Source organism: Python bivittatus, unplaced genomic scaffold (assembly GCF_059951505.1).
Source record: "Python bivittatus isolate LINGU-HERP-01145 unplaced genomic scaffold, Pbiv_v1 ctg000310_np1212, whole genome shotgun sequence".
NCBI lineage: Eukaryota > Metazoa > Chordata > Lepidosauria > Squamata > Pythonidae > Python > Python bivittatus.
Genome location: NW_028277054.1, coordinates 10,382,416 through 10,443,363, shown reverse-complemented (window position 1 = coordinate 10,443,363; position 60,948 = coordinate 10,382,416). Strand labels below are relative to the sequence as shown.

General features: G+C 40.4%; 1 protein-coding gene and 2 non-coding genes across 14 annotated transcripts; all 3 read right to left on the bottom strand.

Moving 5' to 3' along the window:
* Window positions 1-752: 752 nt before the first annotated feature.
* Window positions 753-50,263, bottom strand: PUM1 (pumilio RNA binding family member 1). Of its 12 annotated transcripts, none has more exons than XM_025169240.2 (22): window positions 50,117-50,263; window positions 42,322-42,692; window positions 35,439-35,507; window positions 26,335-26,443; window positions 25,181-25,359; window positions 24,702-24,868; window positions 23,461-23,731; window positions 21,787-21,880; window positions 20,958-21,074; window positions 18,481-18,629; window positions 16,126-16,264; window positions 15,865-16,008; window positions 14,519-14,806; window positions 13,296-13,532; window positions 11,490-11,757; window positions 9,142-9,271; window positions 8,694-8,822; window positions 7,690-7,827; window positions 6,544-6,669; window positions 5,669-5,790; window positions 4,410-4,602; window positions 753-2,574 (listed from the first exon to the last, which is right to left on the bottom strand). In XM_025169240.2, the coding sequence occupies exons 2-22, from the start codon at window positions 42,679-42,681 to the stop codon at window positions 2,443-2,445; spliced, it is 3,561 nt and encodes a 1,186-aa protein (XP_025025008.1). In that variant the 5' UTR covers window positions 42,682-42,692; window positions 50,117-50,263; the 3' UTR covers window positions 753-2,442. The 12 variants fall into 12 exon arrangements, with proteins under 12 accessions (XP_025025008.1, XP_025025009.1, XP_007432356.1 ...); XM_025169241.2 differs by having other exon boundaries at window positions 26,335-26,440; XM_007432294.3 differs by having other exon boundaries at window positions 754-2,574; window positions 14,519-14,809.
* LOC112541130 (small nucleolar RNA SNORD103/SNORD85) lies at window positions 16,395-16,480 on the bottom strand. Its single transcript, XR_003085158.1, has one exon. It is a non-coding gene; the product is annotated as a small nucleolar RNA SNORD103/SNORD85 (small nucleolar RNA).
* LOC112541131 (small nucleolar RNA SNORD103/SNORD85) lies at window positions 21,526-21,614 on the bottom strand. Its single transcript, XR_003085159.1, has one exon. It is a non-coding gene; the product is annotated as a small nucleolar RNA SNORD103/SNORD85 (small nucleolar RNA).
* Window positions 50,264-60,948: the final 10,685 nt, after the last annotated feature.

Genomic DNA, 60,948 nt, shown 5'->3' with positions numbered 1-60,948 from the left:
TGGATTTGGCTTACCATCACATGAATCAAGCCATTATGGTTTGTTCAAAAAACCATGGCTTATCATTACCATATTTCAAGTATTTCTGCCCACATTCAGAATACAGCCTCATAAAGAAAAGCATTAGAGCTTTCTTTTGTTGATTAAAATAAGCCCATCGCTATAGGAAACCGAAGGGAATACCGTTATCTCCCACTGAAGGCAAAACTGATGGTTTAAGTGAAGTTCCCTACATCCGCTCAGCTGTGAGCATGTTATCTGGGTCCTTTCTGCCTAGAACCATCTTCAGCAACAAACACCATTTGCCATCCATTATGTAATCATCATGCAATCACAAGAACTTCACCTGAATCTGAGTACTTCCCTCCTGCATCCTGACTTAAAAGCCAATACAAAACTGCTTTGAATGCTTAGGGATAAAACCAATATATAAATGCAGTGAATGAATTCACATATGACACTAATCCATAATCGGGATTATTTTGTTTTGGCACAAAATACGAGGTGAACCTATTTGTTATAACCTGCAAGCTTAATTTATGGTTTCAGGTTATGGGTGAAACCAGCTAGCTGTGTCTTAGTCTACAAACCATGGCTAAAGAAACCCTAGTTTAGGCCTGTATGGGAACCAAGCAGTAGAATATCCCCCCACCCCTCAAAAATATTATCAGTTCTTCAAAAGCACTGCATGAGTATATAGTCAGAAAGAAAGAGAGTCAGTCAGTCAGAATATTTTGTCCTGGCGCACTATATTGAAAATATTCAAACGAAACACAAATCCAGATTCCAAAGTTCTGTATTTTTCAAAATAAAGATCACACATTGTTTAGAGACAATCTACACAAGAGTTACAAAAAATAGTTGCCCAGGCATAAGCATACACAGGTTTGTTAATTATACACATATGGTTACAAGTGTGCTCGCAAAAAGGTTCATTGGAAATATACACAAGGCTCTGTAAATGTACACCGTGTAGTGTTACAATTCTATATTCAAACAAGGAAAATTGACAGTATGTTACATTCACTTACAAGTAGACAAAATGCAAAATACAGTTTATCTTCTGTACAAAAAGGCAAAGTGATTTCACACTTTACAAGGTGAAAGGGGGACTCTGATTGAAAAGGAATTAGGGGGAGAGGGTGTCTTTTTCTTTTTACTGCCACAAAATAAGTAAAACATTGCTTTTCTTTTTCAAAGAGTCAAATAAACACTATTTTTGAACTGAATCATTTGTGTGTAACATTTAGAAAGGATTGCTACTCTCTTGACTAGGTGACAAATAAAAAAACCAAGCATTTTCTTTTAAACATTAACCAGGCTGTATAAAGAGAACATTTCCTTCCAAAGAAAAAAATTTACTTCTGGTTGAAATTACAATTTACAATATACAACACTATATGCTACGACCATAAAAGGGGTGAATATACACTGAAATGCACAGGTTTTGCTAATTTATTTTCTTACCAAAAATGGGTTTATGTTGATTCAAACTTCTCCACATTTACATTACAGAGGTTTACAAATGTACAATTGTACAATCAAAAGTATGTTCCACTACTAGGGTACATTATAGATACAGATTAGACATCAAAACAAGAAAATACTACAAATTTTTATATATGCAAAGTCTACACCAAGTATACACTATATATTTATAGAAGCAAGACCAAAGTTGAATTGGATTTTTTTCTACATGCTAAATAATTAAAAAAAATTGCCTCCGTGTTAACAGAAGAACTGGAGTAGGCAGTAACCACACACCCGCCAGCTATTTAAAAAACTCTCTTGGTGTGCATGTTTTTCCCCTAAAGTTGACTGCTAAGCTCAATTCTTTAGCACATTGTACTATGAAAAAGGAATTTTTAAAAGTTTGTGAAACTTAAAAACTTACCTTAAACTGAAGCTTTAGCAAACTGATTTTTTAAATTTATAAACAGTGTTAAATGCAGATCTGCACAATTTAACTAAAACTTTAAACTTCTCCTTGAGTTTGGACTAAAAGAGAACAAAACAGTTGTTTCCAAAAAGCTCTCCTGTAAGGTAGAGGAGTTAAAAATGTTTTTTTTTTTAAATTTCAGATTAGCCACCTTGAAAGTTTCCATATTTGAAATAGTTACATCAGTGAACAAAAATGTGGCTTTCCATGTACATCTGTTGCCTATGTACAAGAATTCTATACACCACTGAAACAGCAGGGCAATTTAAAAAAATAATTAGTACATGTTATGCAGGATAAAATTAAAGAAATTTACAAAGGGTCTTTTTGCCTCCCCTCCCAGCTTTTTTTCTGTTTAAATTTGTTGACTAGCTTTGTGTTGTAGTTCTCATAATATCTATGTTAAGCAACCATGAATATTTTCAAAGTACATATTGGAACATGAACAGGTTGCTGGTTGTGAATTCCAGGTAGTCACAAATTCTCTTCTGTAGCTCATTGTTTCAGATGATGCCATTTGGTGGTCCACAAATAGGCCCAAGGTCAACCCCATTCTTCATGTAGTACTTCTCCAGCTTGGCCAAGATATGTTTTCCATACGTATATTTGCGGAGAGTGGCAATGTGTGGTCGGATCTAGGGGATGAAGGTAGAGGAATTTAAGAACAAATGGTTCACAAGTACACGCATATGAAACTATGATTGCTGAGCTACATAGGATGCTCCAATCATCAGATCTGTGTATCATCCTGGATCACACAAGTGGTCCTGAAATAGATAAATGGTCTGACAGTGGGGTAAACCAAGCTGCTACAGAATGGATTTAGGCAAACAATTAGCTAGGGAAACAATGGCAACAACCATTTCTGTCTAGAGACATACAGTGCCATTACCTGCTGTAGGGGTGAACTCAGAGAACAGTGAAACTAAACCAAATTGGAGATGATTAATCTTGGAATCTCTGTTGCAGTATTCATGATAGAAATTTGCCAGTGGATCATTTTTCCCAAAACAAGCCTCACTATTGCAACCAATTCTGAACCAACCTATAGTTTCAGGAGCTATAATGATACTTCAAGACTCATGAAAGCAATGAACATATGTACTGTAATACATGTGCTCAGAGTTCCAACATACTTGTGAAATTCTTAAAACTAAATGACTTACTATAGCCTACGTTTTCCAGGAATATCTCAACTAATTTATGGAAGTTTCTGCTACAATTCTAATTTTAAGAGCCAGAAGACTTTTTTGCATTTGCTACAGAGGTCTATGCCACTAAAACAACCACAGCAAAATCCACCATCACTATTTTAGTCTAGTTTCAGTCTAGACTGCACTTCATCCAACCCAATTGGAATCAGCCTATGAATGTTTTGGTATTCACATATAGTGGATTGAATCTAGATTTAATTACAATTAAGGTAGCCTCACTGAAATCAGTTGGATTGAAGTATAATCATGACTAACATAACTTCTTTTAACGTAACTTCTTTTAATTCCAATGGAAAAAAAAATAAGCACTATCTACCTCATCGTATCTACAAGTTCTAGATAGTTAAATCCAAAGTTTTATTTATTAGGGCATTTATTTCTTTTTCCTAACATATGGGGAAAGCCTGCAAAAATGGGTTTCTAAAAGACAGCTAAAATATGTCAACACTGAAACCTACTGAAACACTGAAACCAGTGATTATTCCATGGGGAGATACCACTGCATGGAGAGGTCTGGGTGCAACATGGCAAGTACAACCTTCCCTGAAAAATAGATGCTGAAACCGAAAGCATTCTTTGGAACAGTGTTTCTCAACTCTGGCAACTTTAAGATATGTGGACTTCAACTCCCAGAATTCTCATGTCCCCATGCTGGCTGGGGAACTTTGGGAGTTGAGGTCCACACATCTCAAAGTTGCCAAGGTTGAGAAACACAGAACTGTTAAATGCAAAACAGAGGTTTCAAGTTCTGACTAGCCAGTATTGGGGAGATACATGTGCATACCGTCTAACACACATGCCAGCTATAATGATTTATATTTCCTCTGGAGTTTCCCCATGTTGTTCCAATCCCTGTAAAGACTTGGGATCCTTCCAAATAGTGTATTTTAAGATACATAGTACCCAATCCCTTGGCAGTCATCAATGGTTGGGCATTATAGGATATTCATTTGGATTTTGGTCCTCTTCATGACTGTAAGATAAACCGAATAATGCAGAACTACCAAATATGATTAACTGAAACATTATTTGGATTTTAGTAAGGAATGTGGATTCCAAAAAACCCAGAGCATTCAAGGTGCTGCCCCTATAACAAAAACACAGAGCTAGGTATAGAGATAGCTATATCTCTACAATTGGGGAGGAGTGGTATCTTTCAGATCCTTGGGTAGTACCTCCAGGAAATGCTCTCCATTGTTTCTGCACTGTCTCCATTCCAGCGAACTAGAATGGGCAAATCCAGGCCATCAGCTCACCTTGTGCATGACAATCTTCCTTTGGGCTGGCTCTGCCACATCGATCATTTTCTGTACCACATAATTGGCATACTGATCTTTCATCATGGTGTATAAGGCACTGTGAGGGCCATCGTTCATAGTACACACCTCATCAATCAGCATGGCACGCTCAGTGCGAGAGGCGTGTGTGACACATTTCTCCACGACGTTGCTGCAGCAAGTCAGAAAGGCTACAGGTTATTTGCAGGCATCCCTATCAATGGATTTTGCAAATCATTTCATGCATCTCTAAGTATGCATGCGCATACCCAGAGAGGAAAGAGTCACAAAACATTTGAATGGCATCTCCCTAGTTACATAAGAATACAGACTTGGAAACTGAAAGAAATGGTCAGGACTGAGTTTTAGCCCATATGCAGTCTCCTCACCCTCTATAAACAAGCTTCAAAATGCATTCACTAATGTTGGTTCACCGGTATCAAGAGCAGCTAGAGATAATGCAGACAGCTACTATCTGCATACATCTCAGAAACAACTGCTTCACAACACAACATGTATCCACCTCCGACTTCTTCACCTGCCACTAAAGGTATCCTGAATTGACAATTACAAAAAAGCTGGCTGGGCTAGAGTGAAGATCCTTTTTCTAAAGAGGTGCTGAATGTGCGTTACACAGCACTTGCATATCAACAGCAAAATTGCTCTTAGATGTACTTAGTTCCTGAAGGCAGTAACAACTTCAACCTCCTCTAGTACCTACATTATGCTATATAGAAGCTGCCTGTTTGGAATCAGATAACACTTTGCTCCTGATCTGGTCCTCATGTGGAGGGATGTGTTGGTGCAAACACTCTGGCTCCCATGGATTTGAATTATGTTTTATATGAGGGCACTGCTGGATAAAATTGAGCAACACAGCACGAAGTGATAATCTAATCTTTCTTTTGCTTTGCTCTGCTCCCCCACTGCATTTAAACTCTGCTCCTGCAGAATGCATGATTTCAGTACTCTTTTGTCTCTCCCTGCCCTTCCCAATGCCACATTCTGCTTTATGTAACTCTGCCCAATAAAGAGATCTGAAGATGCTTGGGTTTTTTTGGGGGGGGGGAACTAATAAATGCTTTGCCTTTAAGATGAATTCTGAAACTTCACTCTGAAGCATAGCTTTTCTTTCTGTATATGATACACTTAAACAGAATCTTCCTCCACCTCCATTTTGTTTTTGTTTTTTCTAGAGCTAATTATTTAGAAATAGACAAAAGGAAATACAATGATACCTGGCAAATTTGTGTTGACTGAGTACAAGCACGTTGCCTCTAATTTCTGCCACTATCTTGCTTTTATCTTCAGGTCGCCCGTGTTCAAGTACATGTTGGATAACATAGTTCCCATATTGATCCTATTTGGGTAGACAACAGGAGCAGATTAACTCTTAAAACTTTTTGTGTTAAACATCCTTAAAACACGATTGTAATTACTTAGTATATATTTATAATAAGCCAGGTTGTAATAAAAGCAAGTAATTACAATTTTCACATCTGAAATGGCATACCAAAACTATTACCTTCTCATTAATTTTTTGTCAAATTTATAACCCACCTTTCATTCAGGAACTCAACACAATGTATGCAATGCTCTGTCCTATTTTTCCTCCCGACAAGCCTAAGAGGTAGGTTGGGCTGAATGAGTGTGATACCCAGCTGCTGCATTTTCCTAGTGCCAGTCTAACACCTTTAACAGTACAGGTAGTCCTTGCTTAGCCACCATAATTGGGACCAGCAACTCAGTTGCTAAACAAAGCAGTCACTAAGTGAAACTGCAACTGTGGTTATGATCTTCCTTCAGCTTTCCTTTGCTTTACAGACCTGCGAAGGTCATAAATGCAAGGACTGGTTGTAACTTTTTCATCACCATTATAACTGTGAATGGTCACTAAATGAGGTAGTTGCTAAACAAGGACTACCTGTATACCATAATGGCTGTATTTTCTGCCCTTCTCCAATCTGGGTATCCTCTGGATGTGAGGAGTTCAATTCTCAGATTTGCCTATCTAGCATCGTCATTGCTGAGAATTTTGAAAGCTGACCACATATCTGGAGGACACCCAAGTTCCAGAAGACTGTCCAATTTCATGTATTATTTGATGTATTACCTGCACAAGCTGTTCTGTGTGCTGATGAAGCTCTTCTAGGATAGGGAGGGTCTGTTCAGGGAGACAGTGCTCAAGGATCCTCTGAATGACCCGGCAGCCGTATGGATGGGTAGACAAGGCAAACACCTGAGTTCAACAGACAGAAGTGAGGACAGGGTAAAAATCCTTACTCAGAATAGCCTAAATTTAAAACAAAAAACAAACAGGCCAATGTAGTAATATCATATATTTAATGCTCGCTAGTGATCAGTCACTGACAGCTCCAAAAGCTGTGAAACTGAATTCTTTGTACATTTTAAAACTTGATATTAAGATTGGTGACATGGTGCAGTTGGAAGACAAATGGTCATATGAGCTTTCAAAATGTAGTCATCTTGAACTACCTTATTTCCCTGCAGTTCTGGAAAAGAGAAGGTAGGCTCGGCCTACCTCATACTGGGTTATGGGAACACAGCAATGCTTTTAGCTTTCTGCACAGGACTTTTTTGCTCCTCACCCGTAGCGTCCCAAAGTCTTGCCAGAGGATCCAACTACTTTTTTTTCCCACTGGCTGTTCTTTATGGAGAGATATATATCCCCAAGCTCGTAGGATGCTTTAACTTTCAATCTCTTCTCAAAACTTACCTCATTTTTATGATTTTTGCATTTCAGCTCTTTACTTGCAATCCAAGTATATACAACAGAACTGATCCATAATTTCCTCAGTGACTTTTGGACAATATTTGGAATTTAAACACTGCAGGGCAGGAACATGGAGACACACACCCACACCCACACATATATATATGAAGAAACTTTCCATCTTTCCTTGCACTTTGTCTCTCCCAACACTTTCCCAGTTACTCTATGAAGCAACACATGTATATTGGCGGTGTAATAACAGTAATAGAGTCCCCAGTTAAAAATGAAGAAAAAAGGGGCTACTAGACAGCAGCAGACAAATAGATCAAATTAAAGAAACTTTTCAAGAAAATAAAACATTTAAATCATCTGGCATCTGATCATCAACCTGCCATTTAACTTAAGATGGAATTCTCAAAACTAAGTGCTTTAGTCCTGACATTTTACAACAATTCCCCTGCCTCCTATTGCCGGTGCACATTCTTTTTCTCTCTCTGTCACATACACACACAAACACATACTTACCTGCCCCTTAAATGCATCAATTATAAACTGCAGGGATTGTGGCTGCACACATTCAATGCATTTTTGCACCACGTGATTCCCGTTCTGGTCTTTCACACACTTCAACACGTGGCCATCCAGTTCTCGGACCATCTCGTTCTATGGAAGGATGGGTAGAGAAACAAAGAGAAAGCACCACCAGAACCACAGCCAGCAAGCCCTGTAAGAACCAGACCTTAAGAACCAGCTGAGATGATTCTTCCTCCTAAACCTGCACTGACCAGCAGGACTCTCATGGCTCTTGGGCAAAATGAAACTTCTCCCATCCCTTGTTTCTGATAACCAGGAACTCAAAACAGGTGGTTCTGGTCTTACTGGAAATGACCTGACATTGCTCTGATCATCCCAGAAGTGTTTTGTTCACAAAAATCTCAATTTCAAGCTCAAAATGAGATGGTTGCAAACTCAGAACACTTCTGGAATGGTCAGAAGAGTATCCAAACAGCAGTTCTGAACTTGGAACAGAGTATTTCAAATTCAGGATGTTCTGAATTCAAAACATTTTGCACAGGCCTATTATTTCCCTTCCCAAAGAAATGTACCTGTGCCTGGAGATCACAGGAGAAGACTTTGCTTAACGTGCTGTGGGTGTGTGGGCTATCTCAAGAGAGGAATGTCTCAACTGTAGCTCGTCCTAGGTACCAATCACCACTTCCCTCCCCCAAGAAAATGGAGCGAGCAAAGACTGCAAAGGACTGGTTATTGCTTTCTTCACTAGCTTTCTGGCAAAGAATGATCTGGAAAACACAGGGAGCATCCCCCTTGGCCACCGACCCCTGGTCCTATGTTCCCCAAGAGCATTTCACTATTTGTACACTTACACAGGTCACAGAATAGATGCATCACAACCACTAAAAGGAAAAAAAAATCACAAAGACAGAGCCCAACGCAATTTCGTTTTAAATGAAAGGAAACACTGACATGTAACATCAATAAGTAAAATTAAAGTGGAAACTTACAATTACCTGCTGGTCTGGGGGAATAAACTCGAGAGCTTTTTGTATAACTCGGCAGCCATACATTTGCAAAGCCAGGGAGAGGACGTGGCCACGGATACGTTCTGCTAAGGCGAGCTTCTGTTCTAGGCTGCCAAACTAGAAGCAATGACAGCATTAATAAGACACATCCCAGAGTTTATCAAAACCTGTCTGAGCAAATAAGGGCCACCTAATTTAATCTTGTTTTTAAATGGCCAAAAGTCTGCAAGACTGCTGAAATCACATGGAGTTTCTGCATTCTCACATGCGATTTCACAAGGTGACATTATCACGACTTCTTGAGATTTGGGGTGGGAAGGTGGTGGTGGTGTATGTCTAGAAAGTCTGCCAACTCCTGAATCGTTCTGCTTAATTTGAGGTTAAACCAAATGGAAACAACGCCTTCTCTGGAAACAGCCTTGTAGACTGAACTCACCTCAAAAAATTTCTGGATTACATAATTCCCAAACACATCAACCATCAGCTGATACGCGGCTTGTAGAATTTCATTGAAGACAAGCTGTCTTTCAGCTGGGGTGGCACGTTCCAGTTTAAGCTGGATAAACCTGGGGATGGTGCAGTTAAACAAGACATTCATATCACTGTTGTGTTTTTTTTAACCTGAACTGAAATGATTAAAGTAGGATAACTGTGTCTAGCATTTGCCTGACACAAACTAGACAAACACCACTGAGATTTTCTACTACACTAATCACCTGTGACCCTCCATATAGCAATTCCCTACTGATTTTAACTCAAAATAAGCATTAACCCAAGGACCCCAATGGCTACCACGATGCTGAAGCATATAAACCTTTCTGCATAAAAATACCTCTTGCTGTCTTTGCCCCAGGACAGCTCCTTGAACAAGAGCTTTTAGAGACAAGTGGCTTGTAAAGTCTGAGGGTTTCTCTCTAAGGAAATACTACTGTCAAAACTCTTGTTAGTATTTTAAAGTTGCTCTTAAGATTCTCCTTTTCTGGCAGTCTTTCGGACAATTTTGCTCCGTTTCTGTTCCCAGCGCATTATACTGTCTTGTTGCTTTATATTACTCTTCGAAAGAAGTTGATCATGCTGGGCATTGGAAAAGCCTTCCTTTTAAATAAATGGCTGAAATAAGATGGCCTCACTCAGGTCAGGGACCTTTAAAGAAAATGACTGCACACCAGACCAACGAGGCATCCACAGGACTCTCATTTTTTGTGCTTTGCCTTCATCCTTCATTAAGCTTCCATGTGCATTACCCTAGCTATTAGTCTGTATAATGGCATTTTGCCTTAGCTGTGCAGATGCTGCTCTTTCTGGCCAAAACAGCAGCATGTTGTACTATGGCAGGCACACTCTCTTCTGTCCAGAAAGAGAAAAATATGCTGGTCTATGATCCTAATAAAGATTTGATTTGACAGAGAAAAATGAACCTGCAAATCCATCAACCCATATGCCAGAATGCAGCTATCAAAGCTCTAGCTAGTCAAATGACAAGGCATTGTGCTCTAATAGGTGTAACACAAGCAGTCATATGAGGGAGCAGCTGTATGGACACAAGGAAAACTGGGCCTTAATAAGATCATCAAACCATAACAGAGTTGGAGAGGACTCCATAGGTCATCCCATCCAATCTTCTGCTCAGTGCAGAAGGTTCAGTTCAAGCATCCCTGACAGACAGCTGTCCTGCCTCAACTTGAACACATCCAATGCAGGAAAATCCATGACTTCTTTAGGTAGTGAGTCCCAAGGTCAAATTGCTTTGACCCTTAGGACATTTTGCCAAACATTTCTCGGGAATCAACTTTCTAATGACTTGGCCATTAGTCTACATCCTACACTGTGGGATGAAAAGAGAATAGGAGGTGGCCTTCTTCTGAGAGATACTCCTCCAAGGAGTTGAACAGGGCTACCGTATCTTACTGGCTTTTCTCAGTTAACCCGCGTTCATTACTCTCTCCTTGCAAGACTTAGTTTCCTCTCCTCACAGCCAGAACCCAAGAATGAGGTAAAGTTTATATCTTAGCATCCTTACTATGTAGAAGGTCCCAAGGATTTCATTAAGAAAACAAAAATCTGGAATAAAATATGGTGATGAAAATTCTGGTTGTGGCACAACTCTGGAGATAGCCACACAACATAAATATCTAAAATATCTAAGATCTGCAGAACGTATTCTATTCAGCATTCCCCACCTGCTATTTTCCATAGAGTTAAACTAAAATCCCCAGAATTCCCAGCCAACTTAGCTGCCTATTCTGAGACTTCAGGAATTGGTAGAGCACTGAAAGGGCTTATTTAGACTGGGAGATCAGGTTAGCAGAATTATCCTCTGCATTTCTCCCACAAATAAAAATATACCAGAAAAAAAATGCTATGTTTATTAGTCATATTTCATGCATACATTTGTGCCTTTTGTCCAGCAGAACTCAAAGTTGGACAAAGCACAAATAAATTAAGACACTGCATACTCATGATATGTGGGTGCCCTTGTGCCAGTCTCTCTCTTTTAGCCCTAGGAAGAAAGCAATGGCACTCTGGAAAAAGCTGCCAAGAATACTGCAAGGATTTATCTATGTAGTTGCCAGGAGTCAAGACTGACTCTAAGGGACCAAAACAAAAACCTCGTAAATGTAAATGTAAATGTAGACTAATTTGACTTTGTCTGGCCCCATCAACTTTGGGGAATGTGGTCCTGCAGCGTGCTACTCAAACGCTATGCTTGGCCTCAAAAAAAAAGTCATGCACCCCTTTCTACAAAAGACTAGCAGTTCTCCTCTGCTGGTTCTCACCACTCACCTTGATCCATGTTGATCCTGGGAAAATTCCATGATGTGACCAGCAATCTCTCTCAACTGCAGGTTTGGGTACCGGTTATTACGGAAGTCTTCGAGTAGCCTGCTGCGGCCAGAGGGCATGACATCGGACATCCCATAGCGCAAACGTGAGGATGGGAAGAGGGTGCTGCTGGGACTAAAGAGACTGGAAGCACTGCTCGCGCTTCGGTACTTGGCTTCGGCTCCGGGGGCAGCAGAGATGTAACGGCCGCTTCCATTTGTGAGACCTCCTGCGAGGATTTTTTAGAAAACAAATGTTAAAATACAATGGTAGTTTATGTAGCAGGTAAGAATGAGTCACGCTGCCAATACATGGAGTCATTTTCTCCAGGCTATAACTGAAGTGGGGCAGACTCTGACTGAAAGAAATCCACATGACCACTGAGTAGTTGATTTTAGTCATAAAGGGAAGCTGTGGTTTTCATGCCCTTTGAGCCACTTGCGCCCCTTTCCTTACTGGCACCACTGAGGTGACTGGAAGTTTCTACATCCAACTTTAAAAGTCTCCAATGGATGAGGGCTAAAATAAGATAGCCCCCTCCCAGCAGGAAAGCTCCACCAGAGAAAAAACCGAGAAACCGAGCTTCTACCATACCTTTGCTGCCACAGAAGGAGCTTTGCACAAGTGATCTAAGCAGATAAGTAGCATTTACTTTCCCAGAAAAACTATAATCAGGACCTATCACTTAGCAACAGCGTACCTTTGCTGCTCCTGCTGCTGCTGCTGCTAAAAAAAAAAGCTGCTAGAGATTTCAAGCTTAATGTATGCCAGTGTTGTCCAAACTTGGCCACTTTAAGGTGAGTGGACTTCAATTCCCAGAATTCCCCAGCCAGCATGCTGGCTAGGGAATTCTGGGAGTTGAAGTCCACTCACCTTAAAGTGGCCAAGTTTGGACAACACTGATATATGCAAACCCACAAGCTCTACCCCAAATGCCACTGACAATACTTTTTTATTGCAACATCTTACATGCGGTCCTATCCTTCTCCACTGCCCCCACCTTTCTATTTGCTAGCATATGCTCTTGGAAAAACATTCTGTACAGACTCACTAGAAGACTATGTCTCAGTCAATAGACCATCTGGGTGTGTAAATACATTACCCACAACCTACAGGTGTGCAACCCTATCAAGAGCCAAAGATGGAACAATCCTGGATCCAGCTCACTTGCGGCTACGCAGCCACTCTGCTTAATGGGATCCTATAGTCTTTCAGACCAAGACAGAAGCTGGAGTTGAAAGCCAGTAAGGGAAAATCTCCTGGCTAATGTGACTGAAAGGATAACAGTCTAACCAACGAACATTCACAAAAGGCCCATTTTACCTAATATTGGGATTCTGTTGTTCTTTCTGGCCAAGACGAATAAAAGACGACTTTATAAGGATTCCAGATCATTTATAAGATAGAAGTCGTCTGCACTTCTCTAACTGGGCAAAGCAGGGGCCCAATCTTGCTGAGCTCTCAAAACAGCCTTGCAGAGCAGGCCCTCAAGAAGGAAGCTTCCTAGCCAGTTCAGATTTAGGACTCTAGAGGCCCTGTCACATCAGCAGGAACATCCAACCAGGCTATATAGCCATTTAGTGCAGCAGTAGATAGAATGGATCCTTCCAATATTTTGAATTAGATGCCCTAAGCTGTCATTCAAATCATCTGGAGAACAGCAAGCTTCCTACAAACAGTGGGCCAGATGGGAAGCAATGACAAGAGTAGCAGCCACAGCTTCAACCAAGAAGCAGATTTAACCTGTGAGAACAGCAGCGTCCTTACCAAGGTTTAAGCTTGAAGAGGAGCCATGAGAAGACAAGGATGGTGGAGGAGTCTGAGAATGGCCAGGTCCTTGACTAGGCAAAGGCATGCCTACTGGACCTGGCGAAGAGGAAAATCCAAGGCCATTATAAAAGCTATGTCCTATAGGAGTCAAATTGCTGGATGTCCTCTTATAGAGATCAGTGCTGCCCGTGAGGGAGTCTCTGCGAGAACCGCTGCCTGTGTTGGAATTTGCAACTGAAACAGAAAGGAATGGAGGGGAGAGATGAGCGAAAGGTTCCATCAGTAAGAAAAGGAGAAGGTGGATATTAACAACGGAAAATATCTCTGGGTCTAATTATCAAAGCAAAATTGAAAGATTCGGAATTATCTCCAGATGCTACTGGAAATTCTTTCAAATTAATGGAAACAGGGATGACAAGAAATGTCTAAACTTCAAACAACACTCCCTACATTAAATAATTTAAAAATAATTATTTTAAAAACTGAAATCTTACATGATTTTGGTGGTTTTGCACAACACTGCTAAAACCTTGCAAAATCTTACTGGAATGCCAACATCCTGTGAGCTTTCTTGTATTTTTACACATCATTTTGGTTTTCTCACATGAGATTTCTAGAACTGAGGGATCAGATTACTGAAAGAGAGATGGCATTTCTCTGAGATTTTCATTTTTGCTGAGTCCTGGAATACAAGCCACTTTCTCAACAATTTAGCAAAGAACCAGTGGGATATGTGATAACCAGTGAGATATAAAGGACGTAAGTACTGGGATTTAGGGTGTGAAACAAAATTTACTGGGAAAACTCGGGTTAGTCACAATTTTAATGTAATACTTTAGAGGCAGGTGTTTAAATAAAATAGGGAAGACCATGAAATGCTAGGAGAATGCAATAATAAATACAGCAATAATATTCCTTCATATACAGATATCAATGAACTAGATTATGGGCTGTGTTAACACACTGCACTAAGTGATTGCGTGATTTGTTTGATTATGGCTGTGTTGTGTGAACACAACTCCTGTGGCACCCTGAGCAAACTGTAGCTTTAGTGCAATGTGTAAACCAGGGTCATGTCATAAAGGATCTTTCTTTGCTGGATCTATTATGAACCGGGAGCTTTATTCAGAACTGACCTACATCAATTTCTTATCCTCCCCGACCGCAGCAACACATAGATACGTAGTGTTTCTCCACTTCAGGACAGATGCCATTCCTACCTGCTGTTCCGAAGCCTCCCAGCGCAGACCCCAGGGTAGCACCAAGGGAACTGCTGCTCCCAAAGCCAAGGGAAGTGTTGGCAGGTTGGGCAGAGCCCTGAGAAAAGAGCGAGCTGCTCTGTGAATTGCTAGTTAGGGAATTGTTGCCGTAAAAGGAACTGGACGCCAAGTTGCTGGTGGGCTGCTGCTGCGGCTGAGGCTGTTGAGTCCCGAGAGGTCGAAATGGTCCACTGGTCGTTCCTGCTAGGCCACCAGCAGCACCATTTGCTGAAGCAGCAGCAGCCGCAACTGCTATTGCACGGAAAGGAAAGGGGAAAAAAAATAACAAGTCAAAGGACGGGAAACTGCACACAGCCTAAATCGATACAGCATTTGCTTTACACAACGCTATCTATCCAAATTCATTTCCAGGAAAGGCCATCAATAACTTTTATGTATCTCTTGGACCAGTAATTTCTAAACTGTTGGAGAACAGTATTAGTGTATCACACTGGCAATCAAATTAAATGATTTGCTATAATAGCAAAGCAGTTTCCATATAAGAGTCCCTACCCTCCTCTCTTTCTAATGAGTTTGCAAAGAGGAAGGTACCTTTGCTGGAGGCCTTTGCAATAGCCGTCATCAATAATTTTCCTCCCTTGTCGTCAGTTCTGGAACTGCCCCCATTCCAGACAGAATAGCTTTATACAACTAATGCCTAAGAACTATTCCCAGTGTGGCACTTTAGAATCTACTGACATGTAAACCAGGTATCACGGCTTAAAACAAACTCTAGCTTGCTAAAGCAAAGCACAAAGCAATGGCCTGGTTGATATGTAATATTAAGCCACAGTGGGAAGGATCAGCGTAACACGATTTGCAAACGTGCCCCCTGATATCTTAGCATTGTGTGCAAATCTAGTCACTGTGGGACATTCAAGAATTACTCAGTTAAAAAGCCCTAGCTAAGCATAATGTGTGAATACAGCCAATTCAGGGTTGGAAGATGGCACATTCAACACTTAAACCAGAATTCCTGCTTTGTGTGTTATGACCTCAGAATCACATGCACAGAAACTAAATGCTAGTTCAGTGGGCATGGGAGAATAAGCAGGGGAGAACGCTCAGGCTCAGTTTGCTGCATGGGTACTGCACCTTCTTGCTCACAGATATGCTAGACAGGATATGTCTTTTTCCTATTTAAAAATGTAATGTTTCATGTTTTCTATGGATTTTAAGTCCTATACGACTGTCAGTGTTCCATCCAGATTCTGATGCCTGCTATATCTAACGGTTTCATAAAGCTGCTAAGAATGACTATGCATCGAATCGCTGTTCTCCCCAGAGCATATCTGAGTAAGACTTGCCTGCTTGTGCAGCGGAGGAACTGATGATGACAGGAGCAGGAGCTACCAGTCGTACTGGAGCTCCAAGGCCATTCCTTGCCCCTGTATTCACCACAAGAGCACCTGTTTGGTCGTAATAGGCAGCGGGAGCCAGGACCGGATAACCTATGAAGACAGGTCAGACAGTTAGAGGGAATTGCCTTTGCAACACTGTATTTTGTGTTACTCCAAACCAAATCCCCTGTTTCCACCTCGGCTCTTATGGAAATCATAAGCTCCTACCCGGCATTCCTGCTGCCAGCCCCTGCCCAAAAGCAAGGGCTGAATTCACTGCTGCTGCGGCCACTAAAGGATCAGTCTGCTGGCCCTGTTGGTTCTGATTTGGGGTCAAAGGGCGCTGGCTGGCTCCTCCACGGAGAACCTTGGGAAAAAAGCAAGTAAATATCAGGTATCGGCAGCAACAAGAGCTGAACGCAATAAGCTGCAATAAACATAGAACACCTTCATTAAGTGTCATATATGCAAAATCAAAAATGTGTTGTTTATGAAGGTCCAGCTCAGCTCTTCTGAGTCCGTAGCAAGGTTCTCATTATTGAACAGTGTTCTCAGTGAGGGCAAGGGTGTCATCACAGCCAGACCTCTGAACTCAACTGACTTGGAGAAATAAACTAAACACTGTTTCCTGATCCTCTGCATGGTTGAAACCATACTAACAGATGACTATTTTGTTGCAATCAAATATATTATGCTATTCTGCCAAGCCCCCATGTCCAAAATCCAGACAGACAATCTGCTTTGAGGATATACATGCATAACTTTAACCAGGATATGATGAAGCCTGATAGAACACACTAAACCATGAACCATGATTAACAAACCCAGTGGCTGAGTTCACACAATACACTATACCAAAATCACATTGTGGCTTAATGTGATACGTGAACCCAGTTGAGAATTGCCTGTTAATGAGAACTTTTGCCAATATTATACAGTGGGGCAAAAAAGTATTTAGTCAGCCACCAATTGTGCAAGTTCTCCCACTTAAAAAGATGAGAGAGGCCTGTAATTTTCATCATAGGTATACCTCAACTATGAGAGACAAAATGGGGGAAAAAATCCAGAAAATCACATTGTCTGATTTTTAAAGAATTTATTTGCAAATCATGGTGGAAAATAAGTATTTGGTCACCTACAAACAAGCAAGATGTCTGGCTCTCACAGACCTGTAACTACTTCTTTAAGAGGCTCCTCTGTCCTCCACTCGTTACCTGTAGTCATGGCACCTGTTTGACCTTGTTATCAGTATAAAAGACACCTGTCCACAACCTCAAACAGTCACACTCCAAACTCCACTATGGCCAAGACCAAAGAGCTGTTGAAGGACACCAGAAACAAAATTGTAGACCTGCACCAGGCTGGGAAGACTGAATCTGCAATAGGCAAGCAGCTTGGTGTGAAGAAATCAACTGTGGGAGCAATAATTAGAAAGTGGAAGACATACAAGACCACTGATAATCTCCCTTGATCTGGGGCTCCACGCAAGATCTCACTCCGTGGGGTCAAAATGATCACAAGAACGGTGAGCAAAAATCCCAGAACCACATGGGGGACCTAGTGAATGACCTGCAGAGAGCTGGGACCAAAGTAACAAAGGCTACCATCAGTAACACACTATGCTGCCAGGGACTCAAATCCTGCAGTGCCAGATGTGTTCCCCTGCTTAAGCCAGTACATGTCCGGGCCCGTCTGAAGTTTGCTAGAGAGCATTTGGATGATCCAGAAGAGGATTGGGAGAATGTTATATGGTCAGATGAAACCAAAGTAGAATGTTTTGGTCTAAACTCAGCTTGTCATGTTTGGAGGAGAAAGAATGCTGAGTTGCATCCAAAGAACACCATACCTACTGTGAAGCATGGGGGTGGAAACATCATGCTTTGGGGCTGTTTTTCTGCAAAGGGACCAGGACGACTGATCTGTGTAAAGGAAAGAATGAATGGGGCCATGTATCGTGAGATTTTGAGTGATCACCTCCTTCCATCAGCAAGGGCATTGAAGATGAAACGTGGCTGGGTCTTTCAGCATGACAATGATCCCAAACACACCGCCCGGGCAACGAAGGAGTGGCTTCGTAAGCAGCATTTCAAGGTCCTGGAGTGGCCTAGTGGGAGAACTTGCACAATTGGTGGCTGACTAAATACTTTTTTGCCCACTGTACATTCATGGCCACATTTCCATCTTTCTCCTCTACCTCTCCTCCTCTCTTATGCATACACTAGACCTTCTCCTTTCTGAAATTCAAAGGCTAACACACAAATCTCATTTATCAGCTTCTACTTATACTAGTGTTTCTCAACCTTGGCCACTTGAAGATGTGTGGACTTCAACTTCCAGGATTCCCCATCAGCCATGTTGGCTGGGGAATTCTGGGGGCTGAAGTCCACACATCTTCAAGTGGCCAAGGTTGAGAAACACTGACTTATACACTTTGCTACAACTACAGACCTGGCTCCAAGACAAGACTGCTCATAAGGAAACCCCCCAAAAACAGTCTCACATTGTCACCAACCGGATCACATCTACGTACAACAATGGCAATGTGTAGTCAGTCTTTGAGCAAAGCAAGGTGATGCTTCTTACCTGCTGTTGCCCTTGCTGGGTCTGCTGAGAGGTTTGCTGATTTGAGGAGTTTGTGGCGGCGGCAGCAGCAGCTTGCTGCTGGAAAAGACTGGCAGGATATACTCCCCAGGGGGCTACTCCGTAGTACTGATGGGGGACAACAGCAGGCCCTAAAATACCAACAAAGGACCGGCATTCACTTACGTTCAGCACTGAGCCTGGCAAGGTTTTGGTGCCAAGCAAAGAAGGATCTGTTCAGCCAAGGATTAAATCAGTGTTTCCCAACCATGGCAACTTCCAGGTGTGTGGACTTCAACTCCCAGAATTCTCATTGATGGCTATGCTGGCTATGGAATTCTGGGATCTGAAGTTCATACACCTGGAAACTGCACAGTTGGGAAACACTGGCTTAAATCATAATTTTAAACCAGCACTGGATGGGTTCACACAATATACTAAACCAAAGTCAAATAAAGCACATTATGGTTTAGTGTGACATGTAAATCCAGCCTATAATATCACACTATAATTGGCTAGGATATATTTTTTATGCTGTATTTATGCCCTCTGTTTGACTCTAATTTCACACAGAGTGGTGTTACTATATTAAAAAAAGAAAGGAAACAGGCAGCTGAGTGTTATTATCTGGTTGCTTAATAATATATACAGTGCATTTGGAAAGTATTCAGACCCCCTTCACTTTTTTCAATTTTGTTATGTAGCAGCCTGATAGTACAATCGTTCAAATTCATTTTTTTTCTCACTAATCTACACTCAGTACCCCATAATGACAAAGTGAAAACAGAATTTTAGAAATGTCTGTAAATTTTTTAAAAAGGAAAACTGTATATAAAATTATAGTACCTGAGGTACATATTTTAAAATACAAGAAAAATATATGCAACGTTAGTTCTCTAATTCCCAAACTAGTGTTTGACAACAATGATGAACTTATTAAATGATATATCATACTGTTTTCCAATTCACTGAAACTACTATATTTATGTATTATTATATACTTATTCAAACCTTGTTAATATAAAGGTTCTACTTAAACAACAAAAATATTTAATTTTAATGTTTAAATCAAGCTCACATATTCAGGAAGTATAGAGTTACAAGTGAGGATATTACCACATTTAAACTTGAATCATGATTTATCATATTCTAAATTTTAACCTACTCCCTTCTCTGTTAATTATGAGATAAATAAATTGTAATTTTTTTCAGATGATCTATAAATTTGATTGGACAATAATTAACTGAGTGTTTGCAAAAAGTGTCAAGTAAATATTTCTGTAGCGGGCTGGAAAATATACTTGGAATTTATGGATGCAATTGGCTCAAACTGACTGCTTCTAAGCAGAGAACTGGTAATTAGTTTTAGCTGGCAAGAAAGCTGGGAAAGAAGGAAAAGAGCCAGAAAGGGAAAAACAGTTTCAGCCTTTATTATTGTTTTATTATTTATCATGTTTTAATCTCACACTTCCTCCAAGGAACTGAGAGCCACTCTACAGGTAGTCCTCGCTTACTGACCATTTGTTCACGGTGACTGTCTGAAGTCACAATAGCACTGAATAAGGAGACTTATGACCAGTCCTCAGAGTTACAGCTGTCACAGCGTTCCCATAGTTATGTGACTGCGATTCAGGCACTTGACAACTGGCATGCATTTATGATGGTCACAGTGTCCCATAGTCACACGATCACTATTTGTGATCTTCACAGCCAGCTTCTGACAAGGAAAGTCAATGGAGAAGCGGCAGAAAGTCACAAGTCACGGTCATGTGACATCACACTTAATGACCCACAATGATTCATTTAATGACTGCAGCCAGAACTGATGAACTAGCACTGTAAGTCAGGCATGGTCACATGATTTTTTCCCCTTTTTTAAATGCTGTATTTACACCCTCTGTTTGACTAATTTCACATAGAGTGGTGTTATTATATTAAAAAAAGAAAGGGAACAGGCAGTTGGGCATTATTATCTGGTTGCTTACTGTGTTGCTCAGCGATGCAGCTGCCAGTCCCAATTGCAGTCAGTAAGTGAGGACTACCTGGTTATCCTCCCTTTTATTTTGATAGCAATATAAGGAATTAGGTTGCCCAATCTGTAGGGTAACTTTTGATACAATAATCAACTTGCATCCATCCATTTGCAGAATAAAGCAGCCAAAAGCATAGTTCTGCAAATACCCAAGATTGTACGATGGGTAGACTCCATAGAAGTTCTCAGTTTTTACTTGCATAAGGGTCTGGACAAGCTAAGCAACATACTTGGGGTCAGTGTTGCTTTCCTGCCCCCCCCCTTTCCAAGCCACGTTCTAAATCTCGCTGCTCTGAAATCCAACGCAAGGGAAGGCAGCAAGCTGGGAAGGATACTGTGACTCAAGATGCTAAGCTAATTCTGTGAGACATAAGCAGGATGGCCCCTTGGAGCCCCAAGTATTTGGGGGTTTCTGTCCCAGAGCAGAGAGCATTTTGAAGCACCTCACCTAAAGTCGCAGCTGCCGCAAGCCCTGCTGCGTAGGGATCCGTTCCTGGTGGAGCAGCACTGATGATGTAAGGGTTGGGCACAAAGGCAGCAGGAGCTAAACCTGCTGAAAACATACCTGTCAGTGAAAACAAACTTGACTAGCACTGCAACCCTACTAAACCACGTCTGCAGGTGATGTGGGGGGATGGAAGCAACCTATCTATGATCAAACAGAGTAAAAGGGTTCAAGGCATTAAGACAAGAGCCATAAATCTTCAGAGATCTTCTGACAAGAAATACTGCAATGTTTGTGGTATTATTCATTTTGATTTATTATAAAAAGAGCATAACTTTAAAAATGTGCTCTTCCATTTTTTAAATAATAACATAGGGCATTTTATCCATATTTGCTTTTTGTAACAGCTCTATGAACCCCCATAATAAGGCAAATATCGTTCTGTTTGCCTTCAACCTAATTTAAATGACTGGCAATTCTTGTTTAAACATTATGTGAGGCTATTTCAGGAGAAATATCAAGGCAGGAAAACGTGTTTCTTAGTTAAATCTTGTAAGCAGCTTAATTCACGTCTGGCTCAGAGGCAATGAGTCCTTCCTATAAAAGTTCTCATTATAGACTCTCAGTCTCAGTGAGGGCAAGAGCATCATCACTGCCAGACGCGAGAAAGATAAGGATATAAAGATCCTGTAGAATCACACAATCATTTCTGCTTTACCCTTGCATTCTCTTTTGAAACAAATGAACGCCATCTTCAGAGTTACGTAACCAAGTGCTGAATGTAACAGAGAAGGGGACCACATTTCTACCCATTCAGGACCTGAAGACTTACCTATGTGAGGCTGATGGGCAGCTGCTAATGCGTATTGCTGTTGTTGGGCTGCTGTCAGTTGCTGGACAGCAAGTGCATTCGGTCTTTGGAACAGCTGAGAAATTAAAAAAATAAAAAGATATTCATTTTACAACTTTATCCCAATGCTCTTAATGCCAGGTGTCAGGCCCAGCCGAAGAACAACAATGAAAGAGCCCAGTTGAGTACAGTTCCTTTATTTGATTACACCTTATAGACAGAATCTTGCAAAACTAAATCTATACTACAGCAACTAGTGGATATACCCTGGGAGATTCTAGGGAGTGGCCATCCTGAATCTCTTACTCTTCTCACGTTCCCCCTGCAGACTCCTTTCCCCTCCTGGAATTTGCCCCCTCTTTCCTGATAGCCTTGATCTCCCACATCACTCTCCTCCTCTTAAATACATTCCATCACACCAGGACAGTATTACTCATCTGACCTAAAGTCCATTTCTGCCCATAACTCTATTCCTCTAACAGATACAGGCAATCCTCATTTAGCAACTGCCTTGTACAGTGACCATTTGCAGTTACATGATGAAAAAGTAACTTTGTAACCAATCCTTGCATTCACAACCTTCGCAGGTCTGTAAAGGAAAGGAAAACTGAAGTAAGATCATAAGCTTAGTCACAGTTTCACTTAGCAACCACTTCGCTTAATGACCAAGCTGCTGATCCCAACTGTGGTTACTAAACAAGGACTACCTGTATTTTATAATAAGGAGGAACAACCTGGGCCCCTGCAGATCCTATTAGATTGCAATTCTTCTCATGCCTAAAACTTGCCATAATGATTAAGGCTGATGGGAGGCCCCATGCTACTCCCTCTTGCTTTACTCTCTTTCTAGCCATCTTCCTCTTTTCCTGTTTGCCAATCTCAAACTGACTAATATGCGGGTCTCTGAATGACAACTCAGTTCACTGTTATCAAATGGTTAGGATGCACTTATTTGTCTAAATTTCCTATTCCTAGAATGCACTTGTAGCTACTGCCACAATAATGTGGCACGTCATATAGGGCCAGAACAGGCTAACTGTAATAGAATGACAGAATTAGCTGTAGAGAAAACTTTGTAATAAAATAAGCACTCATTAACCCTAAGCTTTTGGCTATAAAACAATGCTGACACTCATTTACTTAAGTCAGTTCCTTAGCCTGAATGCTTTTATAATGCTTATATCCTATATATCCTTATAGTATATATACAGGCAGTCCTTGTTTAGCAACTACACTTGGGACCAGCAACTCAGTTGTTTAGTGAAGCAGTTGCCAAGTGAAACATGACTGTGCTTATGATACAAAACTTCAGCTTTCCTTTGCTTTACCAACCTGCAAAGGTCGTAAATGTGAGGATTGTTTGTAGAGTTACTTTTTCATCACTGTCATAACTGCGAACAGTTGCTAAATGAGGAGTACCTGTATAGGATAGATATCTTATATCTCATTTATATCATTATCCGCAGACAGGCCTGAAATGCAAGTGTTCAGAGCAGAAGGAAAGCTTATTGAAGAAGGAGGCTTGGGAAATCCACTTGGGAAATCCACAGAGCTATTTCAGCTATCTGAGATTGTGTGTGTGCAAATCCATGCCCCACACTGAAGTAAGGTGGAGAGGCTGAAAAAGGCAACTAGGTAAATAAATGTAGTACCTACCTGTTGTTGTGAATTGTAGTCAAATAAGCCCACAGTTGCTGCAGCGGAATCCACAGGTACCTGGGTGCCCGAGTAATCAAACTGAAGTGGCTCCATGCCAACATGCTCCATGGGATCCAGGGGAACACTCTGTGACTCTATATTGGAGAAATCCTCCACAGGCTTGGCACCATTAGTACTAGCTAGCTGGGCTAAGCTTTCTGATCCATTCTGGTTTGGCCCTAAAAGATCCACATCACTGGCCGAGTTCTGGCAGTTCCCTGGTGTCCGGCTGAAGAAGAAAGAGGAAGGTGCATTTTCAGTTTGGTTCTACATATTCCCCATACACTTAATTTAAACTTAGATCTCTATAGGAACATGTATACTTATATGTCATAATATACTCTCCTTAGCTAAGATGTGTTATCCTCTGAAATGGCTTCTCTTCTTTTGTACCATAAACTTCTCTAACCCAGACATGGTACCATATCCAATTCTCTCATAGGATACTTTTATCTGTAAAGCCTTCAATGTAAACTGAAGGCAACCCAACAAGGCCTTACAAGATTATCTTGTTCAATTAAAGATCACATCAGGCAGCCTACTACTATGTGATCTCCCAAGAGAAAAAGGAAAAGAACAGCCTTGGAACCACAATTCCCAGGATTCCCAACCAGCAATCCCAGCATATTGAGTCACCACTTACAACGGAAAAAGCTACTTGGCCCCTTCTACTATACCAACTTTAAAGTCCAAGCCTAGTAATTTGATGATGCATTACAAAGTTCCTGAGATCAAACTGGACATTTTTGGCTACATTTGTACATAACATTAAACTATGTGCATATGCACCCTCTCCTTCTGGAAGAAGGAATAAAGAAGCACTCCAATTCATTTTCCTGGCTTGCTGTGCATCAATGAAAACAATCTCTAAATTAGGATTTAAAAGAAACTTAAATTTCCTGAGCAAGCCAACTAAGAAGCCAGGTCTTATAACCAGCTTGCTTAGCAACTGATTAGAATTTAATTTAATCCACAATTCCTGGTGTAGTAGGTAACAAGCCAAGAATCAAGCAAATTAGAATTGAATATGTCTTGGGAGAAGAAAGAGTACAGAAGTCAGAGATTTCTTTCTGCTCAGATGATATTAACCATGATTTGGCATTATGAACTGCCACCCTGCCCAGTGTACAATCTGCTTATTGTACAGTATGTACAATATAGCACAGAAGAGAGGAACTCACATATGGAAACTTACATACCTAAAATCCTTTGCATCCGCATCAATTCCATTTTGCACAGGCAAACCATTAGCCTTGTCCATTACGTCTCCCTCTTCCTTCAAATCACCTAATTTATCACCATCAAATGTACTCTTATTTTTCTTGTCGCCTTTATCATTGTCATCATTCTCTGCATCCCTTGGCCCCTGTGTAAAGCACAGAGGGTTGCTAAATTTTGCATAAACTACAATTAACTAAACAAGGAAACTATGTCAGAAAATTCAATTATAAAGATTTTGAAAAAGTCTACATCAATACTTCTAAATATCACTTATAAGCTTAACCATTGCTTTAATCCAGTTCTATTTAAGTTTGTCTACATCAACATAATGTTTTGGGCATTTAGACTATGATCAACTCAAAACTGTTCCAAATACAGCGACAATGCATCAGATATATCCCAATAGATAACTGTGATTTAGAAATAGCAATGCCATAAATAATCTAGTATTACTTACAAATCCTCCTTTTCTGAGACAGGAATCCCCAGGGGATGAACTCAACACATATTCTACCATGCTAACTCCAAGCCCACCACTTTCTGATCGTGGAGACAGCACTGAATTAACCTCATTATTCACATGAAAACCTTGACCAGGTCTTCTCTGAACCATGATTGGTTGGGAAACAGAATGATCTGCAACAAAAATAAGTACAAGAGTATAAAGTCACCATTTCCCAAAAGGGAAATCTACTACTAGCAAATATTTGGGGTCTGTAATATATGATTACTTTCTACCTTATTCTTTATGCACTATTATCTATTCGCTGATTTTATCAATTTCACTTTTTTTCTAAAAGTCACCCAGGATAATAATGTTCAATTAAAAATACCTACTAAAATTTAGCATGAAATCTAAGGACAGGGAGACATTTCCCTATATAGTAAAAGTTGAGAGCAATACTAATATTCATCTATGACAAAACGTTACATAACATTTCATGTTCAACAATACAGAAAAGTATTTACTGCCTATTTAAAGCAGAGACAGGAAGGAGCCAATCTTTTCCCTCTCTGCAGGGTGTTCCATAGTCAGGTGCTGCTATCAGAAGTATCCATCAGCCTTGGCTCTCCAGGGCCTCTAGCACTGATGTTAAATGATTAGCAGCCTCATATAAAAGAACAGGGTGTTTCAGATATCCTGGTCATAAATAATTTAGGGCTTTCAAAGTCACAACCAGCACTCTGAATTGTAGCCGAAACAAACTGGAAGCAATATACTGTTCCAAGGTGGCGCAATGTAATCTTTGAAGTGCATTCCAGATAAAAGTACCACCCCATGTAGAAAAGTTTTCATTCTGCCTTTAAGGAACAGTAGTCCTTAACAGCTCAAAGAAATTAACGTCACCCATCAATGGCCACAGTCAGCCCTGACTTTCTTTTCCACTTCCTTAAAAAGTGCAACCAAGATAATTCACTATTCTGCATTATCTAATTAACCAATAAAATTATACTTAATTTTGCAACAATTTGCAGTTATGGACTTTTTTTCCCCTAAGATACTTTTACTAAATGTACTATGAGTATTATGAGGCAGAGAAGTCTAGCTATGAAAGAGAAATAACAGAAAGATTGTCCAGAATTATTTACAACCATGGTAATTCAAAATACCTGATGTCCCCCAAGCGCTGTCTCTCCACTGATCACCCAAAAATATTCCTTTTGGTCCATCTTTGCTTGAATCATCAGACTCCCAAAATTTTTTCCCTGGCAAAAGCTGCTGTAAAATAAAATCAGAAATACTGCTATGTAAAAAGGGACCTGGAACATTAGGACTAAGATAAAAGCATTATAATAATACCTAGTTCTCATCTCTCTGTTGCCCTTCCTCATGTAACTAATATATGAAGCACATTTTCCTAAGTATGTTAGTACTGCAACTTCCCAGAAGGGTGTGCTTGCTGGGACTTCTGAAGCTGCCCTCTCAACACATCTGGAGGGTATGTGTCAGGTATGTCTGCCATCCAGCATTTCAAAGCAAGGTAAAGCAACAGGTAAGGGGGACTGGAAGAGAAAGAGACCTAATTTTGGACAGAAGAAAAAAAAAATCATTACTATTCTCTTCCTGCAAGGAACGAGGCAGCAATACTTCCTTGAATTACAAAGAGAAGGTAAACATTCTTGACCAACATCTCTAGTAGATCACCATATTAATCCAATTTGGGGCAGGTCTAGGTCAGGCACAGCAGGCCTGGCAATATCCTTTGCTCCACCTTGCACAAAAGTTTTAATGACTGATGGGCCTTAATTAGGTGCACTAGGATGGAGAAATCATGATAATAATAATGTGAGGCAGAGTTGGGTGGAACAAAGTTGAGTAGTAGGGGAGAGACACATGGCTGGGAGGGGGGAGAGAGGTACAATTAGGAAACTATCTTCAACAAAAAAAAACCAGTTAGAGCACAGTTAGTGAAGAAATGCTTTATAAAAGGGAACTCATAAATAAGTGTACTAAGAGCAGTATGACAGTAATGCTTCATAAGAACATACAACTAATTTAAGGCCAAAGAGTCATCTTTACCCACCAGTATTTACGTACAGTAATGGTGTGATTGTATAACTATGTACTCATACTGGGATGAACAACAATTAAAAGGCTAAACACAGCCACTGTGCAGGAAGTGGTATTTTCCAATTCAGTAATAAGTTTTAAGCAATACGGAACCTCCCAATATCTCACCTGCCTGACAAGTTGCCTTCTTTCTCTCTCCCACCCCTTGACCAAGTTCAATTCTCCATTTGTTAAAATACAGTTTAGCAGCTGACAAGGAACCACAAACACTCTCATTCCTAGGAATCTGACATGAAACTATAATGCTCTATTTCAGACTTGTTAAGAACTTTGGCATATTAAATCAGGGTGAAAGGGTGGAAGCGCTGAAGAAGAAAGGCACAAATTCCAAAAGAATTTCACAGACTAACCATACCAAAAAAAATAAAAAATACTCTGATCCAGCAGGGCTCCTTTTACTGTCCAAAGGCAGGAGACTGAACTACCAAACTGGGCTAGTAATATCCTTTCTCTCTGTGAGAGTCCACTCACTGCCATGAACCAAACACACCATACATTTTAGTGCAATGAACCTTACCCATGTAGCATATTTAATTTAGGATTAGTGTGATGCATGAACCTAGTTGTGAGTTTGTGTATTATAATTTACAGCAATGTAATATGTCAACTTTGCCATTAGGATTCATTCAAGGAAACAGGGTTAGAACAAACTATGATTCTATTTATTTATTTATTTATTTATTTAGTTAGTTAGTTAGTTAGTTAGTTAGTTAGTTAGTTAGTTTTTATTTATATGTCACATTTATATAGCTGCCCATCTCACACAAAGTGACTCTGGGCGGTGTACAACAATTAAATAAAATAACAAATGGATAAAAACAATCATTATAAAAAGTTTAAAAGTGATTATTAAAATGAAAAAATGTTTAAAATGTTAGATTTTAAAATATACAAACAATGCCCTTGTGAACCCAGCCAATTTCTCATATTCTAGAGACTGGAAGCCAAGAGAGTAGGGAAACCATTCTGGTCACTTATTTGGAACTTTACAATCAATGCACACTGCATAATGTTACACCATCAAGTGTTCCCATTTGGGAGGCCGGCCAACCACGTCACATTTCATGATTTGCCAGTCCATTCATCCCATAAACCTTCCGTTTTTTTCCTCCCATTATTCAACATTATGGGGGTACAAGGCATGACTCCTCACTGGGATGTCCCACTTTCGCTCTAGTTTCTTAAGGTTTTTGCATTTGTTTTTACACTTTGCAAAATCTGGGGCTTCTGTGAGCTTTTCAGTACCTTACTTTTGTTATTCCGGGTCTCCATTATGGGTGTAATACCAGCTGAGTCTGCTTTAGAGGGACTGATGACTACGATAATGATGTCTCACTACAGTACCTCCCTGGCACACAGACACATCAGTCCTATCTAATGCTGGCCCTGTAAACCCTTTAAGCAGGTTATGGGATGTTTTCATCTAAGAATCTGGCAGGGCAGAGTGAGGGATGGAATGGCATACTATGGCAATACTGAAAGCCGAGTAATCCGTGATTATGTAGCAACTCAGATGCATGAGCAATGTCTATCAGTATACATTTATACAGTGTAGTTTATGAAGCTGAACAAAGAAATCATTCTATTACATACATTCAGCAAGTTAATATTTTATTCTTCAGTGAACGTAGGTGTGTGCAATGTGGGGATACTCTACCTGGTTATGAGAAATAGGACTTGTCATTAACAATCCTATGGCTTTTCTTGGTTGATCAGCAGGTTGTAGTTGGTGAGACAGCTTTTTAATTTTAAACTGTAGTTTTATTTCAAACCACTATTCATAAATAACTACCATACTTTTTAAAACGAAACGTCGCTATCCTATTCCAAATGCTACCAACAGGAAAACGTGACAACTTTGCTTTCTACAGTTCTACAAAGAACTGAGTAGTTACCACTTAGATGGTTCTTGGGGCTTAGGATATTACCTGTGCAATGGAGCACCTTGTCCCAAGAGTTCTGCACTTTGCTACAGCTGTATTAACAAGGACGGTCATGAAAATATTTACACAGACTTGACAGAATTTCTTTGTAAATAAGCTTAGCTGGTGGTACATCCCACTCCTATAACCTTTTGAGAGAGGCAGTTCGTTTGGCAAACAGAAAGGTAGCCTGCCTTGCAATCCAGATGAAGCGTCTATTCCTTTCGCCTTATTATATTCTCAAATGCTCTTATTAACCAAAATTGCTTTATTGTTGTTATTATGAAGGATCTTAGAAAGGCTTCATTTATTCACCTGCATGTGAAACCAAGCCAGCCAATTAAAGCTCTATAATACAGTCCTTCAGATCTTTTGGGGTTTTGTTTTAAATGAAGATATCGTTACTATAGCACTCTAAGCTTAAGATTTCATACATATTTCCATATTTGTGAAAAATTCATATATTTATCAAAATAACCAAGACCTTGTTTTCTCTTTCATCACTTACTTAATTTACTAATAATTTTTATATACAAGGAAGCTACATATTTATCCTCGCTTTCACCCTAAGGAATAAAATATGCCCCCAACTTGATTAATGAGGGCAACATCCCCAAAGCTCAGTATCTTAGCTGTTTTTTTTGGCCCAATTTCCACTGTAATTTGTATCCTATTTCACATTGTCCTTCCTACATTAAAAAAAAAAGGTCCAATAATACTGACAAAGAAGCATACCAAAGTGGAAATGAAATTAAAATTCCTCAGATGGAGTACTTTTTGAGACACAGAATTATATACAGGTAGTCCTCAACTTGCGACCACAACTGGGACCAGAATTTCCATCCCTAAGCGATGCAGTTATAAAGCGAGACGTCACATTACTGCATTGCTTAGCAACCGCAATCCCAGCAGTCTTGGTTGCCATCATTAACTGAGAATCGCGGGTCATTAAGTGAGTACCCACTGCAATCCAAGCCATTCTGGGCTTGGTCCCTCCCAGCCCCAAGCCTCAGTAAGGGAAGGGACTGCCTCCAACTCCCCCCACCCACCTATTTCCCCATCTCTGCTCTTCTGGTCGCCCTGCACCCTCTAGCCTCTGGGGCTGCTTGCCACATCTTGGGAAGCCACAGCCACCCCAGCCCAGTCCCAACCACAGTCACCCTCATCATGCTGCACTCCGAAACCCCTGCGGCCCTACGCTCCACTGCCCCAGCTGACTTTTGCCATTTTCTTGCTCCAAAAAACCCTTCTGCAAAAAGCTTCTGGAGTGCAGTGGACCAAAAAGCTTTCACTCCAGAAGGCTAAGGCCAGCCTAGTCTACCTGGGGGTATGACTGGTGTACCTCCCTTCCTGAGAAGGACTGATCTACCCATGGAAAATGAAAGGGAGAGGGTCAAAGGGGACCACGAGGGCCTGGTCAACCCACCTATCACAGCTAGACAACCAAAGTTCCTGGGAGCGGACCAGTCTACCCATGGGGAAGGGAAAAAAAAAAAGAGGGAGGAAAGAAGGGGGTGCCTTTTTTTTTCTGCAGCACAATGCAAAAGCCCAGCCCTATCCAGAAGCATTCTGCAAAGGGGCATTTTGCAAAAGGCCTTTTTGGAGCAAGAGGACAGCAAAAGTCACCTGGGGCAATGAAGCACAGGGCAGCAAAGGGCCAAGAGGGCATAGATGGGGGGGAAGATAGGTGGGTGGGGAGTTGAAGTGCCTCTGCGGTCATAAGTGTGGGCAGGCTGCCAAGTGCCCAAATTTGGACATGTGACCATGGGGGCACTGCAACGGCTGTAACTTAAGGTACCGGTTGCAAGTCACTTTTTCCAGTATGTTTGTAACTTCAAATGGTCACTGAACAAATGGTCATAAGTCAAGGACTACCTGTACTGTAGAAGAGTAGTGGCGCCTGCAAGATCTTCTCTAGATACAGGGCTAATATTACAGGTAGTTCTCGTTTAACAATGGTAATTGGGAGCAGCAACTCCATTGCTAAGTAGAACATCACATGACAAAGGGGACACTGCAATGGCCACAACTACAAGGACCAGTTCAGCACCATCGTAACTTTAACAACCACTTGTTCAGTGACCATTTGACAAGGACTACCTGTATTAATAATAAAATCTAGTTTCTTTGTGTGGATAGCACTGCTGTTTACACAAAAACCAATCTCAGTTCTTTGAATGACAGTCATATGAAGCCAAAGTGGCATCAGCAACATGATGGCTCAGGGGAACAAAGGGAAATACAAAAATATTTTAATAATGAAAAACTGAGGATTAGGAAATGGAATTACTAGACCACCAGATGGAGAGCACTCCATGCTTCAACATTTTGTAAACTTTCGGCTTTCCAGTTAAAAACCCACCCTACTCTCACAGGAAACTGCACAATGTAGTTTTAGTCAACTCACTCAAGACTTCTCAAGACAATTTTGGTAAGAATGAAGTTATTAAGTTGCTAATAACTCAAGTTCTTGACTTTCTATGTAGCCAGATCAATTAATTTTCACTCATTCAAACTTCTGACACTTGAAATGAAAAAGTTTGAAACAACTAACACATTTACAATGGCTATTATTTTCCTCTCTGCCTGGCAAAATGTCCAAACCACAAATATGGCAGCTTCTCATCTCCAATTTTGCCTGTACAATTTATGCTTGGAAAAATAAATATGGCTAGAATCTTCACAAATATTACAAATGGGTAGGGCAGCTTCACCATTAGATTAGCTACCCATGGCCCAAGTCACCAATCACCCGCAACCTCTGACTGATTAAAGTGTTTCAAAACCAGAGACATTTGGGTGAATATCAAGGTTTACTTAAAAGCAACCTGCTATCAAAACTGTGAAAGTTTGTGGCTCACCATGAACAAACTGTACCCTACTACACATAAGCTGATTTGTACCCATCCTGGTACACCCCACTAGTGTCACTGCTAAACCAACCAAAACTGAGCCTGATTGTGATCCTGACTTGTAAAAGGGTGCCAGGAACTTCAGAATCATTACTTTCATAATTCCATTTCAGAGCATCTCCTACTTGGACATTTTTCTTTACCAGATCAACTGTGCTTCACCTAAATCAAAATATAAACCTCAGATATAGCAGTCATGTGTTTTCAGTATTAGGAGATAGAGAAGGGAAGTCAGACACTGTTTCTTGCCTAATATGCTGGATGTGATTTAATATTTGCATTATTAATAACTAATGCATGATCTATAGCCTCCAATTTGAGAATGACTTTATAAAGACTTGACTCTCATTTTTTCCCTTTTCTGCTTCTGTCATCATCACCTCTGCTTTTTGTTCCCCCTCTAGAGTTCTATACCAGACTAGAATTCCAATGTTGTACATTCTTCTGTAGTCCTTTCAGCTGATTCTAATAAAAGCATTAAACAATTGTGGCTATCAGCTTTCATTCAGAACTTTCTCTATAAGCGTCATTTTAGTCCATTCAAGCTAATATATTTTCCCTCACAAGTTCACCAAGTAGCCCTTACAACAACCACATGTTGTTAAAATAAATCCTGGGCTGATCTTTTCCTTCATTGGAAAGATTATCAATAGAAGAGAATATATGTAGCTCAGGGTTGAACTGTGGCGTCCTTGGGGTTCTCTGAGCTTGGTTGTTTTCTTGCAAACATTTCATTACCCAGCTAGGTAACATCTTCAGTGCTAGAATGGAGTGTGGTTTGCTCTCTGTTTATATACAGTGGCATGCCCTGCCAGTGTTGGTGTGTGTGCTGCTTTTTCTCTGGTAGTTCCTTGATTAGGGTATTGTTTACTGCTTGATTGTATGATAATCTTGGTGTTAATCTCTGCTTATCTGGGTGATGATTGCTGGTGAGAAAATGTTCTGGTCTTTTGTTTCCTTTTTATTGTCTCTTTTGAAAAGTGTGCAGATGTTGTTTACCTCTATGTGCCTGTTGATGGCTGCCTTGTCTGAATACCAAGCTTCCAGGAATTCCCTCGCATTTTTGGATTTAGCTTGGTCTAAGATACTGAAAGTTTCCCAGTTGAAACTATGGTTAAGTCTGTCCATGTGTTGTGAGATCAACGAGTTTTCATCACGTCTTCTGACTGCTAGTTGGTGTTCATGGATGCGCTCTGCTAGCCTTCTGCCTGTCTGTCCTACACAGTGGTTGTTAGTCCTTTCACATGACCACATGGTCAGATTTTAAGGTGGAGGGGGCAGAAATGTTGGGGGGCAAAGTAGTAAAAGGGCTCCTCTAATGAGAAGGAGTTTCTTCAGGAACAACCAACTTGAAAACTCTGAACACATTCTTTCATAGATAAAGAGAGAAAGCTGCTCCCTTTTTTCCCTCAAAGCCCCTCTCCCCTACCACATCTTGAGTAACTGTTCCATCATACAATCATGAACTACAGAAACCTACTGAAGCTCAAACCTGTTGGAGCTGGGCATAACTGCTTCTTATCAGCATTTAACTTTGTTTTTACAGGGTAGGGCTTACCACATATAGAGTCTGGGTGGAGATGCCTCAAAGGAAAGCTAATCTTTATCTGTTAGTTGGGATAAGGAAGCCTCTCCCTAATTCAGTTTCCCTACATGGCCCAGGCTGCTTTTACAAGGCAAAGTAGCCTGACTATAGGAATAAAAAAAGTCTGCAAACAAGCAGATTGAACCCACCTCCATTTCTTAACTCTGTATTTGTCAAGTATCTTATCCACTTGAATCAAAAAGAAAATAACATCTGCATTTCAATGGCCCACTTTCTACTTAGTTTACCACAGCAGTCTTTGGATTTCATGTAGCTAAGGTATACAGCAATTTGGTGAACTTTTGGCATATTGTTTGCAGGGAAACCTCAACAATGGTTTAAAAGTTTTAACATATAATACCAGCTTCAAGTGGCCTACTTCTTTTGTTTTACAACCTTCAAGGGCTACCTCACTTGTGTTTTCCCTTCTTTGTGGAAGTGCATACACAGGAACACGATCCCTGGCTATTTCTATAGTGGTTTATGGAATTGCACCCTAAGGAAACGCCCTTCAAAAGATCTGCAGCCTAAAGTTAGTTACTTAAGAAAACCCTCTTATACTCTTTAAAAAGTGATACGAAAGGGCTTTTTGTTTAATTCTACTATTTACTGATACTATTAAATCATATAGAAATTTAAAAGACTATTTAAGCAACACTGACAGTCGCTGTGCCAATCATGAGGAGTGTGCATTCAAAACTGATTTAGCTGGACTTTGGCTTTGAGATGTTATATAAGGGAGTCTGCTAACTTGTGTAATAACTCCCATGAACATGTTCCATTTCATACAATAAAACAAAATTGCACTATTACTTGTACACTTAATCAAACCACAGCACCACTAAATGATAAAATGCTTCTTCCCCACTACCTTGACTATCTTTTCCAAAGATTTATACCCTCTTAATTTTTCACACGGCAAAGGAAGGTTTTAAACAAGAAGTGGTTTTGTAAATATGCAGTCCTTTTACAAAAAAGGAAAAAATATCTATAACATCTGGACAGCTGGCAATTGAAATGCCTGAGCCACTATAAACGTACCTTCCAAACTGCCGAGTATTTAAACAAAGAAATGCCCAAACACCTTAGGGGGTATTTAGTCAAGCAAGATTTGAGCAGCTGGACACAATGGTTAAATATGGAAGGCTTAACCAAGTCCCTTATAATGAACGTACTTGTAACTTCAGAGCCCCAGAGATAGAAGACATAACACATATGTTATTTGAATGTCAATTGTATAAGAAAGAAAGAGATCAGTATCTTGGACCGCACATTAGACTAACAGCCTATTGGGACCCTTATATTAAAACAACATATTTCATGTGAGGTCAGAATCCAAAAATTACATATAATACGGCCCTTTATTTGAACAAAACAGTACAGCTGAGAACTGCATATGTGGGTCTGATTGAAGTAAATTATAGGGGTGACACAGAAATATGATTTGCATTTTCTTTTACTTATTTCTTTTATTCTGTTTTTAACATATAGGCTTATTACTGTTCTATGCTTTATATTTTGTATTCTGATATGACCTAATGGCTAATCGATAAAGTATTACTAGTATAACATCTGGAACAAATATTCCCATAAGTAGTGCAAGAGTATCATCTCTAGTTCCATCTCTAAAATTAAGCCTAAATCAGATCATTTCTCATATGGAGACAAGGAACAGCACTGACTTTACTGGAGGAAGATCAAGAGAATAAAAACGATCTACTTACCTCCCCCATAGCCCTTCCTTCCAAAGCAAGTGCTTGAAAATCATGATTTAATTCATCCATAGATCGAACCTATTATAGAGGCAAGAGAAACTTAGGTAAGAGAAAGTGAAAAACTAAAAGATATAAAGCAGAGTTTCCAGCACTCTGGAACATGAGCATCTGTATTTAACTTGCATAAAAGTACATTTAAAATTACAGCTGCAAAAACAAAAACAAATGTTTGGTTATCAGTAAGGTAAAGCACAACAAAACATTTAGATTTACTCAAACAGAAAGATGGTTAGCCAACATAAAAGAAAACGCAATTGAAACTAATATAACTAAATAAAACATTCAGGTTTATAGAATATACATCTTTCTTTTAAGTTCACAAATCCCAAAAGCTTTCTTGGAAAACAGTAAGTAATAGAAGCTTATGACTACACCTCAAGAGACTCTGCATCACATTTAGTCATTAGAAAACCATAATTATCAAATGTTCTAATTTTCTTTAAACTGAAATTATATCTAATGAAATCTCTCTTGCGCTGCAGCTAAAAGGAGACACAGCATGAGTGTCTTCTTTTACTTTCCCTCTGTAAGCTGCCTTCTGAGCTGGTAGCGATGGACACATATTATTTTGGTGTTTCTGAAAGAATTACACATAAAATATACAAAGTCAACATGACTAATGAAACTGTTTACACTGAGGACAAACCATCCATATCAATTCTAGTAATACACAGAGTTCACAGGAACTGAGCCTATGCCTCAGCATTCTCCGGAACAACTCACAAATACAAGTATCCAAAAATTCCTCAAACTTAAAGCTGTAAATAGGCAAAGAAATAAGTTGCTTGGGTGTCAAGATTTACCCTAATCTTATTTGTATTGATTCCACAAACAGGGAGCAAAAAGAGAATAGTAGGGACAAGGAGCATAAAAAGCTAGGCTTTTCCTCCTTGATTTCTCTTCAGAGAAAAGAAGGGTTCAGAATGAGTATTCATCCAAGTGTGATCGGTATCTTAAGTCTGCAACCCCCTAAAATACAGCATCTAATGATTCAGGCTAAAACAAATAGGCTAACTATGCAATTCATATGACATTAAAGATGCCCTGATTGTTTTAGTAGATTTAGGTAACATCAAATTTCACACTTATAGTCATTTCCTTCTCATGTGTGTGCACACATGAACATAACTTGTGTATGTGTGTGTGTGTGTCTGTGTGCCACCTTCAAGTCGGTCTTGACTCCGGGCGACTACATGAACATGTTGGGCAATTTCTCACAATGTTTTCAGAAATGGTCTACTATGCGCTACCATAATCATGTAAGCTGACCAGAGCAGTGGTTCCACATCGCTTTTTCTCATATATTCTGATTGGCATCAGAACAGATAAGGACTGTGCAACTTTGTATTTTTGAGATTCTCCAATACAGATATGGAGCTGAATGCTCCACCGTTAGCTCTATCCCTGAGCTAACAGGGCCTCCTAGTGATATTATCCAATTTTATGGATTATAGATTTCACTCATACTACTGAGAAATAACTTCCAAATCAGTTTTAAACAATTCTACTCTTCTCCAGAAAGATAGCCGCAATACCCTTCTGGGGTAAACAGCAGCCTCAGGGTGAGAAAGAGGCTTAAGCAGAACCACAGCCCCATCCCCATTCTGGGTACTTCAATTTCAAGTCTAGTTCTAAAGGGTGTAATTAAAAACTGATATGTGAAATATGATTCATTACTTTCCTCCTTCCTTTGTCAAGGGCTAATAAACTGAGCACTAGCACAAACTTGCTCATTATTTTATGTTGCTGGCGCTAATCAAATTATTGTATCATTCTTGCTTTGGGATTTATTTTGTGTTAGTTTCAGAATTCCCTACTAAATAACTGGGGCAATAACAGATGAGTAGGCAAGAGTTTAAGCAGGAGGACAAAATTATGTTATCTGCACAACAGTTTAAGCCTTTCTTGTAGTGTTTTTTTAAAACACTGACAGAACATGTAACTTTCTCAAGGCAAAAATGAAAGAAATCAAAATTAGTAATTTTTATTTATGCCAGGACATTCACTTCTTTATAGTTTTCCTTTAAGAACATTTTGGGGAAAAAAAATTAAATCTATTTTAAGCGTAGTATGTGTCAAATCTAAAATCAGGCAAGTTACTAGAACAAAACCTTAACTGACAAGATGATTAAGACCTGGAATAGCAAACAACTGTTTTTAACTGAATAAATTTCATAGAGTAAATCTTATGTGCAAGATGTATTAATATAATAACCCTCAGACTGATTTCAGCAATGGTCACTGGAAGTTTTTATTAACTGATTAAACTCCCAGTCACATATTTAGATAGAACACTTGCTGAAAGCTTCTATGATTGATTATTAATTAAAAGAATATTACAGCTATAAACATTAAGATCAACCAAACGAAGCTTTAAAAACATAAAAAACTGGTTAGGAAAGCTGGAAGTTATTAAACTGTTGGATGGCATTATTTAAATATGTACTAAAAGAGTATCAGGAAACTACAGAAAAGCTGGAAAAATTATTTTAATCTTGTGTGAAGAGGTAAAGCAAAAACCTCTTTTCAGGTTCATGTGTTTCATGAACTTTTCAAAGAAAAATCAGAGGCACTGAGACAAATAATGAGAAAAGAAAGTACTATAAATTAAAAATTAACAAAGTTCAAATACTGCCAAAGAACTTAAATAATAAAGTCATCTAACAAAAAAATGTAAATTACCTCCAAATTTGCAAATTCTCTACTAGACAATTGAAAAACATCATTTTTATAGATGATCCCATAGCACTAGAATCATCAGCTGACTTTGTGCCCATTTACTGATTTTTGGGATTGCTAATTTTCACATAATGCCTATTTGGGGGACCTGGAAGTTTCTGATGAAGATGCAACAGCCTTATTGGTGCATGTCATGGTTGTCTCAGGCCTAGATTACTGTAAGTGTCTCCTAACAGCTGTTCCCAATTCCTCTTAGTACAGAATAGTGCCATTTGGGCTCTTTTGGACCTTCCATATCATTCTCACACCTCATTACAGCACTAGACCTTTCATTGGCTCTCTATTTGAGTCAGAGCCTACTTTAAACTCCTGGTACTTGTGTTTATAGCCCTCCAGTCACATACAGGCAGTCCTCACTTAACAACCATTCGTTTAGTGACTGTTCCAAGTTACAACAGTGCTGAACAAAGGGACTTACAACTGGTCCTCGCACTTACAACCGTCACAGCACCCCCACAGTCATGTGATCGCAATCCAGGCACTTGGCAACCAGCTCACACTTACAATGGTGGCAGCATCCCGGGGTCACATGATTGCCATTTGTGACCCTCCCAGCTGGCTTCCAGCAAGCAAAATCAATGGGGAACCACGATTCCCTTAACGACCATGTGATCTGCTTAATGGCCGTGGCGATTCACTTAATGACTGCTGCAAAAAAGCTCATAAAATTGGGTGCAATTTGCTTAACCACCCCGCTTAACAACAAATTTTCCAGTCCCTATTGTGGTCGTTAAGCAAGGAGTACCTGTACTCCCACGTATCTGTCTGCCCTTATCTTTTGGTTCCACAGTTACAGTCTCCAGGTTCTGGGCCTTTAGGGACCTGATCCTGTAATTCTGCAATCATCTCCCTTTGCCTCTGTGGAAATGTGATAGTTTTTTTTAAAAATGTGAATAGTGAATTAGTGTAGGGTCTGGTTGTTCCATCCTAATTTTATTTAGCAGAAAGTTGTAGGTGACATCTGTTTTAAATTATTATGGATGTATATACACTCAGTCCTACCCCGGGATATTGTTAAAAAGTTATTATGTGGTTTAGTATTAATATTGTTGTATTATATTGTTGCATTCTATAGTTGTTGGCACTTTTAGTGTTCATATTTGTTTAACAGATTCTGAGTTTATTTTATTGGATTCATTTGTAATTATTGTTTTGTACCATATTTTGGTAAAGGCATTAATTAAATCCTTACCCTTGTCCTCTTTATCTTCCTGCTACTGCTGACAGGATGCAGAAAACTTTTTGTAAGTTTTTATGCTTAAATGAATCTTTCCCAATCTAATGTCTTTCAGGAATGTTGACCCACGATTCCCATCTGCAGTCAGTATGGGTAATTAGTGAATGAATCTCTAGACTTATTGTTTAGATTCTATTCTGTGTCCACAGAGTCAACTGGAATTAACTATGAGTTGACATGCATAGAGCTACATTATGAAACTTTTAAAAAAGTCCTTTTCCCCTCCATAGTGAATCTGTTAAATATTTACCCTCATCTAAATTTTGGCAGAGCTATCAGACACCAAATTGGTTTATGAGCAAAACAATTGGCCATCCCCAACAGGCTACAGCTGGGTTTACACATCAAATGTGATTTCATAAGTACCATGTTTAAAAAGTTTTAATTTCCATATTCTATACACAGCCATCTAAAATAGCTGATGGCATATCCCATCTTAAGAAGCTTAATTTGCATATTGCCTGAGGGTACTGTGCATGACAGGAAATACGGGTTTTAAATAAGTAAAGGTTTGATATATGAATGTTCACATCAGGGATTTTTTTTTTAATTTAATATGCTTTCATGAAAATATAACTGTATTTTATAAACGCTTGCAGCTTTTGCCTGCTTCTAGCCCATCCCAGGGAGATGAAATATTCTACAACTCAGGAGACAGATGCTTTAGCTATAGCAGATTCTTATATTTAAGTGACCATTACATAATGTAAATCATTTTCCAATTAGATTCTCAAATTAGGACCTGAGCTTCATTTCATTCATAAGCACAGCCAAATGCTGGAAGAAATTAATATTCTTAAAAGTTATTAGGAAATCCTGTAAAAAAGCTGATATGAAAGCACTTGCTTGATCTATAGGAAGAACAGGCCTAAGGACAGGAAAGTTCCCCAAAAAGAGGGCAGACAGAAAGGCAGACTACAGATTTTGTGATGCACTACTGTTATCTAAACCTTATCGTGCCACACGCTAGATAATAGTTTTACTCCACCTCATCAAAATTTTGGTTGAGGTCATGCATAAAGGTTTATCCTATTAAGAATCTTGCCAATTCCCAAGCTCTTAAAGAGAGAGCAGATTATCTCATGGCTTTTATCCCTTTTTAGAAAGTGTGTCAGGACACTCTTCTTTAATCTCGCCTTTTGAGCTGTTATAATCTTAATTTTATTGATCATGTATGTATTTTAATTATGCTTCATAAACCATTATTTCAGTTTGATATTAATTGTCATTGTTGTTCAGATGGAATAAATCAAAATAATAACTTGTTTCAAAATAACACACTACTGAAAGTCTTCCATGAGAAGAGGCATGAACCTTATCTCACAAAATGGTAGGAATGTAAGCAATACAGAAAACAGAGAAGAAATTATCAAGTTAGCAGTTTGGAATCTGGATACTAAAGAGTCAATGTATATGATTTCTGCTACAGAAATATTGAGAATTCTAACAGGATGTTTAGCAACTGCCACTACTATTTGATATACATTCTCAAAAAACTGCACAATTCATTTTCACCAGAAGACAAGGCAATAACTTATTTTGCAGCGCTCTTCATAAATACGATTAAATCCATACAGAGAGTAAATTTCACTGAAAGAATGTATTTCTCAAAACATGGTCACGCTTCACACATTCTCTCAACGTTTGTCAACTTTTAAAGAAGGTGACTGGTGTCCCACAAGCAGAAAAATGTTAAGAGCTGAACATTCAGCTCTGATCCAACCTCCATATTCTTAGAGATATAATCTGTTCAAGATCCTCATTAGCTCAGGAAGGTTTTTTTTTAAAAGAATAATTTTAATGAGATTGTTTAAAGTGAAAACTTGAAGCCAATCTTGAGAGTGCCAACATGCTAAAAAAAAATAAGGAAGAATTGAAAGCTGTGAAAATAATTACCTTTAAATTAACCTGAACACACAAAAAAGTAAATACAGCCCCACCCTGTCTGCTAAATCCCCATATTCCTCACAAACAGGACAGTCTTCTATATATGAATACAATATAGTGAAGTTCTATACAGCATTCCAAGCACATAGAACAAAGGCATATAGCAGCAGTTATTTCCTTCCTACATTATAAATCATTGTGACCACCCTTTCATTTGGCTCAAAAGAAAAGAGCTGGTGGAAACACACTCCCCTTTCAATTGCTTTTGACAGATGATTCAGGGAGACATAATTACTGTATACATATAATTTAGTTTCTGAGACAATATACAGGCTCATGAAAAGCACATACAAATGAAAGGCTTTGCTTAGGTGACCAGATAGATGTTTTCAATTTAATTTGAAGGCTAAATTTTTAAAATTCCCTGGTTACTGGATAGATAATAAAACTCAGCTACTTAAAAATCTCTACTAGCAGCTGGGGGGGGAATGATGATATCCCAGGAAAGTTTGGCTTTTAATTATGCTTTCCTAGTCCCATCAGATATGGGATGGAACAAGCAGCAGACTGTAAACATTCCACCAATTTGGAACATTAAGCATTGTTGCCAGTGATGCTTTAAGAGCTTTCATAAATGTTATAAGCATCAAATAAATTAACAATAGTAACGCATCTAAAGAGGAGAGAAAAGGGTGAGGGAGAGAAGAAAGCATTGCACTCCCAATTTTGACATAGAAACAAATTAAACAAGCTTAACACAATTTATGAATATTCTGATTTGAATCAAAAAGTATTTGGAATCTCATGTTACTATACCCTGAGCAGAAGAATTTTAGCTTGGAAAGGCAAAAAGCAAGAGAATGAAACATGATCAATTAGATACACAGATTTTCATAACATTCACTGCATGCAGCTACCATAAGGCCCGCTTAGCTCATTTGTTCAGTTCTGAAATATTTAACTTTTTACCTGATGTTCAGCATGAATGTTATCCCCAGTAGGCCACCGATGTTTGCTGTTATTATAGCTGCCTCCACCACTTCCGCCTCCCCCAAGCTGCTCACCATGCTGCCTCTGAAAGAAGTAATCCACCATCGCGTCGTCCTGGGAGCGACCTGCAACCCCTATGGATCCAGGAACAGGGCTGGAGTGGGTCCCTGCTGCAAGGGCTTGATTTGCAGCTGGCTGTGGCTGAGCCTGGGACCCTGTTCCAGATGTCAAAACAACAGGCATGTTGGGATTAGCTGTATCTTGACTGTGCTGTTTCAGGTGGGGGCTGAAAGAGTCCTGCCAGAGCACTTTTCTCTTCAAAACACATGCAACGCTCATTCCACCAGTACCTAAGGGAAGACAGGTTCAAAACACTAATTCAATTGAGTCTGCCATTTCCAAAACAAACTGCTAAATTCAGAACAGCCATATCAAGGAATCCTAAAATAAAATCCCACCCATACTACTACACTAGTTTACTTTTTTGCAAGGCATTCTTGAAAGTGTACTGCAGCAAACATTACTGGATGCATGCACACACGTATCCCTAAATTCCTGGATGAAAAAAAAATTTAGATGCTCACACACACACACACACGTACCTGAAACAGCATCAAGCTGACATCAGACCCACACATCACACTAAGCCATAATGTAACTTTGCTGCAAACAAGTAAATTGGAAGAAGTAAACCCTTCATTTCAGAACACATCTGGTTTCTTTCTATATGCAAATCAGACACTGTGATTTAAAATACATTCACTTTACTACAACAATCCAAAGTTTGCAGCTAGCTTCCAAGAATGAGAATTTATTTTTAAATTACATCTTTTGTATAGGAATTGATGTGGTACTATACAGAAAGTCCCCTAGATACGAACTTTCAAGTTGCAAACTTCCGCCAATACAAACAAGATGGAGTCGAAAGTTGGAGCCGGAAGTTGGGCCGGAAGTTGGGAGAAAGGGCGCCGTAAACTAACCCTTTCCCGCCATCTCCTGACTTCTGGTTCCAACTCTAGTCCTGACTTCTTGCATGGGCAGTTGTGTCTGGTGTGTGGCGACTGCAAATTGCAGACTGCAAGTGTCTGCAATTAAGCACAAATGCTTACGCCATCTCTGCAAGTGCCTACGTCAACGCTGCCGCTTATGTAAGGTGCGAACTGCGCATGTTTTTTGCTTGTTGGACTTACGAACAAAATGGACTTACAAACAGCCTCTCAGAACAAAACCCACTTGTAAGTATTAAATAATAAGTTTCTAATTAAATCACGAGAAACCAGGAATTGTCTAAAGTGAAACTGAGTTCCATGATATTCCTGAGTTGTACATGAGGTAAAGAAGTGATTATACAAATCAAAAGCTTTCTTCAGCTTGCACATGTACCATTCAACAGTGGTGTGGCAAAGGGATGTGTATCTTTTTCAAGGCTAAGAAACATACCTGGGCTTTCAGGGAAAACAGAGCAAATAGGGAAACACAGATTATAACTACATTTGATTTTATTTATATTTCAATATGATTCAAATAAGGTATCGTTAATATAATTTCTTTCCAGTTCTGTAATTAATAATTTCCCCCTGTAATTAGATATTGCAGAATTGGGGAAAAATTGGAAGTTCTCCATCAGAGCAGAACAATTTGAACAGGTGCAGAAAAAATGTGAACTGATTCCACAAAGCAGCACTCACACAGTTCAAATTCAAAAGGATTCCATAGTTCCCCATTATTGGAAGGAACCACCAATAATGTATTCCCCTTACCCCCCCCTTCACACTGGTATCAGCAACTGCTTTTAGTTTTAAACAAGGCATAATTCCCAGTTTAGTCTGAATTCAAGGAAATGTGAATTGCTATAATTAAAAAGACAAGATCTGGAATTATGATTTGATCATGGCTCATTTTCACTAACAAGAATTAAAGTGCAATTTAAAGAAGAAAATATGGTTTCTTTAAAACTGAAAGTAAATCTTCCCCTCTGGTATGCAAAAGAATAATGGATAGGGAGCATGCTAATGAAATCAAACACATGCACTGATAAAGAGTTTGGGTGATTCAATCTTGCCTAATTTATTCACAAGCAAAAGTGAAAGGTGCAGCCATTACTCAAAAAATGTACAATTTAAATCCGATTTCCATATATTGATACTTTTCACACATCTATCATCTCAAAGGGAAAAAAAACAATTCAGCATGCTCTGGACTGCAGCCTTAATCAGCCTATATTTAGATACCAAAGTTACAAAGCTTCCAGTTTTGCTATTTATATAAAGATAGTAACAAAGTATGGGCAAACGAGTATTTACTTAAATTACCTTGATTTACATTCAATAGCATCATTAAGTGTAATTGAATGTTTTGTTATTGCTAGAGCTCCAAAAACAAATAATGGACTTTTCTTCCCTGTTTATTTCCAACTATGAAAACATTCCCCAGTTTACAGTTAAACTTGCTCCTTGTCCCACAGTGATGGCAAAGAAGCTGCATCATAACTGACAAATTTTGTAATTAACACATAAATAAAATACATATGCTGGCTTTGTACTCTTCAGACTAACTTAAGAGGAAAAAATGTGTCTTAATGTAACAAAATAATGAAAAAAAGGTAACAAAGCCACAAGGCAAATACTGCAATCTTTAAATGTAGACACCCACTGAAATCAGTTTTCTGAAGCACAGCCAGCCAAATTGCCCTTGGGAAGGAAAACCACAAAGTAGGTGCTACTACTAATAGACCTATAACTGAAGAAGTGGAGGGTGGGGGTTGAGGGGGATTTCCAAAGTGGGGGGAAAAAAATCTACAAAGTATTCTGCCGCCGCACATTTAGGTGAAAAGATTTAATTTGAGAAATGCCCCGTTTCTTAAAATTACAGTAATTGGTAAATGAATAACAGTCAAATCATGCAAACAGCATGGATACTATTAATCAAATAGGGGCTATCATTTATTTTATGCAGGTGATTATTCCTCTGAAACATAGTTGAACTTCAGGATATTCCACTGAGCTAAAGTGTGCACATAACATTCAGAGCACCCTGGCTCAGGAGTTTGAGCACAGCATTTTCCAGAAGATGCTCACGCTTGGTCTGACAAGCCACAGGAGAGCTGCACTCAGCAGACCTCTCACTCATTTCAGTAAAATCTGGGGATGCATCTTCACACCCTGTATGATGCCATAATTCTTGCCACTGTATAGGGATATTACAATGGAATTGCAATCCTTGCTGGTTTTCTAAAGGGCATATCAATTATTTGTGTTCTGAGAAACACATGGAGATTTAGGCTATCAATAGTAAACTTGATCACTGTATGAAACTTTCAGAATCCATGGCAGGTTATCTTATACACCAGTTCCTAGGGAACAATAGTGTGAGAATTACTGCCTCTCCACTCGACTCTGTAAGTTTCCTGAATTAACCAAGTTGAACTGAAATGGGTCTTTGGCCTGATTCGTCAGAGCTATTCTTTCCTTATATAACAGAGGAAAATCTGTGTTCCTATTACCACAATTGCATACCACTACCAGGATCATCAAAAATTGTCATTTCCCCCCATCACCGACTAGCCCATTCCACATGCCATTATTGGAGCAACAAGAAAGATAAACAGAGGAAAGTAAGCAATTGTGTAGGATTTCTAGAGATTTCAGAAGGGATTTGATTTCCATCAATATCTTCAGGGAGTTAACAGGTTCCAGAACAAGTCTGGTATTGGGCTAAGGAAAAAAAAGAACATAAGAGAGTTGAGGCAGAACCTATTATGCATCCTTAGTTATTTCTCTGCTGTTTTTAGTGATAGCAAGCTATTTGTTATTTGTGGTCTTAATTTGTGTTATAAATTTAAATGCTGTGAACTGCTTTGTCAACCTTTTAGATCAAAAGTGCAATACAAAATATTTACAAATGGTTCAAGTGCTATACATGGGCCTTGAAGACTTATCTTGCAATACTTTTTAAAAGTAATTTAAGAAGTTTTGAGATAATTTAAGAAATTAAGTCTTCAATATTTTCCACTGCATTACATTCATTATTTTTGCATTGCATTAATGCCCCTTATCAATCCATCTGTCTCAAGGTATACAGACAAATCCATATGACAAAAAGCTACCTTACTAGTGACTGGTTGAAGTTACAATTTTAAAACAGAGGAGGAGGAAAATAGCAGCAGTAGCAACAATGAGTATTCCAAGTTTGGCTGGTGAAAAACAGCATTCCAAATTCTTCAATGAGTGACTGCATATGTTGAAAATGTTAAGTGTAGAAGGGTTATTTTTCTATATTCAAAATTAAAAGAAAAGCCTATGGCCCCAATTATAACAATTCTTAAGAACTCCCAGGAATAAACAATATTTTCAGCATGTAGACAACTCCATCTCCAGGCCCAAGTCAATAGTGCTTGGGGGAAGAAATTACTTTTTGCACACCTTCCCCTATCAGTCCACCACTTGTATGGAGGTATATAATATCAGTTCCATTCATGAACTTGGAGAGAGAAGAAAGATCCCCATGCAATCTTACTGCTGCATTGTTGCTTCCAAAATTGTTAAGAAAACTAATTCTATTCTGTCTGCTGGAGAACTCAAAGAATATGCTGCAGTGGTTAGAATGTTTAGAAACATCCAGGCTTAAATCAGCCCGAACCTCAGAAGATCTTGGACCAGACACTCCCTCTTAGCCAACACTTATTACATAGGACCACATACAAGATGAGAAGAAAGGACTATGTAGGCTGCTGGAGCTACATGGAAAAACAGTAGGCTAAACTGTGATGAAGGAGTTAGTCACTTTCTCCTCAGAATCTTAGAATCTTAGCAAGCGTAAGTACAGTCATTCATAAACAGTCATTCAGTAATATTCAAGATTTTCATTTAGCATCTGCACGGCATCCCAAAATGAGTAAGCATGACAAATCCTGAAGAGCAAATGGGGAGCAGCATCACAGGAAAATTAAGTGTAAAAATGTTTATATTACCTCATGGAATCAGGTGACACTGAGCCTTATTATTCAGACAATTGAAAAATGAACCCCTCATCACATCTTGGAGAAGTCTGCAAATTTAGCCCTGGGCCTTACTCCCTCGTATTACAAGGGAATATTACAATACATCCTCTTGTACTTTTGGTTAGACTTCTGATTCACAGAATTATCAAGATGATTACAGGGTAATGGAATTAAGTCTGCTGGAAAAGTCTAGAAACTACCTAAGTAAGATTTACCTGTCGTGGTATCTTCCAGGTATATTGGACTAGAATGTCAAGGATGATGCTGCCTGGAAGTTAGAGGAGTTGTTTAAACCCTATGGTCCAAAGAATACTCAAACCTTCCTCAAACAGGGACTCTAAAACTGACAGATTACAACTCCCGTCAGCCATAAACTGGCCTGATAAGAACTGAAGACAAAAACATCTAGAGCTTATCAACCTATTCCTTATCAAAAGTCCATTGCCATTAGTGCTACTACCTCCATTTCTCATTCACACAAGATTTATAATGCTAAAGGTCCTGGTGTACAATTTGAAATGCCTCATTTAAGAATACTATAACTCAGGATGTTCAGGTCTCATGACCACCACTGCCTCTTCAATTTCCCTACCTCCAGTCCATAAATTGTTTTTGGTTTTGACTCAGTTTCCTGTGAGATTCATTTCTAGTTTCCATATAGCTTATGAATGCACTCTTCAATAAAAAGTTATGCCTGATACATACTACCCAGTATTTAGTTGGAACTGGAACTGCAATTAAACCATGGTCACAAAAAGCCATGGTGTATTAATATTTTGCTGAACAAACCAAAATTGTCTGGATTCACACAGGACACCAAGCCAAAACCAAATAAATCACTTTACAGCTTGGCACAATATGTGAAGCTAGACACAGTGCACAAACATATACACACACACATACAGGTGTGTGTATGTATATATGTGTGTGTGTATATGTATGTGTGTGTATATATATGTGTGTGTGTGTATATATATATGCATGTGTCTGTGTATATATATATATATGTATGTGTGTATGTGTATATATATGTATGTGTGTGTGTATATATATATATGTATGTGTGTATGTGTATATATATGTATGTGTGTGTGTGTATATATATATGCATGTGTGTATGTGTGTATATATATATGTGTGTGTGTGTGTGTGTGTATTTATATCTATATCTATATATAGGGTAATAGCTTGAGATAAACTCAAAAATCAATTTGGTAAGAAGGAAACAACTGTGTATAAACAGTACATCTAAATTCAAAACTACACTTTGAAGGTCCCACGCAGGAAAATCCTTTTTAAATACCTCTAGCCTAAATACCTGTAAGTTAAACTTATCTTAAGCCATCAAAACTGTCTTTAGTGCAAAACTAGAAATCAGCTGTTTTCCCTCAAAGTGCTTTCAAATTATGCAATCTAAAAACACTGGGTGACAATCGAAAATAGTGGACTAGTATAGGATATAATTCCCCACACACATATATGGGGAGTAAACACCGCCGAATACAGTGGAAATTACTACTGAATAACCATGCACAGGATCAGGCTACATTTTTAAATTGTTGCTGAAGTGCAATCTAAACACTAAAAACTGACAAATCACAGAAGTCTCCCCCTGCTTATACAAATATTTGAGAAGTACAACAGGACTAATGCCTGGATATGTACTGACTGGACTGTAAAATACTGCTATGCCTTTTCCATAGAACAAATTCGCATTGAAACAATAGGCCACCCGGTCCTCTTCCGTAACTGCTTTGTTTCGGAACTGCTTGGCCAAGACTAACTTGAAGCTAGAACAGCCGAAGGCCTAGGGAGAGAAGGAAACGGCCTCCTGTTGCTATTCCCTTACGAACAAAAACATAATTTTAAAAAAGTTATATAAGGAGGAAAAACCTTTATCATTGTTTTTTCCAGGCCCCTTCATTTAGCGGGGGGAAAAATAAACCCAGAGCACCTTTTTTGTCTTGTTAACCCTAAAGAGTACCTAAGTCTAAAAGCAAGTCCAATTATATACTGCCAAGAGACACAGCTTTCAGTGAAGGGCAACGAAATCTTTGATTGTAACAGAGACCACACCATCCAGCCCAAAGCTTAATTGATGACACACACACCCCAAACAGATAAACTTTACCCTAGGAGCTTGTGCAAAAGTCACGTACACCATTTCCCGCATATACGACTCCTGTACATGTTAATTAGGCATCACCTACCCGCCGCCTTCCCCATCCTAGTTATTTTCCCTTGTCTTACTTCCCCCCCCTTCCTTTCAAAAGCACGATGGAGTTCGATTAAGCCAGCGACAGCCCCCTCCCACTCAAGAAACCACCAATGACCCTCCTGGCTGATTGGAAATAGTATCTAAAGGCCAACCAAGCGTTGCCCCCTCCCTTCCCCAAAGCAAAGCGGGGGGGAGGGGAGGAAAAATAAAATAAGGCAAGCCGCAGGGTGGCATCCTCTTCGGGGAGTGCAGGGAAACCCCTTCTTTTCTTAGGGTCGGTACAGTTGAACGGGGGAGATGCCGCCCCCCCCCCGCGCCCAAAGAGGCGGCTCGCCTTTCTCTCCCCTTCCTGGAACAACAATAGAGGCCTTGCTCGGACTCGAAAACATGTACCAGGAACAAGCGCGAGCGAGAGCCTCGGCGAGAATGCCCGCCCAGGGCCGCCTTTCGGAGGGCCCTCGCCGCCTCCGCCGAAGCCCCAGCCCCAATACGGCTTCACCACCGGGCCTCCTGGGGTCCGGAGTCCCGTTCTAACCCACTTCGGTCCGGATACTCACGGGCGGAACGGTAGGATGAAGACGGATCTCAACGGCCCCCCCCTCCCCCCGGCCTCTAGCTCTGGCTGCCGCTCCCCCTGCCTTTCACTTCAACAACATGGCGGCGCACTGGGGACTCGGGGAGGCGCGCTGCATTCTGGGAAGTTGAGGCTGGACGCGGAGGACCGCGGGCGCCGCGGAGTTTTACCCCCGGCGTGGCGGGATCCGGGAAAGTCAGAAGAAAGGAAGAGAAGGGAAGGGAAAGGGGAGGGTCTTTCGGGGAGGGTTTGTCCCGCTGCCCGGCGCTTCTGAGCCGTGGGGAGGGAAGTTGCGTTAGTTCTCCGTGCATTCTTCGCACGGGCAATAAAACGTGCTGGCCAAGACAAGATCGGGTTAGGTTTTGGGGCTGGGTGAACGACCGACTGAGTTCCCCAAACGCGGGTTAACAGGAGCGCTGCATTCACAGATGCAGTGCCCCAGCACAGGAGGGGGAAAGCTGACTGCCGGGTTCAGGCAGCATGTTGCATGCAACAAGGTGCGCTCCCGCCACGCGCTGCAAACGGAATTCACCCGCCGTCGCTCGTCCGAGCCGGTTGCGGAAGCCCCCGTGGCCGGCGAGAAGGGGGACGCAGTGGACAGCTGCCTGGACAGGCAGAAACCCGAGAGGGGAAACGGTCCCTCCCTACCCGCAGCTGGGAAGCCTGATGACAATTGCACTTAAAAAAAAAAGGGGGGGGAACATAGAGAATCAGTTCCACTCAATGTTTCCAAACTCAGCAACTTTAAGATGTGTGGACTACAATTCCCAGAATTCCCCAGCCAGTGTGCTGGCTGGGGAATTCTGGGAATTGTAGTCCACACATCTTAAAGTTGCTGAGTTTGGAAAACACTGGTTTAACTAACTGAAGCAAAATAAGAGGCTTCTGGAAGCTACACGTGGCTCTCTTGATCTTTTCTTGCTGCGAAGTTGCTGGAACCTAATGGGAAAGGGGGGGGCAACTATTGCTCCCCCTCCCCCTGGAGAGAGGGAATGACACTACTCACCCTCACCCCCACCAACAAAAAGTACACAGTTCATAGGGGAGTAGTTGGAACATGGGAAATTTTCAACCCCCAGAGTAGAGGAGAATGTCTGAAGATGTTTTTACAAACTATCAACAGAGCCTTAGCGAAGAAGTTGGCCTCAGCAATACTAAAGTGAAGACAAATCATGATCAGATCTTTCCTTGTCATCACTTATGGGCCGTTTTCACACAACATAGTTTGTTTCTGAGTTAACCCACTTCCCGGGTTTCCATAGTTGTTGTTCAGTTGTTAAGTCGTGTCCAACTCTTCGTGACCCCATGAACCACATCACGCCAGGCCTTCCTGTCCTTCACTGCCTCCCTGAGTTTGCTCAGTTTCATGCTCATTGCTTCAGTGATGCTATCTAACCATCTCATCCTCTGCCGTCCTCTTCTCCTTTTGCCTTCCATCTTTCCCAGCATCAGGGTCTTTTCCAAAGACTCCTCTCTTCGCATTGGGTGACCAAAGTATCTGAGCTTGAGCTTCATTATCAGTCCTTCCAATGAACAATCAGGGTTGATTTCCTTTAAGATTGACTGGTTTGACCTCCTAGCAGTCCAGGGGACTCTTAAGAGTCTTCTCCAGCATCACAGCTCAAAGGCATCAATTCTTTGGCGCTCAGCCTTCTTCTTCTTCTTTATGGTCCAACTCTCACAGCCAACTGTACATTCCACAGTACATTGCACCAAAACTAATCCTACTCATCTCACGATTGGATCACTGTAATCACTCTACATGGGGCTGTCCTTGAAAGTCCTCCAGCAGCTACAGTTGGTCCAGAACGCAGTGGCACAAGCAGTGATGGGGGCACCATGTTATGTGCACGTGACTCTGCTGCTTTGTGACATGCACTGGTTACCAGTTGGCTTCCAGGTGCAATTCAAGGTGCTGGTTATCACCTTTAAAGCCTTTTGGCTATCCGAGGGACTGCGTATCTCCATTTGCCTCTGCTTGCCCAGTATGGGTCAAACAGGGTGGGCGCATCCAGGTCCCTAGCAGGGTTGTCTTGCAGGACCCAAGAAGCATGCCTCCTCTGCTGTAGCACCTGCCCTCCGAAATGATGCCTCCCCGAGAGATTTGTGTAGCTCCCACCCACGTTGTTCAAGAAATTGTTGAAGACCTGGCTGATTTCCCAGGTCTTGGGGACAGGGTGATTCTGCAGCCCCCTTCTATTATGGGTGATTTATAACGGAAAACCTGCTTTTCCAGTCAGTGGTGTTTTTCTGATACATACTGTTTTTTCTTTGGAAGCTGCCCAGCATCGTGAAAGAGTCAGGTGGCTTTGAAATTTGATGAAATAAACAAACCAAACACATAGGGCTACCGCCACATGATACACCTAAAAAACAAAAAAGAACCAAGGTTAGCTCGTTGTAGAAACGCAGCTGCTTGGCTTGTAACAGGGCCTGGTTAAGTGTGTTGTGTGAACACAGCTATACCTGGAGATTCAACAGAGAACACCGTCGCTCTTTAATCTGGAATAAAAACTGCTCCAACTTCCCTCCCGTCCTATAAACAGCCCACAAGGACAGTCAGTCCTTCACCAACAGAAGTCCATACCATATTCTTGGCAGCAAAGGGAATCAGATCAACCCAATTTCGCTCCTTCACCAAGAGGGCAGTTGAGACTTTTTTCTGAGTAGCAATCACAAGATGGCACCCTTCACACTTGACAAAGTGGAGCTTCTCCAGCAGCATGTTGAGACGTGAGGCCTCAGATGTGCAGAGTTCAATTGCCACTCTTACTCAATAAACCCACCTGGTCTCTTTCAATTTCCTCCAACCTTCTGCTAGCTCCCTGCTTTGCAAATATGGAATCAACGTCAATGAGCAGCTTATCAGCCAGCCTGCCAACTCCCGCCCCACACTTTTTTTTTTTTACTGGAATATTTGCTGAACGCCCATCCAAATTAGGTTTCCATATCCTTCTCCTGCAAACTAACTTTCTCACCTGAAGGAGAGGATCGAGCTCACTTGATTTACCTTCAGAAGCATAGATTAAAACGAAGGGTGAAAATACTTGTAACAAATCGTAATCAATGCTTTCCAAATGCCTTTCCTATGGAAATGGAATGCAATAGGACTTTCCAATGAACATTAGACGCCTGGTTGAAAGTTAAACCTGGCTGATTTCTCTTTTAGGCAGCATTTTTCTAGTTTCAGTACATTAGCACATGTGAATTGTTGCTGAGCCTCTTCAAAGCAGTCAAAACTTTTGAAGCCATATAACAATATTTCCCAAAACTATGCTTTCAAAGGAAGGAACTCCAGACCCAGCACATCAAGAGAATCCAGACTGGAATAAAACTGTTAGCGATAAGGTCTGAAATTTTTGTTGGATTAAAGCGTACAACTGATGTTTTCTCCTTCTTTTCCAATCCTTCAAATATAATTATTTCCTTGCTTCTGCCTTAACCTATTCTTTGAACTCAGATATTGTGGTTTGTCAACCGTGTTTTGCTGTTCGGTGGACCCATCTAATTGTGGTTTATTCCATGCATCATAGTGAAGCAAACCATAGAATAACTTGCTGCGTGAACAGTCATCTCTATCCTATATACAAGATTCGGCTTGCAGCACATCTCTGTAACTTTTTTAAAAAGGGGGCGGCGCGGAGCCACACAAAGAAAGGTCCCTCCGGAAACATCTTCGAATAAATACAGATGATCGACCTTGTGGACTATATCTCCCATCTTGCATTGCTTTTCCCGGATCTGAAAGACGCAACCATTCCATTGCCCCTGTGCTTTCTGGGACTCGTAGTTCCTGCAAACATGCGTCGAAATTAAAGGGACCGTTCCTTTGAAATCCGGCAACGACGAACAATTAATGCATGAAGAGGAAGTCCCCAGGTTGGAAGAAAGGAAGGATTAAAACAAACAAACAAACAAAAACATTCTTAATAAGGGCTCTGGTGGCTTTACCACTTTGGCGTTTTTACTATTTAGCCCTTGATATCTAGAGTATCAACACAGCAACAGAAATATATAAGGTATAAGGTATAACTATATAAGATATAATGTATAACGCTGCAGAATTTTGGGACATCTTAGTCGACTGGCTCGTTTGATAACAAATCAAGTTGCAAAATTTGTTTAAATGAATGCATAAAATTAATTATATTTTATTTGAAATAAAGAGCACAGATATGAAAATATTGTGACTTAGGATTTGGAAAACACTGACAGAATGTATATTGTTTAATAACAAAAGGAAAGTGGTGTGTTTGGTCATAGGAGGCAACATATATACACGTCCCTTTGGCTACATCTGGTGGCTATAGTTCTCTTTTTATTGTCCAGAGTATTAACCGGAAAAGGTATCTGTTGATTTTAGACTTTAACTCTGTTCTCGTGACCCAGAACCATAAACACCATTAAGCCTTGGGTATTTTATGAGGCCAGAGCGTGCAGACACTGCTGTTTTAGTTTTACATAGGTTAAGCCTAAGCCACTTAGGGCTTTACAGAGAAAGGTTCCTCAAGCTGATTTATTTATTTATTTATTTATTCAATTTTATATACCACCCATCTCACATTCATGACCCTGGGTGGCTTACAATTAAAACATAAACGGTACCAAAACAAAAACAAGAAATAAATAAAGCAACCCCACAAACAATATAAAGCATTAAAAATGATTAGAAGCCATACAATGCAGTCACTGGGAGAGCACAGTCATTCAAGAATGGTGTAGCCATTTTATGGGCTCCATGCCACTCTCTGATCCCCAGGCGAGATGGCAAAGCCAAGTCTTCAGGCCCTTCCAGAAGGCCATCAAGGTTGTGGTCAGTGTCCGCCATGTAAATCCCATCAAGCCAACCTAGGTTTAATTTTTCAGACCCTGCCCTTAGCAGGTCAAACACTTGAAACGTCAGATGCTAGTTCTACTTCCAACTCCCTCAAAGGCAATTTCAAGATAAATCATTATTGTGTTTGCTAATGATGATGTTGCAAAGCCAAGAACAAGAAGTAACAAATATCGCCCAGCAAGATTCTGTTAATGTAGCTTTACAATAAAGTAGAATTAGCTCATCTGGTCATGCTTCCTGTCTGGTCTACCTAGTAAGGCTGACATCAATCTTGCAAGTCTGAAAGTACAATCCTCCCCCCCACCCCGCCATCTCCTTTACACCCCGAGAAACTAGGCAGGGTCCCTTCTGAGCTTCTTGCCCAACCTATTATCTAGCTGCGGACTATGCTGTCTCTTATCTGACCATTCCCTTGGCAACATCTCTTGGCCCAGTCTCCCAAGGTCTTTCCCGCATACATTACACATAGGGCTTGGAAACTTGATTTGGAACATTGGAGACGCAGAGTGGTACGGAGGTTAAGGTGTTGGACTAGGAACAGGGAGACCCAGGTTCAAGTCCACCCTCAACTATGGAAGCTCACTGGATGACTTGGAGCCAATTACTATCTCAGTCATTGATTGTTGTTGTGCAGAAAAATTGCAGGGAGTGCTATGTATTGAGTCCATGAAGGAAAAGGGAGTGATAAATCAAACTAACCGATGAGCCACCTTTCCCCTTGGAAGACCGGCTAGAACAGCTGAAGCCTGGGGGGCAGAGTGAAGCAAAACTTCCTGCAAATGAGGAAAAGGGTGCAAGCTTCATGGAGCTAGAGCATTATGACAAAAAGACTAAGTTGTATTGCAGTTTCAGACACAGCACAACTCTGAAAACCTGTCAGTGTTGTGGAATCACAGAATTCCACGACTCAGCAGGATTCAAAGTGGTGCAGAATCTGCATATATGGATTGCCCACAATAATTCCCAAGACAAAAGGCATAGACTGTAGGAACCCAGCAGGAGACACAATGATCATCATCGTGTGATATGACCGTCATTTGAGCAATAGCATGATCAGCATGATATTATTTCCACACTGTAAGCTTCATGGACTTCTCAATCTCAATTTTGCATTTGGGTGTGCAGCATGCCTGCTTCCAAGTTTTTATAATAAAAAAAAATTACTCTGTGCTGTTTAACGTTCAGATTAACAGGAAAGATTGCTTTTGGTTTCCAGAGCCCCCAAGAAACATTCCAGGGAAATTTGTGTGGGCTGGGGTGTGGAGTTCTTCCATTTACAGTCGTTACTGTGTGGCTGATGAGAAGCGAGTCTAATCTTGTCTCCTGCAGCCTCCCTGGCTTCCCTCGCTCCTGTTAAAGCCCAAGGCAGCCAGCAACAGGGAGCCCTCCCCACAGGGTGACTTCAAATTGGGAACTGCAAACTGCCCTAAGTGATATGGAAACCTTTAGTAGCAAAGAAGAAAGAAGCCAACAGCAGGAGCTTCTGCTCTCTCACAAAGAGAAGGCGAGTTCAGACCAGCATGCTAAAGTCTGCTGAGGAGGAGGCAGAAAAGCAGAAACTTCTTTTACAGGGGAAGAAAATTAGGTGGGAAATTGGAAGAGAGACGTCAGGAAGATGCAAACTTGATTCCAACTGGATTGCCAATTAGTTGGGTGTAGGTGTTGTTCCAGGTGTTGTGTAAAGGAGGACCTGGGACTCCTTCAGATTTGAGACTGCAGTTGGAGACTCCAAAGTAGAGGATTATCTCATTTATTCCCATCTGATTGTGCAGATTGACAGAGAGGGTCTTCTTTCGTAAGAGCTGAAGTCCTAGTCCAGCACAGTGCCCCATAGGGAGGTGGGCCTGGTAAAAACCAACAGACTAAGCCATGTTTTTGGGTTTGGTTTAGTGTGTTAGGTGAGCCCAGCCACTGTAGCTTAGGAGCCATAGTTTAGAGCTCGCCCTAAAGAATAATATGATTACAGGTAGTCCCCGGGTTAAGAACGCCTAGTTTAAGGATGACCCATAGTAGTTAAGAATGGAAACTATTGTAGCAAAAATGGAGTGATGATTCAATGATTCACATTAAATACACAATACTTATACAGTAGTATACAATAATACTGTTCCGGCTTACATCCAAATTCAACTTAAGGACAGACCTTGGGAACAGAACTCGTTCTTAAACTGGGGATTACCTGTAGCTTTGTTTTGGCAATGTGTGAACTCAGCCACTACAAACCCTTCCTGGGGGTGAATAAATTGTGGTTTATGCAGTGATCTGTGGTTAAACAGGCATGGCTCGGTGCAATTTGTGAACCCAGGTATTTGGCCTTCCTGGGCAATTTACAAGAGCAGCTCCTTAGCACAGAGAGGCCAAAATTCAGAAGAGGAAGCTCAGGCCAGGGTGCCTCAGTGTCAGAGTCTCCTGCTTACAGTCTGACAAACTGGAAACAGTTAATCCTAGGAACGGGAATCTCTCAAATGAATAGCAAGGTGCTGGTAGTTACTTTAAAGCCCTTCGTGGCTTGCGAGCGGGCTACTTACAGGACCATCATTCCCCAATTGTTTCTACTCGTCCCACCTGATCTGGCAGGAGGACATGCTCCAGGGCAGAGCGTCGGCTGGCGGGGCCCAGCATCGGAGGAGGGCGTTTTCTGCCATGGTGCCCGACCTGTGGAGCATCATTCCACCTGAGATTAGGTTAGTCACGACCCCGTGGGCCTAAAAACCTGGTTTTGCGCCCAGGCCTGGGGCCCCGAGGGTGTGATAAAGCCCATCTCTTGGCTTTGTTAATGGTTATTTATGAAGCTCGTATGCTATGTTTTTATTTTATATCATGTATGTTACAGTTTTTATCTATTTGATTGTAAGTCGCCCAGAGTCACTTACGTGAAATGGGCGGTTAGATAAATCCAATCCAATCAAATCAATAAATAAATCGGGAGGAAGGTTAAGGTACAAACATTTCACCCCGTACTCTACTTTTGAATTAGACACCTTCATAAAGGCAACCTAAAAGGGTAAAGCTCTTGTTCATTTTCTCCCACTTTTTCAAGGGGGGGAGGGAGAAAAGCTGCTGTTTTGACTTTTTTACTCCCCCTGCAGATGCCCCTGCTCATGTCTCACACAGGGATTGGCCATGGAACATGCTGGCTGGGGATGATGGGCACTGAAGCCAAAAGCACGTGGAGGGCACTAGTTTGCCTTGCTAAGATGAACTAAGAACCTTTGACTGAAAGAACAAACCAAGTTGCCTTCAGTACATCTTCCAGAGATCAGCGTGGCTCTCAGCTACCCAAAAGTTGTTCCTCCCTAATTTATGGTTTAGTATTGTATGAACAAAGCTACTGTGGTTTACTCCAGGTACCATAATTTAGCTCATGTGTGGCCCCAGTTTATGAGCTAGTTGTCTGCACAATTAAGCAATTAATTTATCAGTTGGTTAAAAATCTTCCTCATATGCTTAATGCAGTAAGATTTCAAGCCGTCATAGAGGAAGCATTACAAAATCAATTGAACTTGCTTCTGAATAGATAAAGGTAGGATGACACTTCCAAAGTCAAGAGGCTGCCTACATCTACCTCTTCCTCTCTCACCTCTCCTTCTCCATTACATTCCCAGTTAGGGATCTTCTCATATTAGACGTTTCAGAAAAAGGGGAAAAAAAATAGGTGTAAAGCGCGACATTTTGCCATTGTTGCATTATGATTTATATGTCAAACTTAGCCTGCAAGCTCTAAAGGTAAGCATTTAAAACATGGGTCAAGTTTCAAATCTGTACGAAATTAAATATTTGTGTTTGGGTGCCGTATTGGGCAAGTGGAGAAACTTGCAAATTGGTTTACCCAGATGCAAAGATTGAGCAGGATAAAGCATCTTGTTTCTCAAGGAGGATGTTTCCAGTTGCTATATGAGAGAATGTCTTTATTTTTCAGTCTACCATGTAATCTTTCACAACCTTATTTAACATTTAGGAAGTTTTCTACAGTAAGGCTTAGTAACAGTAAGGAGTTCTCCACGTTGAGCTCAACTACATGGACAAAGCATGTAATTTCCTTGGCAACAGGACAGAACCAGTTGTCTGTCCCTTTGTCTAGGATCCTTGCCTTCTCAATCAAGCCCTACCATTCTGGATTGTCCAGGTGGTCTCCCATCCACCAACCTCAATCCCGCTTAGCTTTTTTTCAAGTTTGGCCAAGGTTGTTCAATGCTGCCTTTGAAAACTGCAGTTGTTAAGATTTAAAAAGAAAGAAAAATAAACAGGAAGGAACTTGGACTGAAAATAAAGAGGATATGGTCTACCTGGGAGGAGAAAATTCCAGTCCTTCATCACAAAGGTCCATAACTTTGCATAACTTTCATAAACACCAAGGCTGTGCCAGCCTCTGAACACCATAACAGGGACCTCCCACAAGGATTCCCTAAATGGGCAGGGAATGATACAGTTATTAACAATTCAATTAATATTATTAATACTATTGCTCCTTTACATTTAATTAGGTAACTCTGTAACTGCTGTATGAGGTTTTCCCCAATATCCAACCCATTTTCTTTCTCTCATACATGCAGAGCTCATTTATCAAGTGGGGGGCAGCAATATGGGGACTTAATGCTGATGGACAGTAGAATCTGGAGGAAGGAAAGTGGGGTCTTATCTGACACCCTGATGGGCCACAGGTTGTACCCTTATGGCCTACTTTTTGCAACAGCATCATTTAGATGAGCATCTCACCTTGTTTTACCCTCCATGGTCCAGCATTTCCATGTTTCTCAGAACCACAGATTTTTAATCAGTAAGGAACGTATTATCAAAGGGTTTTTTTTGCAGTAGAGCAGTGTTTTTCAAACTTAGCAAGTTTAAGATGTGTGGACTTCAATTCTCAGAATTCCCTAGCCACTGGCTGGGGAATTCTGCGAGTTGAAGTCCACACATCTTAAACTTGCCAAGTTTGAAAAACGCTGCTCTAGATTGTTCAGACGAAGGAACCGCCCTGTACCCTGTGAAGACTTATTCCAACAGAATACTTCAGCAAGTGTATTGCATCAGATATATTTAAGGAAACGGGGAAATATGACAGCATGTTGACTTTCTATTGCTTTGAGAAATTTCAAGAAGCTTTTCAATAATCCACAGTCAATCTGGCAGACAGCCATGCCAGTAGGTAACAGTTACATTTTATTTTATATACATCCCACCTTTCTCCCAAGAGAGCATACAGAGCACTCCCTTCCCCCTTTTTTCCCCCCACAACAACCCTGTTGGATAGATGAGAAACAGAGACTGGCCCAAGTCATCCAGGAGCATCCATGATTAAGGCAAGACTTCATGTTCAGAGAGCTTGAAAAGCATGTGCAGACTGGCAGTTCAACATAAAATTATGCTTGTTCACTGGCCCGTAAGTGAGATTCAGGGGCACAATTTCAGAGGAAAGGTTTAACAGAGTGTAGAGCAGGAATGGGGAATCTCTGAGCACGTTGATGCCACATCCTTCTTCTCCCACCATCCTTCCCCCATGGCCACGCTAACAGATTCTATGGAAAGATGTAGTTCAGAAATATCGGCACGGGCTCAGGAACGTGAGGTCCCCTATTGTTGGTAGCGAAATAGCAGAAAGTCTTAGCACACCACATTTTAATCTGTATCCATTGTTCATTCACAGTGCCTGGTCAATAATTCCACTCATTGTTTCTAGTGTGAAAAAAAGACACTGCAGAATTGCAGGGATTCTCTGTCTCCCTTGGGGGAATGCATATTTTGTCTGCATGCCGAGGACATATTATCTGGGGTAATGAAATGAGTCCTCTGGAACTACCTTCCTTCTGTTGTGGACACGTGCCACTCCAGGATTAAGTTGGGGGAAATGGGGGGAAGAGGAAGGAAACAATTTTTTCCCAATTTTCAGAAAAACCCTGATTATTGACTAGTTAGGACAGTGTTCCTCAACCTTGGCAATTTTAAGACGTGTGGACTTCAACTCCCAGAATTCCCCAGCC

Coding starts and splice junctions, on each gene's coding strand:
- PUM1 (XM_007432292.3), bottom strand. CDS start 42,681: ATGAGCGTTGCATGTGTTTTGAAGAGAAAAGTGCTCTGGCAGGACTCT. Junction 11,758..13,295: donor CTCTTCAAGCTTAAACCTTG/GTAAGGACGCTG, acceptor AAATCCTCGCAG/GAGGTCTCACAAATGGAAGC. Junction 6,670..7,689: donor TTGATGCATTTAAGGGGCAG/GTAAGTATGTGT, acceptor TGTTGAACTCAG/GTGTTTGCCTTGTCTACCCA.